General features: G+C 35.2%; 7 protein-coding genes across 8 annotated transcripts; 2 read left to right on the plus strand and 5 right to left on the minus strand.

Moving 5' to 3' along the window:
* Positions 1 to 9,678: 9,678 nt before the first annotated feature.
* Positions 9,679 to 11,794, minus strand: PSB28 (photosystem II reaction center PSB28 protein). Its single transcript, XM_020351125.3, has 2 exons — positions 11,633 to 11,794; positions 9,679 to 10,324 (listed from the first exon to the last, which is right to left on the minus strand). The coding sequence occupies exons 1-2, from the start codon at positions 11,703 to 11,705 to the stop codon at positions 9,858 to 9,860; spliced, it is 540 nt and encodes a 179-aa protein (XP_020206714.1). The 5' UTR covers positions 11,706 to 11,794; the 3' UTR covers positions 9,679 to 9,857.
* A 4,695-nt stretch (positions 11,795 to 16,489) lies between these two features.
* On the plus strand, positions 16,490 to 20,430 carry LOC109807337 (uncharacterized). Its single transcript, XM_020369860.3, has 2 exons — positions 16,490 to 19,583; positions 19,796 to 20,430. Exons 1-2 carry the CDS (start codon positions 16,940 to 16,942, stop codon positions 20,200 to 20,202), a joined length of 3,051 nt encoding a protein of 1,016 aa, XP_020225449.1. The 5' UTR covers positions 16,490 to 16,939; the 3' UTR covers positions 20,203 to 20,430.
* A 449-nt stretch (positions 20,431 to 20,879) lies between these two features.
* IAA11 (indole-3-acetic acid inducible 11) lies at positions 20,880 to 26,140 on the minus strand. The gene is made up of 5 exons (XM_020353235.3): positions 25,598 to 26,140; positions 23,998 to 24,329; positions 22,839 to 22,974; positions 21,398 to 21,459; positions 20,880 to 21,317 (listed from the first exon to the last, which is right to left on the minus strand). The coding sequence occupies exons 1-5, from the start codon at positions 25,891 to 25,893 to the stop codon at positions 21,271 to 21,273; spliced, it is 873 nt and encodes a 290-aa protein (XP_020208824.1). The 5' UTR covers positions 25,894 to 26,140; the 3' UTR covers positions 20,880 to 21,270.
* A 4,450-nt stretch (positions 26,141 to 30,590) lies between these two features.
* On the minus strand, positions 30,591 to 32,710 carry LOC109804613 (uncharacterized). Of its 2 annotated transcripts, none has more exons than XM_029272884.2 (5): positions 32,569 to 32,710; positions 31,964 to 32,077; positions 31,590 to 31,685; positions 31,398 to 31,493; positions 30,591 to 31,117 (listed from the first exon to the last, which is right to left on the minus strand). In XM_029272884.2, coding segments are annotated over exons 1-5 (519 nt in total). In that variant the 5' UTR covers positions 32,570 to 32,710; the 3' UTR covers positions 30,591 to 30,905. The 2 variants fall into 2 exon arrangements, with proteins under 2 accessions (XP_029128717.1, XP_020222050.1); XM_020366461.3 differs by lacking the exon at positions 32,569 to 32,710 and adding an exon at positions 32,388 to 32,540.
* An 18,594-nt stretch (positions 32,711 to 51,304) lies between these two features.
* On the plus strand, positions 51,305 to 52,081 carry TOM22-V (translocase of outer membrane 22-V). The gene has a single exon (XM_020349636.3). The coding sequence runs from the start codon at positions 51,383 to 51,385 to the stop codon at positions 51,677 to 51,679; it is 297 nt and encodes a 98-aa protein (XP_020205225.1). The 5' UTR covers positions 51,305 to 51,382; the 3' UTR covers positions 51,680 to 52,081.
* Positions 52,082 to 54,738: 2,657 nt separating this feature from the next.
* LOC109811772 (plasmodesmata-located protein 2) lies at positions 54,739 to 55,855 on the minus strand. Its single transcript, XM_083060923.1, has 3 exons — positions 55,207 to 55,855; positions 54,968 to 55,087; positions 54,739 to 54,926 (listed from the first exon to the last, which is right to left on the minus strand). Exons 1-3 carry the CDS (start codon positions 55,853 to 55,855, stop codon positions 54,739 to 54,741), a joined length of 957 nt encoding a protein of 318 aa, XP_082917049.1.
* A 3,595-nt stretch (positions 55,856 to 59,450) lies between these two features.
* On the minus strand, positions 59,451 to 61,275 carry PDLP1 (plasmodesmata-located protein 1). The gene is made up of 2 exons (XM_020354417.3): positions 60,106 to 61,275; positions 59,451 to 59,762 (listed from the first exon to the last, which is right to left on the minus strand). Exons 1-2 carry the CDS (start codon positions 60,866 to 60,868, stop codon positions 59,632 to 59,634), a joined length of 894 nt encoding a protein of 297 aa, XP_020210006.1. The 5' UTR covers positions 60,869 to 61,275; the 3' UTR covers positions 59,451 to 59,631.
* Between the last annotated feature and the right edge of the window lie 10,667 nt (positions 61,276 to 71,942).

A 71,942-nucleotide genomic window follows, 5' to 3' on the forward strand; every position in this document is an offset into this window, starting at 1 on the left:
GGCCTTCCGAGCTACCTGGGTACGAGTGGGTCAATGGAGAAGTGACTTCCTACTATTCTCGCTATCGAGATACCACCATGGTAACCAACTTATTGGGGTACACCAAGTGTCTGTATTTCAACGCTGGCGAGAATCCGTGTCCGATTGGCGTGCGTGCTTGCCGAAACAACGCATTTCCCGATCCGGACGTGGTGTGCTTGGACAAGCAAGCTGATAGGATGGCCTCGTTCTACATTTATGATTGCCTTCTGCGAGATCTTAAGGTGAGACTACCATTTGATAAGTTCACTATGGGAGTGCTTAAGGTCTTAAACGTTGCGCCGACCCAACTACACCCGAACAGCTGGGCCCAACTTCAAGGTTTCAAGCATCTATGCCTATGTGTAAACATTAGGCCTTCACCCCTACTTTTTCTCTCTTTTTATTCGTCCCGCCCTTCGGATTTGGCCAAATGGGTGTCTCTTAGCCGAGTAGGGTCTCGACATCTATTGGATAGCTTTACGTCGTCGTACAAGAATTTTAAAGCGGGATTTTTCCGAGTGACCCTTCGTCCGAACGTGAGGCGTTTCTTCTTCGGGGCCGACGACAAGAGCTTTTTTCCATTGTACTGGACCCGTGCCCCTCGGCCATATGATGTAGTGCCGGATGAGATGCTCACAGCCGAAGAGCAAAGGGATTTGCAATTTTTACTTCAACTTCCTAGGCGCTTGCCGACTAAGTCTTTAATAAACGTAGTTGAGTCTTCTCGATGGGAGAACGATTTGATAGGTATGTAACTTTCCTATTTCGGCCTTTAAGTAAATTCCTATTGATGTTTACTTGGTTATTGGTGCAGGAATCATGGTGACAAGTGGTGCCAATGAGTTCAACATCCGCAATCTTTTGGCTGGCCGGATGTAACAAGCTAAGGCTTCAGGGGTTGTGGGCAGTTCGGCGCTTGCCCAAACGCCTCGTCCAGTACAAGATGACCGAAATCCGCCTACCCCGGACCGAAAATGCCGAAAGGTGAGGAAGGGGAAGGAGGTTATTCAGGAGGGGCCGAAGCGAAAAAGTAATAAAGAGAGGCCGGAAAAAACCAAGAAATCCAAGCACTCAGTGTCCTCCCCGGGTGGGACAATTATTTGTGTGCCCCCCATGCTAATGTCTAGGGCCTTTCTGAGTGAAGAAGTCACTGCCGAGTCACTGGTTCGGCCAAACGCAGTCTCGGATCATGGCCGCGAGTTCTTAGGCCAGTTGGATACCATGGCCAAATGGAAATATTTTTGTGAGGTGCAGTCTCGGTCGCTGGCACTCGCACACCACCTCGCTATGGAGCCAATCGGCGAGTTGGTTCAATTAAGACAAAGGGTTGAGGATGTCGATAAGGCCACAACCGAGGCCGTGGCGGCTGCCGAGGAGGCATCAGTGAAAAGTCGCCAACTTGCGGCCCAACTTGATGTGCAGCGGCGTAACAATGATACTCTTCGATTGGACATGCAAAAAGCCGCGAACGAAGAAAAGCGCCGAATGGAGGAAGCTAAGGCGGAACTGGAGCGGGTGAAAGAGCAAGCCAAGGAGCGTATCGTTGCCCAGCATGAAGCTGGGTTTCGCCATGCTCTCCGGCAAGCACAACACTTCGGTCGCTTTAGGGAGGGCTTTGAATTTGACATGTCGAAAGATTTCTACCAAGGGTCTTTCATGGCTTTCCAGGATATGCCCGAGGGGGCCATCCCCGACAGCGATGCACCGAATGATGACCTCGAAGACGAAGAGATTCCTGATGCTTCGGATGGTGAGGCTGAAACCCAACAGGAAGAGCCGAACCAAGATCAAGAGGGCGAGCCCGAGGTGCAAGATGACGCGGGCAACAACACCGAAGAGTAATCATGTTGGGGACTTGGGTTTTTGTATGGTAGGCCGATAGAGCCTTTTTAACTTGATTGCAATTTATTTTGCTTGTAGTGTTGGCCGATAGAGCCTTTTAACGTTTATTAAATGACAAAGTGCTTGTTTTTGAAGAAACTTGGAATTGGACTATGTATGACTTGCACTTTTATTTTGATTGCTTTTTGGAACATAACCGGTTGGATTCTTTCAGAAGTTATCGTCCTGCGAACAATCCGAATGGGTTCATCCGGACTTGACTTTCTTTTGATTCAAGTCCGAACGAGTTCATTCGGGCTTGATTGATTTTGGATCAAAACCGAACGGGTTCGCTCGGATTTGATTGATTTTGAATCAAAACCGAATGGGTTCATTCGGACTTGACTTCCTTTTTTATTCAAAACCGAACAAGTTCGTTCGGATTTGATTGCTCTTGGATCAAAACCGAACGGGTTCGCTCGGATTTGATTGCTCTTGGATCAAAACCGAACGGGTTCACTCGGATTTGATTGCTTTTGATGATGTATAACAATTGTAGTTGATTTATATGAACCTTTTGTGTGAATTCCGAAGGCGCATCCTTGGCCGAGTGGGATCACTCGGGAGGGTAGCCTTTTAAGTGAATTCCGAAGGCGCATCCTTGGCCGAGTGGGATCACTCGGGATGGAAGCCTTTTTTGTGATAGCCGAAGGCACATCCTTAGCCGAGTGGGGTCACTCGGGAGGGAAGCCTTTTTTGTGATAGTTGAAGGCGCATCCTTGGCCGAGTGGAGTCACTCAGGAGGGAAACCTTTTTTGTGATAGCCGAAGGCACATCCTTAGCCGAGTGGGGTCACTCGAGAGGGAAGCCTTTTTTGGACAATTGATTTAATAAGAGTAATGAGTAGAACTGCATTTCATTAATGGGTGCCTCATTAAAAACCTTATCGGCCAAAACCCCTTTTCACTTTTTTATAAGGGGAAAAAGACCGATCAAGGAAAAGAGTGCTCCATGCATATACATTGATGATAATTTCCTTTGTTTACAAGCATGTCTTAGCTAAAATACATCTTCAAATGAGTTGAGTTCCAGGTGCGAGGAATGATTTTTCCCGAGAGCTCTTCTAGTTTATATGCTCCATTATGAAGGTTATGTCGGATCCGGAATGGGCCATCCCAATTGGCCGCCAGCTTGCCTTCCCGAGGGTTGCGTCTTGCCGACCCTTGTACCCGCCACACAAAGTCTCCTTCCTGAAACTCCCTCTTCGCGAGTGCCGAGTTGAATCGCCTAGCCATTCGCTGCTTGCAGGCTTCGGCCATGATCTGTGCTTTGGTACGGATTTCATCGACCATGTCTATTTCGGCTTGGAGGGATGCCTCATTGCAATTCTCCTCGAAGTATTGTCGCCGAAAAGATTGTTCCCCAACTTCAACGGGGATCATGGCATCAGTACCATATATCAACCGAAAGGGGGTCTCCTTTGTCGTGGACTGAGGAGTGCACCGATAGGCCCATAGGACCTCCGTCAGTTCTTCGGCCCAAGCTCCTTTAGCATCTCCCAATCTCTTTTTTAACTCTGTGAGGATCACTTTATTGGCCGCTTCGACTTGACCATTTGATTGTGGATGTTCAACCGATGTGAACCGATGTTTGATGCCGAGGTCTTGGATGAATCGGTTGAGTTTTTGATCGGTGAACTGGAGACCATTGTCAGTTACAAGGGCGTAAGGAATGCCGAAGCGAGTTATAATGTTTTTCCACAAGAACTTCTGAACATTGGCTGCTGTGATGTTGGCCAGTGGTTCGGCCTCGACCCACTTTGTGAAATAATCTACTACGACCAATAAAAACTTGTATTGACCTTTAGCTATCGGGAATGGTCCAAGTATATCCATTCCCCACATTGCAAATGGCCAAGGCGAGCTAATGCTATGTAGTTCTTCGGCCGAGGCATGAATAAGTTTGTCGTGTCTTTGGCATGAAAGACAACACTTGACGAACTGCATGCAATCGCTTTTGAGAGTTGGCCAGAAAAAGCATGCTCTAAGCACCTTCATAGCTAACGTCCTCCCTCCCGAGTGAGATCCGCATATACCCTCATGAACTTCTCTCAGAACATAATCCGCTTGTGCAGAATCGATGCATTTCAAAAGAGGTACCGAGAAACCCCTGCGATATAACTGTCCACCAATGACCGAATACCTGGCAGCTTGTGTTCGGAGTTTTTTGGCAGCCGAAGGGTCGGATGGTTCTTTTCCAAGCTCAAGGTAATCCATCATTTCGGTGATCCAAGTCTGGGTAGGCTCTTCGAACGTCAAACATTCAATCGGTGTGATGCTCGGGGTGGTGAGGTCAAGGTGGAGTGTAGTTCTCAGCTGTCCCGGTTTTCGGCTGCTACTAGCCAACCGAGCTAGTTGATCAGCTCTTTCGTTGTGTTCCCTCGGCGTATGTTTTACTTGCACCTTGTCGAAATGGTCACGCATTCTCCGAAACAAGTGATAATATTTCAGTAAGTTAGGGTCTTTCACCTGAAAATTGTCATTAACTTGTTCCGATACAACTTTTGAGTCAGTCCAGCATACCACTCGCCGCGATTTCTTGCGCAAGTCTCAAACCGGCCAGCAATGCCTCGTACTCGGCCTGGTTATTTGAGGTTTTGAATGCAAACCGTAAAGATTGCTCGAGTATTAGCCCAATTGGTGCTTGCAGGATTATTCCCGCTCAACTGCCCTGGTTGTTCGAAGAACCATCAACATGCACCGTCTATAAGTCACTGACAAAATGGCCTTGCAGCTGCAACTCATTGACAAAATCTGCTAGGCATTGGGCTTTAATCGATCCTCGTGGTTCAAATGACAAATCGAACTCTGAAAGTTCGATTGTCCATGCCATCATGCGTCCGGCTAGTTCAGGTTTGTGCAAAACCTTGGCGATGGGGCAATCTGTGCGAACTATTATACGGTGGCTCTAAAAATATTGTCGAAGGCGCCGGGCCGTGTGGACTAGCCCGAGCGCTACTTTTTCAAGAAGTTGATATCTTGTTTCAGAGTCTTGAAGCATCCTACTGATGAAGTACACAGGCTGCTGTACTTCCTTTTCTTGCACTAACACGGCACTGATTGCTTCGTCCGACACACACAAGTATACAATTATGTTTTCCCGAGGATCGGGTTTTGAGGGGATTGGAGGGGAGCCGAGGCGTTGCTTTAACGTCTGAAATGCTTCTTCACAATCGGCCGACCATTCGAACTTTACCTTTTTTAATAGCCTAATGATAGGCTTTGCCGTTTCAGCTAGGCATGGCAGGAACCTTGACAAGGATGTGAGCCGTCCGGCTAACCGTTGCACCTCTTTAAGGTTCTGGGGGCTTCTCATGCCGACGATTGCTTGGTATTTTTCAGGATTGGCCTCGATGCCTCTGGCCGATAGCATGAAGCCGAGAAACTTACCCCCGAAAACGCCGAATACACACTTCTCTGGATTCAATCGCATGTCATGTCTGCGAAGTTGTTGAAATACTTCTACAAGGTCAGATAGGTGTCGATCAAGGTCTTCGGATTTGACGACCATGTCGTCTACGTATACTTCCATATTTTTTCCAATTTGATTCCGAAACACCTTATTCATCAACCTTTGATATGTGGCTCCAACGTTCTTCAATCCGAAAGGCATCACCTGATAGCAATAATTGGCCGAATCGGTGATAAAAGCTATTTTTTCCTCATCGCCGGGGTGCATGCGTATTTGATTGTATCCGGAATACGCGTCAAGAAAAGTGAGGAATTTATGCCCTGATGCTCCGTCAACTAATCGGTCAATGTTTGGCAATGGATAAGCATCCTTGGGGCATGCTTTGTTGAGATTAGTGTAGTCGGTACACATTCTCCATTTACCGTTCGGCTTCCTTACCATGACCACATTTGTCAGCCATGTCGTATATTGTACTTCCCGAATGAATCTTGCCTCAATCAACTTGGCTACTTCGGCTTCGACTGCTAGTTTCCTGTCGGTCCCCATCTTTCGCTTGCGCTGAGCTATAGGTCGTGCGTTGGCGCAAACAGAGAGCTTGTGGCACATGAAATGTGGGTCGATGCCAGGCATATCTGACGGTACCCATGCAAAGAGATCTTGGTTCCGGATGATTATCTTGCTTAAAGCGGAGCGGTCTCTTTCGGGAGTGTTGGCGCCGATGTAAGTCACCTGAGATGGTGACGAACCTATTTGCAAAGAGATCTTGGCTTCAATTGGTTATACATGGTCCTCTTCGTTAATCCTAGGATCAAGATCCCAGGCCTGGGTTTCCGCGGATGCTGAAGGGTTTACTGCATGAACTCTTTTCGATTTTGTTTGTTTCTCTTCTTCCATGGGAGTTATTCGCAAGCTGGCATAGTAGCACTCCCGCGCTGCTTTCTGATCGGCATGAATAGTAAGGATGTTTCCTTTTTCGGATGGAAACTTCATTGCCAAATGTGGCGTAGAGACGATTGCTCCCAACATGTTTAATGATGGCTGACCGAGCAAAATATTGTATGATGTGCTAGCGTGCACCACTATGTACTTCACTTGGATTTCTCTGTATTCCTGTTCATCAAAGCAAAAACGGGTAAAGAGTTTAATGTATCCCTTGGTGCTTACTCTTTCTCCAGAGAAACTGACCAGGGGATCATCATAGGGTATGAGCTCCTTCTCCGAGATACCCAATTGCTTGAAGGTGTTCCAGTATAGAATGTCTATCGAACTGCCTTGATCGACCAATGTTTTCTTAACTATGCAGTTATGAATTTCGACACTAATCACCATTGGGTCATCTTGTACGGGATCAATGCCCTGAAAGTCGGCATTAGTGAAGGTGATTGACGGTAGCCTCCGAGTTGGCTGTTTGTCGACCACATGGATCGACCGAACGGCACGCAAATGCCTCTTTTGGGCTGAGGAGGTTGAACCCCCCAGCAAATCCTCCTGCAATTGTGTTAATGACTCGCCTATGTGATCCTGTAGGCTCGTCCTTTCTTTCACGTGACCTACTACGTTCACGTCGGGGCCTCTCGGCGTGATCTTGCCTATGCCGATCGTTGTGTCGAGATTGGAATGAGGAGCGAGGCCGAGACGAGTCTGATCGATCTACAAAATTACGAAGCTGCCCCTGCTTAATTAGATCCTCAATTTTGTCCTTCAGAGCTGCGCACTCTTCGGTAGAGTCTCCTCGATTGCGGTGATACCTACAAGACTTGTTGGTATCGGCCCGCGGCGGGGTGGATGCTCTTTTTGGAACGGCCAACACTTCGGAATCGAGAGCTTGCTCAAGTATCGCTGCCCGACTTGCATTCAAGGGTGTATACTACGAGTATTTTGGTCCTCGTGTAGGTCGTTCCCGAAGTGTTATTTCTTTGTTGCGACTCCGAAATGATGACTCTCCAGGCTTTTCAGTTTTATTTATGGTTTCGGCTCGGGCTTGATTCCGAAACTCTGCCAACTCCTCCATTTGCATATATTTATCAGCTCTCCTGCGTAAGTCATTCATATCTGAGGGGGGTTTTTTGCAAAGGCTATTAACAAATGGCCCTGGTTTTAAAGCTGTTGTCAGATGATGAAGTGCTACGGCCGGGTTAAGATCTCGAATTTCCAAGGCTGCCTTGTTGAACCGATCAATGAAAGCTCGAAGCGTCTCCTTCTTATCTTGCCGAAGACTAACCAGCGATAAAGATGTCAAGCTGTGGGGACGACTCGTTGCAAACTGCACTGTAAATTGAGACGACAAAGTATTGAATGAGTCGATCGAATTAGGGTGGGTAGCCGAGTGAACCAGCTCAAAGCCCTGCCTTTGAGAGATGTAGGGAAAATGCGACACAAGGCAGCATCGTCCGTAGTGCTCAGGGTTACCTGCATAAGGAAAACATCAAGATGCTCATTAGGATCAGTAGTACCATCATACTTATCAATAGGTAAAGATTTCCAATTGTCCATCAAAGGGAGCTGCATGATGGAGGGGGTAAATGGGTGTCGGTGTGACCCGATAGTTGCCAGATCTGTGGGTCGACCGACTGTGGGTAGGGCAGAAGGGAATTTTTGAGGTGCTGCAGCCGAGGCATGAGGAGCCGAGGTGTAAATTGCCTAGGATTGATACGACCCTTGAGTTTGTGTATTCGTGGCTTGAGTAGGTTTCCACGATGGATCCTAATTTTTTAGTGCCTCATTTTCGGCTCTTAAGGCCGAAAGCTCCCTCGCATCCTTTTCTCGTTGCTGCTTCATTGCCTCCATCTCTTGTTTCAGCAGCCGAACAGTCTTAAAGAGATCGGTTTCGTCTACCACTTCTACATGTTCCTCCTCTTCAGTTTGATGATCTCCCATGTTCGTTCTCCTAGTTATCGCCATTGCTTCGCTTAGTTGATCTTTTAGTATCGCCTCAGTTCGGCCCCACGGTGGGCGCCAAAATGTACCTGTCTGGGATACACTCGTAGTCTTCTGGGTGGTGAAAGGCCGAATGAGTACTCCAATCGAATATTCCGGTGAAGGGATTGGTACCTGCAAAAGGCACTCCAACGCCCAAGTCAGGACAAGCGCAAATATCTAGAATAATTAATGAACAGTGACGTTACCTTTTGACTTGAGCTATTTATACTGACATTTATGGGCCCTGACCTCTCTGGGCCCTATGACAAGATTACCATATTAGGTAATATGCCTCTAATCGGTTTATCAATGTGATTAACTCTTAACTCTTGATTAAGGATAATTCTTGTCCCTTGATTAATGATAGTTCGTATTCAATAGGTATCCAATGGCCGATCAGCCGTCGGCCACCTGGTTCGGCCCTTCAGGTGCCGATTGGGTGTTGGCCACCTGGTTCGGCCTTTCAGGTGCCGATCGGGTGTCGGCCATATGGTGGCCGAAAGGCCTTGCCAGTACACTATTAATTCAAAAAGTTGTACCAATGATTAACAGTGACCTTACTTTATTATTATTATTGGTTGAACTTCATCTCACATATCAAGTTTGTATTCTGAGTTAAGTGAAAACACCCTTATTTAGTTTTTCCTTGAATAAGAACACATCTCGCACTTCTATTTGATCCAAACTTTGCAATTCCTAAGCTTTGAAAATAACTCATTTAGATATTTGTCTGCAAGAGGTGGTTTGATGAATGATGATCCATCCCTTTCTTATTCTCCCTCTCAAGGCCCTCTACTGGGAATCCCTCATGCACCACTCTAGTGAGGAAACCTCTTTTAAATCTAGCAAGGCTTAACACCTTTTTTCTTTTAAACACAACTCCTTTCAAGATTGGAAGGATAAAAGATGTATAACATTGCATCCATCAAACTTGTTAAATTATTGTCCATACAAAACCATTAAGGTTAACCTAATCATGGAGGGTTTAAATATTATACACCAAGTCATAAGTTTGAATCCTATTGTCTTCATTATAATTCCCATTCATCTAAAAAATATTTATTGCCAATAGGTCCTATTTATTTCCTCTTCATTCAAACAAAGATATTCTACAAACACACAATATATAAAGTTTGTACATATTTAGAAATACTTTTGATAGTATCTCTACTAAAAATAATCTTTATTTTTACTAGAAAAGTTCTCAAAAATATTTTTAACTTGTATAAAACATACTCATAGATACCCATGAATAAGTTGTTAATTGTAAAGATCAAAGACAAACCATGTTAAGAAAATTATCCTAAGCAGCATGTTAAGTATGCCATATTTCCTGGCAAAGTTTCTTGCTTATTCAAAACAGAATAGAAGGAAACCATCGATTGATGATCTTTCGAACTTGTCCATAGGAAAACAGTTTACATGGTAGTTAAACAGCTGCAGGAGTACAGGACAAGCAAAAATTCATAAAATCTTGGGTGTCAGAAGGACATGAGTATGCGAATTGAAGTTACACGAAGGCCAATTTAGCATTTTAGTTCACTCAAGAAATTTATGATAGTATTGTAGAAAACAAATTTCTGACAAAGGGCAAAAAAATAGAAGAGCAGAGTTAGCACATGAACTCATTTTTTAACGAATTGCAAACCGTTTGCATTCGAGTATCGCTCCATAAATCTCATGAATCTATCCCAGTCACGTGGAGTCCTCATGACATACTTGGCTTCAATTACTGAGGGCTTCCCATTCACAAATTTAGCATTTACATCAACTGACTGAAGGACACCTTCCTCATCAATCATGTAAAAACCAGTGATATCACCTATTTCACCCGAAGAATCGAAAACTGAGGGTTGATCAAATGTGAAGATAGCCATGCCATTTGTTCCATCCCTTGATTTAGTTAGCTTCACATCAGGTATTGTTTGTTCATCAGTTCCCTGGATGAACTGTATCTTTGGTTTGACCATCATGATAACAGGCAGGTGCATGGGAGTCTTTTGTGTTAGCACAGGTAACCTCAAACATGGCATGCGTAAAGTTTGACCATTGAATGATGAGTTTGCACTTTGATGGACAATTGAAGATGGAACTGCATAAAGGAACATCATAACCATTATTATTTTATATTTTGCTAGTGCTAAATATCTTCAAAGAAATCAAATACATCTCCAAAGTTCAAAGAACTTCTATATCTTGGAATCAAGAGTAAGGGTCAATGAAGATGAATACAAGAAACTGCACTACACTTGAGCATTATTGATTTATATTTTGCTAGTGCTCAATATCTTCAAAGAAATCAAATACATTTCCAAAGTTCTAAGAACTTCTACATTTTGGGATCAAGGAAGGGTAAGGGTCAATGAAGATGATACAAGAAACTACTCTACACATAAGCATTACTGCCTTTTATTTTGCTAGTGCTAAATATCTTAAAAGAAATAAAATATATTTCCAAAGTTCAAAGAACCTCTATATTTTGGAACCAATGGTTAGGGTCAATGTGAAGATTATACAAAAAACTGCTGTCCACAAAGAACAGTGCAGTGAAGCTAGAAAATTGAAACTAAAGGGTCTTCTAAGATTACTCTATATACTTGACAACATTAGAAAAACGCAAATTCTGTTAAGAATTGTAGATTCTCGGTTGTACTATCACTTTCATATACAACATTGTGAGAGGCAACCCAAGCTAATAGCTATTGAGTTGAAAATGATTCAAGGGACTAAACCCCACAAATTATTCTGAACAATATTATGGAAATTCATGTATAAAACTAAATATGAACCAACCATTACTGATGTTACATGTGGTAGCATAAATATTATTATTTTTTGATCAGGAATTTTACCTTAGTAATTTGTGCAATAAAGAACTCAATTAAATATTAACATGAATTACCAAAATAAAACTCTAAACCTGATCATAAAACACTACTAATATCACTTATGATACTATATCTAAGTTTTGTTAAGCATTATGTAGATATCAAGAGAAGAAAAAAAAATTTAACTGAAGAAGTGACAAACATTATCAAATTAATCTATTACTATAAATATTACATGAGTACCATAAATATCGTCGTATTGTTCTCTAACCAGAACAGTAGTAATAATGCACAATAAAGAATTCCTCTAAATATCGATGTGCAACGGTAGTACTTTATCTAAGTTTTGTCCTGCTAACCCTTTAAGTTGATCCCCAACCGTGCTGAAGATATCAAGAGAAGAAAAAAGATTTTTTTTAACTGACACAAACATTGTCAATTCAATAGTAAGTCATACATTGTCCAACTCAATTTCATCACCCTTGCTCATAAAACAATCTCAGACTCAACCTTTGAACACTTGATAGGAGAAAGTGCTGTTAGAGAAGATAAATTTGAAGGGATGGTGGTACCTGAGTATGAACGTGGCTTCTGAAGTGAGTTGGAGAGTGGAGAGGACAATGCAAGAGAGTGCAGAGTTGCCATTGCCAGAGAGAGAGAGATTCAGTTCACAACACCTCTCTCTCTCTTTCTGTAGCATGAAGAGTTAAATTGTGGTCCACAAATGTATGGTGTGTAACAAAGACAGCCACTCACTTGTGATGATAATTCTTTGCATTTTGCAAAGGATTGTGTGTGTGAGAGACTGATCTCATTTGTCACAATCGAGTGTAGATGCTGACATGGCAGCCCATGAATGATACACGTTGCACTAATCATGATTTTTGTAATAATTAATATTTTACCACTTGCCAAGTTAAATGTTTGTTCTATAAGTTAGTTACATTTTGTTCCTCAAATTATATAACTTTTTTTTCTTAAATTATCATTTAATTACAAATTATCGTCCATATTAATTTTGGTAACTTTTATAATGAATGACTGAAAATTATTATCGGTAAATTGTGATCGGTTAATAATATTTTATTCTAGAAAGTCATTGAACTCATTTTGTTTTTAGTTTTTATTTTATTTTATTTATACTATATAAAATTTTAAAAAATTATTTTCACATATTTAAATTATTATAATTAGTATAATTTCGTGGTAGTTTATAAAAAAATTAAACTGTCTAAAATTATCTTAACTATAGTGATTTTTTATTGAAGTGTTAGAAAACTCTATTGTACAAGTATGAAGGTGTAAAATTTGCAACATCTTGAAAATTGAGGGATAAAATTTATATAAAGTTTTTTAGCGAAGAAATTTACGATATTGTGCAACTGGGAGAAAAAAAGTGTAATTAAATTTATTTTATAAAAAAATTATGATACTTTTTAATATATAAAGTATATTATAATTAAAACATAATAATTAAACACTTTAATATATAAATTATAATTGAAATATATATATATATATACATATATACTATTAATGAAAAATAAAAAGAATGTGACTTATATTTTTTATAAAAAAATTATATTACAATGACTGTATTTTTAATTATTGATTATTTTTAAAATATTAATATTTAATTTAACAATTAAAATAAAAATATAAATTGAAAGAAATATTTTAAAAATGCTTGTGATAAAAAAATAACTCTGGAAGAGAACTCTTAAAAACATTTTTATTTAATATAGCTAATATAATTTATATATGCAGGAGATTGTTTGTTTGGACTAAAATGAATCTATGCTCATTGTGCATCCCCATCCTCTTATTGTACTTGTGCATGTTTAGTATTTGAATAACAACAACTAGGGTCCAGCCCATATAACAGACTTGTAAAAAAAATGTGAACCATCATGATAAATATGTAACCCAAAAATGGCCACCTAAATGGGCCTGTTCAACTTTATTGATGCAATTACGACACAATTTTGTTCTTGTTTTTTTTTTTTTGTTCGTCCCTGGAGTATCCACTGCCGACAGCAGTGACTAATTTCCTCGTTACGTTGGAGGCACCTCAAAGGGTGGGATAGCTGACCCCAAGATTTAACGCGACTGCATACATCAACTCCTACTACTGAACCATACGCTTGGGGTTAGTTTTGTTTTTGTTTAAATGTGTATAATCTATTATAAAAGATTTTTCAAATTTAAAATTACTTTTTTAAGTTCTGTAATTAAAAAAAATATAAATAAAAAAAAACTTATTTCCTCTATTCAAATCTGACAGTGAAACTATCACAAAAATCAATTTACAACAATGTTTGCCTCACATCTACCAGTGTTTTTATTAGTAAAAATATATAAAATGAAGCTAATTTGTCCATTTTAACGATATTGATGAAGGATCAACAATTTTTTTAAAATTATAGGGATTAAAAAATACTTTTAAATTTGGAAAGCCACAGATAAATTTATTCTAACTTTGAAAACATATTTAAACTCAATAATATATGATAAAATAACACTGTAAAAACAGTACATTCTAATTAAATTCTTTTATAATTTCAAAAACTTAGCACAAAAAAAGAAATTAGTGTGTTAGAACGAGTGGTAGTTTAGTTTCTGCTCTCTGGTCAAAATCCGACAGGGTAAGTGGTACCGTATTAAAAGAATTGGACCCATAGCATACTTTGATTACCATATTAGCGAATTCAATACCAAGAGCATAATTTCCCTTTCACCCATTTTTTATTTTGGGTGTTTGATCAAATATATTTTACAAAATCATGTAGTAAACAAAACTGAGGCCCAATACATATTGGGCCTGAAGAATATAAGGTGAGATCATTAGATCAAGATCCATACTAATATATGACTTGAAAGTGCAAAAGTATAACATTATAATGGTATGTGTTACTTAGGAGTGGCAAAACGGGCCAGTCCGGCCGTTAATGGCCTGTCAAAAATGGGCCGGGCTGGCCCGTCAATAAAAAACGGGTTGGAAACGCTAGCCTGTCGTGTTTAAGGATGGGCTAGCGAGTCAGCGGGCCAACCTGCATACCACAAAAAAATTACAAAAAAAATGAAAAATATTTATTTTATGTTCAAATAAAAAAAAACTACTATAAATAAATAAATATGACCATATGAAATTAAAAATGCATACATATTGTACATAATATATGTTCAACAAAATCAAATAGAAATTAGTCTACTTATACCAAAATCAAAACCAAATTATAAACTTATAAATTACTAATAATTTAAATTTTTTGATAGTTCACAAAATAAGTCCATTACTTATGCAAGCAACTAAAGCCCAATTACTTATGTACGTTGGCGGGTTGTGACGGAACAGCCCGTCATTTGGCCCGACGAGTTGGCGGGTTGAAATGATGGGCTCGACCTGCCAATTTTTGGTGGGCTAATGGGCTAACCCGCGGGTCACTGCCCATTTTGCCATTCCTAGTGTTACTTGACTTGCATGTCAAAGTTTGAATCAAGGAGTGCCTAAAATTCTTGTGGCATTAGGGAAAAAAAGGGAAAGGAAAAGGAAAATAATAGGCCAAAAAATAATTTTCTCGATGATTATTATTAGTTCTATCAACAAGCATGTACATGTGCAATTTGGAGCACCATAATCCCGTTTTAGCATCTCTTTGCTGTGTGTAAATATGGGCTTTTCTTCTTTTCTTTACATTTTAAAAATGATGAAAGGCTGGTTCTGGTTTTGCTTGGCATAAAGGCACGTGCACACACTTAAGAAATGTTTTCAGCACATTCTACCATCCTAGGATTCCCATTTCCCACAATTAAAAAAGGGTATAAGAAAGAACAGCCATCAAATAATTCAATATATGACTAATTCATTCATCATTTGAAATCCTCTCTCCAATTATAAGGAAAAAAAATGTACTTCACCAGGAAGCTGCTATTTCACGTGGCATCCATCTGTTTTGGTACATCAACAGATGCCAAATGTGTTCCAATTTCCGAACAATATAAAGGGCAGTGATTCTTATGATATCACCTCTTGAATCCAACACTTCACATGCATCCATGTGAATATTGGAAGAGATAAAAGTGCAAAAACAAAAAAGAAAGAATTTTGATCTGAAAGAAGTGGCAGTTGGTGGGCTCAGACCATGATTGATTTAGTGCACCACTTTGATCCCATTTCCTTCTGCTTTCTAATTTCTCTAATACTTTATTATCTATTATATTCTCAATGCCATGGAATTAATATCATCTATTACAGTTTTGTCTGCTTCTTATTTCTCTTTGGAAAAGAAAAAAAAATTTCCTTGAAAAATTAACATAAATAATTCTCTGATTCATTTGAGAATTGTTGGTTCTTTGATATTTCAAATTGTAGAACTAGGAAATTTTTTTGTTACATTTGCTTCTTGTGTGTCACAAATGATCAATTGAGTGCATGTCACTCTAGTTTTAAGAATTCCTCATAATCATTTTTGTGTCCCTTTCAATTTTTTATGAAGGGAGGAATTTGTCTTATTTTCATGTTTCCTTCTCCATGTAACATGGAAAGATTCCCTTCTCCAAATCATAACGAATAATTAACATTTATGAGTCTAAAACCATGAAATGGGCAATAATGGTTCTGATATTTCCTTTTCCCTTTTTCTTTCTTGTGTCTCTTCCTTCCTTCCTCTTAATGGATTACAAAATAAGAGGGAGAGAGGGTGGGGGTAGACACAGTTTCTTCACTCTTTTTTCTTAAAAGATTCCCATATTCACATGGTTTTCAGGTTTGGTTGGGATTTTGAAGAAAAAGTAATAAGTACACCAATGTTCTGGTGGATCCTAACTTTAGCCGTATGTTAGTTGGGCCATTTATGCAACCTTTCTGAATCTTTGTCATGGTTAGAAGTTACCACTGGAAATTCGACTTTTACAATCATGGAACAAACTTAAAGTAGTTAATAAATTATTTTGTTAAATGTGCTGCCATGGCAAGATGCTTTCTGTTCAGATACTGTTTATTAACAAGTCAAGGTTCTGAAAGCTGTTATAGTAAAAGATCAAACGAGATTATAAAGTTAACTTAACTATGTAGTGAGGTAGTTATATTTTTTTGTAACTTATATTTTTCTCATTTCTGGTAGCTGATTGAATCTCGGTCATAAATTGCCAAATTGATGTAAATATTTGTAGACTGATGAAAATACACGGTACTGGTTAGTTATTGAATGGAGAGTGAATTATTTGTTATAAATACATTTATTTATTACCTAGCTAAAGAAGCAAGACAAAAACTTGAGGGTGAAATTAAAAAAATACCTCACCCCGATGTTCCTCTCAATGCAGAAGATCTAAATTCTTTCATTCCTTTATTCTCAATATTTTAAGTAAGAATGTAATTGCCGTAAAAGGGGTTCATAATTAAAAATTAAGATAGAAACAATAGTTTTTTATACATAAAATACAATGACTGCATCATTATTCCTCCTTCAAGTTGACAACGATCAGATGATTACACATAAAGGAAGAAGTAGAAACTAAACCAATATGAATGGCCACATTCTCTCCCATGTTTTATGTCGGAGGAAGTTCCAATAAGTCCAAAGCTTCATCGTCCTTACATGAACATTACTATCTGCTTTGAAATACCAAACCATTAACCTGAAAAGCCCTTAAAAGTGACCACATCTAATCAATGGTTTATTATTAGCCCACACTATTATATATCGAATCAACTACATTACCATCCTTCTTTTACCTTTCCTCACACACTTGAGATGTCACTCTCTGTCAGTGTTCTGTCTACCCCCCACATGATCACCCTTCTCCTCCAGTAGAGAGTGCAAAATGCAAATGTCACACAACTGAGACGCTGATCAAGCAAAACAAGAACAAGAAAGATGCAGCTGAAAACTCAGTTTCTCTTCTACTTCTATTGCATTTGCTGTTTCTCTTACGGCTTTGCTGCTGCAGCACATGATGAAGCATCTGCTTTGCTTTCTTTAAAAGAAGGTCTTGTTGATCCATTGAATAGCCTGCATGATTGGAAATTGGTGGACAAAGCAGAAGAGAAGAATGCAACTCATTGTAACTGGACTGGTGTCCAGTGCAACTCAGGTGGAGCTGTGGAGAAGCTTGATCTCTCCCGCATGAATCTGAGTGGCATCGTGTCCAATGAGATACAAAGGCTGAAGAGTCTCACTTCTCTCAACTTGTGTTGCAATGGATTTTCCTCATCATTGTCATCCATAGCCAATCTCTCCACACTGAAGAGTCTTGATGTCAGCCAGAATTTCTTCACTGGTGACTTTCCATTAGGCCTCGGAAAGGCATCAGGACTAACGACCTTGAATGCATCCAGCAACAACTTCTCTGGTTTTCTTCCTGAGGATCTTGGAAATGTCTCTTCCTTGGAGACTTTGGATCTCAGAGGCAGCTTCTTTGAAGGGTCAGTTCCAAAATCCTTCAGTAAGTTGCACAAGTTGAAGTTCCTTGGTTTATCAGGGAATAATCTCACTGGGGAAATCCCAGGAGAGCTGGGGCAGCTTTCATCACTTGAGTGCATGATTATTGGATACAATGAATTTAAAGGAGGGATTCCAGCAGAGTTTAGAAATCTCACCAAGCTGAAGTATCTTGACTTAGCAGAAGGCAATCTAGGTGGTGAAATTCCAGCTGAGTTGGGGATGCTCAAACTGTTGAACACAGTTTTCTTGTACAAAAACAAATTTGAAGGCAAGATTCCACCAGCAATTGGCAACATGACTTCATTAGTGCAGCTGGATCTCTCAGACAACATGTTATCAGGAACTATTCCAGCTGAAATTAGTCAGCTGAAGAATTTGCAGCTTCTGAACTTCATGCGTAACCGGCTATCTGGTCCTGTGCCTTCTGGCCTTGGGGACTTGCCTCAACTAGAGGTGCTTGAGCTATGGAACAATTCCTTGTCAGGGAAATTGCCTAGTAACCTTGGCAAGAATTCCCCATTGCAGTGGTTGGATGTATCATCCAATTTACTCTCTGGTGAGATTCCAGAAACTCTTTGCAACAAGGGCTATCTCACCAAGCTTATACTCTTCAATAATGTCTTCTTGGGTCCAATTCCAGCAAGCCTATCAACATGTCCTTCACTTGTTCGTGTTCGAATTCACAACAATTTTCTTTCTGGGACAATTCCTGTGGGTCTTGGGAAGCTTGGTAAGCTTCAGAGGTTAGAATTGGCTAACAATAGTCTCACTGGTGGAATTCCTGATGACATTGGTTCTTCTACATCCCTTTCTTTCATTGATTTTTCCAGAAACAACCTCCACTCTTCTCTTCCTTCAACCATTATTTCCATTCCAAATCTGCAAACTTTAATTGTCTCCAACAACAACTTGAGAGGGGAAATCCCTGATCAATTCCAGGACTGTCCCTCACTTGGTGTCCTTGATCTCTCATCAAATCGATTCTCTGGAAGCATTCCAGCAAGCCTTGCTTCATGTCAGAAATTGGTAAGCTTGAACCTACAGAATAATCAACTAACTGGTGAAATCCCAAAAGCATTGGCAAGCATGCCTACATTGGCCATTCTTGATCTTGCTAACAACTCTCTACACGGTCAAATACCTGAAAGCTTTGGTATGTCTTCAGCTCTGGAAACATTCAATGTTTCACACAACAAGCTAGAAGGTCCTGTCCCAGAAAATGGCGTGCTAAGAACAATAAACCTAAATGATCTTGCGGGAAATGCTGGCTTATGTGGTGGTGTTCTTCCTCCATGTGGCCAAACCTCAGCATATATATTAAGTCATGGGAGCTCACGTGCAAGGCACATTCTTGTAGGATGGATCATTGGAATATCATCAATACTAGCCATCGGCGTTGCAACTTTGGTAGCAAGATCTTTATACACAAGGTGGTACACTGATGGATTGTGCTTCGGAGAAAGATTTTATAAGGGTAAGAAGGGGTGGCCTTGGAGACTGATGGCATTTCAGAGGCTTGATTTTACATGTAGTGACATTTTATCCTGCATCAAGGAAACAAATATGCTTGGCATGGGAGCAACCGGGGTTGTTTACAAGGCTGAGATACCACAATCAAGTACCATTGTGGCAGTCAAAAAGTTGTGGAGATCAGGATCTGATGTTGAAGTAGGAGGTAGTGATGACCTTGTTGGAGAGGTGAATCTTTTAGGGAGGCTAAGACATAGGAACATTGTTAGACTACTAGGCTTTCTTTACAATGACACTGATGTGATGATAGTTTATGAATTTATGCACAATGGAAACCTTGGAGATGCCCTACATGGTAAACAAGCAGGGAGATTGCTTGTAGACTGGGGTTCGCGATATAACATAGCTCTAGGAATTGCACAAGGACTTGCTTATCTTCATCATGATTGTCATCCACCTGTGATCCATCGAGACATCAAGTCAAATAATATACTGCTTGATGCAAATCTTGAGGCAAGGATAGCAGATTTCGGGTTGGCCAAGATGATGCTCCGGAAGAACGAAACAGTCTCCATGATTGCTGGATCCTATGGATACATTGCCCCTGGTGAGTAACTATATAGTTCATACATACTTTTGCAGATTAATGACTGAGAGCTAGTTGGTTAGTTAAGAGCTCAAAAAACACATCTTTCAATCAGCAGATTAGGATAGAAGAGAAGACTGTCTGTATTCATACTTGTTGTGAAGAGATGTTTCTTCCTTCTTAAATGTACAAAATTTAGTTTCTAACAATTTCAGTTCTTTATTACTTGGCAGAATATGGATACTCCTTGAAGGTGGATGAGAAGATTGACATTTACAGTTATGGAGTGGTTCTGTTGGAGCTTCTCACTGGAAAGCGGCCTTTAGATCCGGAGTTTGGAGAATCTATAGACATAGTAGGGTGGATTAGAAGGAAGATAGACAACAAATCTCCAGAAGAAGCATTAGACCCCAGTGTAGGAAACTGCAAGCATGTTCAAGAAGAGATGCTTTTAGTTCTTAGAATAGCACTTCTTTGCACTGCCAAGTTCCCCAAGGACAGACCCTCCATGAGGGATGTTATAATGATGCTTGGAGAGGCAAAGCCTCGGAGAAAGAGTGGTAGTAGGAGCAGTGAAACATTTGCAGCTAACAAGGAGATGCCAGTTATTAGCACATCACCAGTTAATGGCCTTCTGTAGGAACCAAAATTGAAGTTTTCCCAGGCTGCTACAGGATTTTTCATTGTACTCAGAGCTGTAATTTTGTTAATTTCTTGTAATTTTGTAATTAATTCAGTAGTTCACAATTGTTGTTTAAATATGTATATCAAGATGGATTAACTTTAGCAAGGGATTTGTCAATGAATTGTGGCTTTGGTGATGAAGCATATATTTCAGTCAAATAACCAAATAAAGCAATTGTACCTACTATCATTTTAATAGCACTTATATATATATATATATATATATATGTGTGTGTTTTTCATTTTTTGGCATGTGTATGGGTTATGTACGTACAAAAAGTACTTTTTAATTCCTTAAAGTCAATGGAATTCTTATTTACGATTCGATTGTGCTTTGTCTAAATCAAACTCTATCTGCATCAAAATGAGTGCCACAAATACCCGGAAGTGATGACTTTAGATTAAAATTCCCGCAATTATTATTTTTAAACGTAAGAGATTGCTTGTGCTTGAAGTTCTTGTCCACATGATTGACGACAAAACAAATCTTAGCACACATTTTAGCTTTGTCAAAAAGCTACAACCATGGATCACTTGGATGCGGGCTTGCACTAAAGCATTATTCCATTCAAAATTTTCAATGAGCGCTATTTTAAAATTATGGTACGAAAAATTGATATAACTAGACTGTCATTTCAGAAAATAGGTATCCTTTCAAAGGAAATTTGAATTTACAGTAAAATAAAGTTCAATCAAAACTTTATAGCTGACAAAGTTAGCAAACATCTCGCATTTACAACACTAAGAAGCAGTCTGACTTGTATGATTAGTAGTATTGCAAGGAAATCTATATGCCTGCACCCTCCAAGTGAGATGAATAGAGAGGCAGTGACAAAGATACCAAATTAAACAAACAAACAAACTGAATTAATTAAACAAAAGTGCGAGATTTGATCATTTAAATCTCAAAACTCCATATACTTGCAGTATTCCTGTACTTCTTTCTCTTTCTGTTTTTCCCCTTCTTCTATTTGTTTTACATTTAAGGAGACAGGTTCTGTGTCCTTGGACATGAAAATAGTTTCTATATGGGTTTACTTTTCTGTCTGATGTTTTCTTCCAATCTAGGTCCTGCAAACAAGAAGTAACTACATTAGCAAAAGAAAAATATAGGGTAAGGAAGTTCTTGGAATAATAATGCATTTGCTTACCAAGTCCATTAGCCTCAGATGTTCTCATGATTCTTAGCCTCCTCACTGAGCTAATGAACATCCTGATTGTCATTAGAAAGAGAAAGATAAATAATAAAGCAGAGAAACACGAGACCCTCATTTCAGTGTTAAATCATAAAAAGACAAGCTAACATGAAACTACTTTCACTGTTCAAGAAAAAGATATGAACCTATCTAATATATTAAGTTTATGACTTTATTGAATTATTAATTCTTAATAGGATAGAGCATAGCACCAAATGGTGGGTTGAGTTTTGGAATATTAGTATAGGGCTATGGGATGTGCAAACAGCAGTAAATTGCAATAATATATTAATGAAAATATCTTGAACCAATTTCTGGTAACGATGATTTTATACAGGATCAAAACAAAGGGTAAATCATGTGATTACAGGAATAGGTGGAATGAGTGTCTGCACAATAAGAAGCATGAGAACAAGTAAAATGACACATAAAACCCATCTCTGACAGTCATCCACTTCAACACACTCTCCTCCAGTGACAGAATTAAAAACATTATCAGCTATAGAACTTAGACAAAGCCTCCCTAAAAAGAAACTCACACAAATCAACAGACGGTCTACAACAAGCCAGCAGGTACTCCTAGCACTGAGACCAGTAATTTGAAAATAGGATTCTGCACTGGTTTGAGCTATACAAAGTAAGTTTTAACCCTTATGCCATGTGTTTATGTTTGTTACATATATGCATATAATATATCTATTTTATATCATAAAATAGGGTTTTGCCACAGACAAATGCGTTAGGTTTGAGGAAACAGGAGGGAAGGGAAAATGAGGAGGCTAAAATCCTCCTCTCCCATTTTTGTCTCCTGTCTAATATTGAGGGGATCTGAAGGACAGGGAAAGTAATTTATAATTTTTCTAATAAGCTGATAAATTATCCTTGAGATTTTATTTATCCTTCTCTCCCCTCCATTAATACTTGTAAGGTACTATAACAGTATATTACTATCATTTTCTCCCCCTTCCCTTTGCTAACAAAACAAGGGGACCCTCCCCTCCCCTTTGTACCAAATCAAATAAGGGGATTCACTCCTTCCTTTTTAACCAAACATATTTTAAAATAAATTTATTTAATACAAAATACATTTATGAACATATAAATTTTATTGTTGAACTTGAATATATTTTCATATTATATCACTAGTTTGACCACAGTTGAACCAATAAACCATGAACAAGAACAAGTGTTTTCACTTTTCACTAGTTCAATGAGTCCAATTATAAAAACATTGCTTACTAGCACATAGATACAATCTCATAATGTCCAAAGCATTACATGTATTATTTGACAATTAACTGACAATACAAAATTATTTTTGCACTGCAGTATCAGTAACAACATGCATATTTGATGCTATTATAATAGAATTGATGTTTGTGGATCAATCACTTACCCCCAAGGAACATCTCCAACAAGCATCCAATCTCCTTCCTTGTCTTCATAAGTGAGCACAAACTTGGAAGATCCATCCAACAATTTTGAATGCCTTTCTCCTCCAATAATAATGCCATGGTCCTCACCATTTGATCCTATTGACAAAGATGTCAGTACCATTGGGTGAAAGAAGTAATAGAAGACAATGAGAGCACAAAACTACATGATTGCCTCCATCTTAATACAAAATACTAAAGAGGGAAATAGAAAAAATGGCATATGCAAGAATTATTTCAATGATGAAAAACATAGCATCAAGTTATCACATATTCCCACTGGTTATGAATATATGCAAAAAAAAACTCATTTGTTGGTCTCAAATATAAGCAAATCTCAATCTATTTAATGTTGTCATCTCCAAAATACCCCTTCATTAATTGAGATTGTATTTCTGATGCTTCTTTTTATTCTTGATACCAAGCTTCAAGGATAGTTTAGGAAAATAAGTTATTGTTTAGATGGGATTAGCAAAATTAAATGATGTAAACAACCTTTCTTAATAAGCATGAATTGGTTTATTTTTTCTTATATTCAGAACCAGAGTATTTGTTTACATTTTTTCAGATGTCACTGAGTGTTTGGGAAAAGTAAAAAATAGTTGCTTCACATCAAAGCTCCTAAAAACAGTTTGGAAACTGCAGTTGAAGAGTATCTTAAACAGGTTGCTCGGTGGCTTTTTATCTTTAAAGTTTTGCTGTATTTTGAAAGATCATAAGTTACAGAACCATAATAATGAGATATTCCCGAAGAAAAGAAGTACAAAGAACAGATATAATCCTAACATGACAAGGGAAAGATGAGAAAAGAAAATTTTAAATCCACATCATTGCAACCTGCATAAAGCATTCCACACATGCTTGTCAGTTTTTAATTTTTCATCAACCTTCAAAATATATCATTTTGATTTAGTCACAAGATATGCCTAAATCTTAGTGAGACAAGAGGAAGCACCAAGTTACTATTAAGCCAAATTTAAAGCAGACACACAAAAGAAATGATACAAAGTCAACAAAACATTCACCATACAGATGAAATCTCAGTGGTCTTGAAAACATGTCATAATTCCCTGAAAAAGATGCATTCTATTTATTATTAGTATAAAGACCAAGGAAATTCACCTTTGCAAGTGATGACTGTAGTTGATTCATTAAACATATCCTCCAATGTTTGCGCTAAGGTTTCATAGGAACTATGAGCACTCAAATCGACCTTCCTTCCAATTGGTATCCCATCCATATTTACCTTGACAAACAGGGAACTCCTGAGGTGTCTTTTTTCTTTGGCATTAATGTTATTATCATTGCCATTGTCAGCACTCTTCCTTACTGCAGTAGTATTGTTCTTACTCTTCTCAGCCACAGAGTCAAATACTTCTGGTGACTTTGTATGGCTATTGTAGTTGCAGCTATTCACTCTATATGTTCGAAGTGGAGGCCATCCAACTACTTGACTGTTTGGTAAATTCAAGCACAACAGAAATGATAACCCCATCAGTGATGAAACAAAAATAAAATTGGTAAATATTTAATTCACTTTGTTTCAAGAAAGGGACATTAACTCTATAGACAACTTGTTGAACAATAGTAAATGCAAACCAATTCTTTTAGAAATAGTTAAAAAAAAAATAAGTTACAAATCAAGAGCATAACTCAATCCACTTATGCCAATCAATAACTTTGGATACTTTCATACACTATAATGACTATATGGTGATTCCAACTCCATAAGATCCGCAAATGCCTTATTTTGCCCAACAAATAAGCTATTAAGATATTGACATGACACACAGAGCAGACAAAACATACCATAGTTTTTTTACTCGAGCTAAACTATGTATCATATTTGGGGGCAGCACAACATACCAAATCCTCCCCCCATTTTTTTTTCCCAATCTTCAAAATCACCCATTCAGGCCAGAAAATTTCAAGATGTTAAAAACATACTCTAGTAAAATATAACTTTAGCCCCATCTCCCACTGCTGACTCTAATTCTGCTATTGATTATAACTTTCCTTATTTATTTTTTTAAGTTGTTGGATCTAACTATAAGGAAACTCTTAATCATGCACTAGATTTGATTTTTAGATTGTACATTTATCAATTGAATTTGACATAAAGTCAACCAATCACGATCTTAATAACATTTATTTTCAGTTATGTTCAAGGAAACTAGCAATCTTGCTCTTCAGAGTTCACAAGAATGAAAGACTCCACCGTTGAGAACTTATGCTATAAAATTCTCCCACATGTACACAACCAACTGAATCTAGATCATCATAAACACAGATACTCGCTACGATTCCTCTTCCCCGTTACTATTTCCCAAAGTGCAAAATTGTTTTTAAATGGTAACCTCATAATAAGATGTTAACGCTAAAAAAAAACATAAAACAAGCACGATTAAACAGCATCAGATTAACTTCTATTCCATTAACTCCTTAACTCATTTAGTCCTTGAACTTTCCAAACTCAATCTAGCACATTGAATTTCCTCGGATAAGTAACACCATGTGATTCATATATTCAATAATTAAAAGGGATGAAGTTGAGACAGCAGCACAAAACCCAATATACATAATTCCACATCAGGTAAAAAGTCAACAAGATCGAATTGTAAAACAATTGTACTAACAAGAAGGTAAGTAGGTAACCTATTCAAAGCAAGACAACATACATAGGTAAAGTAAATAGTAAATTCAAGAATAGGATGAAACATACCTGGGACGGTTATTGGCAGCAAGAGAATCAGCAGCTCTCTTGGTGCCAGCAGTGAAGTTGGGAGAGGAAGAAGAAGAAGAAGAAGGTGATGATGCTGAAGAAGGAAAGTCCCTAGCAGTGTAAATTCTAGCATAAGAAAGAGGAGGAAGAGGAGGAGGAGGGGCATGGACATGGTGGTGAGACTTTGAAGAGCCAGAGAGGCTCAACCCAAGACCCAATTCAAGCTCAGACTCTTCTGGGCACGAAGAGTCCTCCGAAGAAAGCACCAAGTTGTCATCTTTGGACAGCGTTGACATCGACCCACAATTGGAACAATCACTGAGAAGGGAAAAAAAATAAGATTTTTGGGAGAATTGGGGAAGAAGAAGGCAAAGGGGTGGATGAATTTGAAGGGAAGAAGTGTATAATAAACGGTTAGGTGGAAATGGTGATGGAATTGAGAGTGTCGGAGAGAGAGAGGGAAAGGGCACTAAGCAGTGTGGGCCCACATGTCTGGTCTAAATTGTGCGGTTCCTCCATTGATCGATGTTTTGCTTTAACTTGATTGTACTTTTATTATTATATTTTCTCCTTCTTCTAGATTCTCTCTCTCCTCTTTTTCTTTCTCTACACTACACACTCTGCTATTGGAAAACAACGCATTCAATCACTCCTCAATTTCTCATCCTCGTATCATGGCGTGAGATATCATACACTACACACCAACCGTAACATGAGGAGGGAAGACTAGAACGCAAAGTCGCAAACCACATGCTACATTTCAGTATTTGACACTTTTTTTCCTGCGTTGTATTTGTTTTTTTTACTCCAAAATTTAACAATCTTGAGAATATATAAAAAATATATTTGATAAGTCGAATTGTCTCATAAAATATACATTACTATCAAAAATAAAATAAAGGTTTGCTTTTTGTAAAAAATAATAATAATAAATCGTCACAATCAAGATTATTTTGTGACAGCTTAGTTAGATAATTTTGTGACTTTTCCTTTAGATTGTCGCAACTAACAAGCACAATAACCCGTGATTAAAAATTTATATATAACTTTTAAAAGTATAAATATATATCATAATTATTTTTTATAAGGTTTTATACCTACGATTATGATTAGTAGGTTTTAACATAATTTTATTTAAAAATATATATTCTAAATATAATTTATTTATTGTCATAGACATTTTTTTAAATATTTAGTTAGAACTACAATCCTAAAGATCTGTTTTATAATAATTTAATATTAATAAAAATATAAAATAAATATGTTAAATTGTATAAAAATCAAGTTTAATTTATTTATGATATAAAATTTGTTTTTAATATTTAATATAATTTTTTAGATAATTTATTTTAAAACATATGTTATAATAAAAATTTTAAATAGAACACAAATTTTCCAACCTTTTATATTTTGATTATTTTTTAATCAATGTATACAACCTTACAATCTTGATCATTTTGATTTTTTTAATCAACTTATACAATAAATAGAAAATACAAGGTAAACATGCATCCTGCAAATTTTATTTTATCAAAAATTAATTTTTTTAATATATAATATTATATATGTGATCATTAATATATATATATATATATATATATATATATATATATTATAATTAAACATTTTTAAAAAATTGGTTTGTTATTAAGGAGTATTATTTATCACATATGATAATTAATCTCCTACGAAAGTTTGACAAATATCAAATAAATAAACATTTCTTTCAAATTTATATTTTATACATACAGTAATTTAAATATATTTATTTATTTTATTAGAATATAATTTTTATTTTTTAAAATATTTTTTTTATAAAAAAATATGTATGTGTAAAATGATAGTAGGAGTAAGTGTCTCCACTCTCTTGCATATAGATCCGTCCCTTACAATAATAATCATCATAATAATAAATGCATATTATTATGATGACAACAAAATTATGATGATGACAATTATGATAAAAATATTGCCTAAAATAAAGATAAAAGTTTTACCTCATATTCCATTTATTCTTAGGTTTTTAACTAGTAAATAAAATAGGATTAAAAAAATTATTTTACCAAATAATAAATTAAGATAGGATATAATAAAATTTCCTAAATTTTTTCCATGACTTATATTAATAATCTAGTAAGTCATTGGTTTGAAGCAAAATTCATAAAAATGTTTTACGCGTGTGGTGTGTAATATGTTGAAAATGAAGCATGTCATTGGTCTTCACTACAAATTACCGAAGCAAGGGGGAGGAGGAGATGACAAGTAGTCAAAGTTCATTCGTTAAGACATAATATTACTTTAATAAACTAATAAGTTCCGAAATAATGAACAGATAACTAAACTTCTTAAGTATAATTAATAGTTATTAAAATGTGCGGTCCAATATGACCCTTGGGTCAAGTATGAGAAACAGGCCAATTTGACTTTTACATGTACGTGATTTTGTTGGTCACAAAGACTAAACTAGATCATTCCATTTTTTAGACATTATTTATAAAGAGTGAAAAGTGGTTTGTGTTCTATTAAAAGTAGGATGAGAAATAAACTCGTATTCGTGAGTAATACTTGAACTCGTCCTGATTTTGATGAGAAATATTTGATTTAATCGGATATGAGTACATGTACGAATAAAACTTGATATGTTAAACCGGGTACGGGTACGTGTATATATATACATGTTCCGTACTCGTACCCGTCTCCATCCTTGATTAAATTATATTAAAAAAATTTAATATTTTATTATGTATAATTATTTATTATAATGTAAAATATTTATAGTTATTTAATTATTAAGAAATTTCTTGATTAAAATATGAGATAAAGAAACAATTTAATTATAATTATAATATAATAAAAAAAATAATTTAAAAATATTATGTATTTTTTTATAAAAAGTAATAATATTTTTTTATGAATACAAATATGGGTATACCCAATATCCAACAGAGATAAGGATGAGAACGAAAATTATATACTCAGTAAATACAATTACGAGTATGGGAACAAGGATGAGTTTGAGTTGCATAGTAATAGAGACGGATTTCATGTAAAATCCGTACCTGACTGGCGTGTTACCATCCAGAGACGAGAAGAGATAGAAATTCGAGAGAAAAAAAGATAGAGGCCTTAAAAGAAGGGGGAGTGTGGTAGGACCGAAGGGAGCAACAACATAGATGGGTTCCAAACGACAAGCCGACAAGGGTGGGACCAGACATCACACGGCTCGGAAAAGGAGAATAAGGTTTCGTTTAATGGAGAAGTGTGGTAGGGAATGGCGACAGGCGACAGCCCACCACACATGACCATGACCAAATCAACTCTTAACCCTTTCTTTCGGTTCAGTCGATATGTATGTGGCCCAATTCTATGCATACATTATACATACATTTCCCCAATCTTCTTTCTTTTCTTATCGCACGTAAATGTATACAAGTCAACATCCTGAATGCGACTTTACCTTGCACCCTTCACACTCCACACTCCAATAACTTCACTTCATCCTCACCCTGCTTCTCTCTTTCATAACATTTTTTTTCTGCTTTAAATTTTCTTTTACCTTCAAAACAATTTTCTCCTTTACTACTTCACTCACCTATAGTATGTGGACAAAAAGTTAAACTATATTTCAAAAGTTCTAAACGTGATCAAAATGGAGCCACCCTAATAGAATGTGTGTGACGGAACGGAACGATTCCAAGCATACACTACTAGTAGATAAGTTGCATGTTTGATTCTCTCTTTATCTTTTGTAAGTGGTAGCATAAATGAAAGGTTTCTATACACTTTATTTAATTTATTTATTTGTTTTTACCTATACCTCGCTATCGTATAAGGAGACCTATAAGGAGAACAATTTTTATTTTCAAAATATGAGAAACAATAAATATTAATTATTTATGTATGAAGTAAGTTGGGATTACCTCCCTAATAAATTCAACTAACTGTAATTAAGGTAATATTACCTCTTGCTTTTAAAAATATATATATCATAATAAAGAAAAAAAATACCCATATCATATCACCTTTTAAAATTTTACATTTTTATCAACCCAATTTTTCAACATTGACATAATAGTACTAAAAATAAATGGACAACATATTTAAAAAGAAACAGTTTAATAAGCCAACCTGTCCCAGTTTTTGATGGATTTGGAAGGATAAACTAAGTGAGCTAGTGGGTTGAGTCACTTAGCCTACCTCCAATTTTGATGAGCTGGTTGAACCAACATACAAAACTCTAAAACCCAACATTGTTTTATCATTTTTTTTTATGAATGAAATAGTAGAAAGGGGATTTTTTTATCATATTTTATTTTCCTTCTTTAATTTCTTGTAATTTGAAAAAAAAAAAAAGTGTAGTGACATGTTTCATGTTATCCATGTCACAACATAAATTAATTAAATTAGTCCAATGATTATAATAATAGTGAGTTAGTTATTTAGTTTATTGTGACATATATCGAATTTTTTCTCTAATTATATTATAATTATTCATTCAATTAATTATAAATTATTTCTTTTACAATTTTTTTGTTTTTATTTTCATCTCAACCATGGCTTCTAAAATGATAGTATAAGGATGACATTACTTGTGATAGGACTACATAAAACTCTTTAAGCTCATTTTCCTCTCTTTCTTCTATTTCTCCTTATTTTCTTTATTGTCTCAAATTTTTCTCCATGCACAAATAATGAAGTAATTTTTAAGGGCTCCATGAAGTTATCAATAGATGGAAAGGCTAGACAACACATTTCAACATGATTGAAGAGGCGCCTAATTTAATTCAACTATGCTAATAGCCATCTAGTATTGTGGCTTCATGAATCTTTCTGCATCATGTGCCATGTCCACTATATATAACTTCAGAAAATGTTAAAGTTGCAGAGTTTACTTTAGCAGAATACTAAGAAAACAATTTATTCCAGCTTCCATAAACAAACCCCATTCAGATATATCATACTAGTTAATAATATTGATAGGAGGGGAAACTAATTTATCCACTGGCTGAAGTAGTTTTAATTATAGTTTTTGAACGGTGAAAAGTGAAAACATATAGAGACAAAAAAAAAACAGTAATAGTGCTTATTTCTAGTTGAAAATGATTAAAATCGTTAAGACATTATCAATTCACACAAATTACAAATCGACAGAATTTATAAAATACAGAACACAAAAATAACTCTTGGAAGGATTTCCTATTTCAACTTGTAATTACCAAAGCCCAACTCAATGAACGTATAATATAAGAATCAAACTGGACCGAGTTTGATTGATGTCCCTTCTTTCAGGCATGGCCTTTTTTCAAAGTTAAAAGTTTCTAACATACACTTTTGCTTTAAAAGGAGTTTTTCCTTTGTTGAATGCCTCACATTCCTCTCTGTCCAAATATTTTCCTTCCTTCACCTGATTAGACAAAACTTTAGCTTGAGCTTCTATCTTCCCTTTTGCATCTTTCTTTCTGTGACCTGATGATATACTGCGGTTCAAGTCATTTATGCTTCCAATTAACCCATCATTTTCTGAAAGCAAAATAATAGTCTCAAAAGTGAAAACATGCATCATAGCAAAGAAAAACACTATTAGTATTTGGACAAAACTTTGAGTTTCTTGCGATTAGTTTTATTCTCATCAGAGTTAGAATTTCTCATTAATATTCATCTATGCCTAATATAGAGATAAATCTTCAATTCTGATTGAATAACAGTACTAATCACACTTAAAGAACTATGACTAAGTTTTATCCTTAGTTTTTATGATGTCTTCACATAACACTGAGCATTTTCCACTAGTAACAATTACCGGGACTAGATAAGACTGCACGTGGGCGAATAACAGAACAAGATCTTGCATTTTCTTTTGGACTCTCACCAACTCGTTTCATACTCTTCAATACTCCTGTGGAAGTTGAAACATCATTAAAATCTAGTTCAGTTTCTCCCTTAATTTACAACAAAAATCAATGTTAAAGAGATAAATGAGGGAAATCTTAACCTTTAGTTGAAGGGGTGGATCTCATTGTTACATGTTGAGGACAAGCCTTGGTGCTTTTGGAAACTGAGGGTGGAGACTCAATCTGATTCTTCTCATCTGCTCTCAAAGATTAAGAATTTCGTGTTTGAACGCAGTCCCAGAAAAAAAAATTGCAGGGGTAAATTTTTTTTATTAAGTTTATTTATAAGTTAAAATTAGTTTATATAAGTTAAATATGTTTTTAAAAAGTTAAAGAGAGTTAATTTTTTCAAATTAATTTATACACAAGCTAGTTTTAATTTTTAGAAAAAATTATTTCATTTTTTCTTTTTATCTTATAAATGTTAACGGAGAAGCTTATCTATACATAAACCGAATCAAAGCAAATGAATTACCTTCAAAGGACAGTAACTCGATTAACTTTGAAAACATCCAAGTTCCACTATTTTTTTCTGGATAAACAAATTCTTCTTGTTGTTCTGAGACTCTCACTTTCCCCTTGGGATTCACTTCAACAAACAACACAAGTTTATAAATAAAAGGTGTGTGGTAACCAAACAAAATGTTGTACTGTGACAAATTAATAAATAGCTATTAACAATAAGAATTGAAAAATGGATGAAACCAAGAGGGATCTTCTGCCATTTTGTAATTGAAATTTCCAGATGGTTTCTCAATTGCAACTATAAGAAATCGGTGAAAAATATATTTTGCCTACACATGTTGGATTGGTGAAAAGCAAAGTGAAAGAACATAGAACCATAGAACTTTGACATGAATGTGTTATAGCAATAGAGAAGACGTGTGAAGGAAACTCACTTATGCGTTGTTTTAAAATCAAGAGTTTGGAATAGATTTGGTATTGAAAAAATATGAAACCCTTAGAAAATTGAAACTTCTTGTGGTTTATAAAGGGCGAGCCATTGGAGAAATTGTTAAATGAGTAAAGAAGAAGTAAAAAGGATGGGGTAAAATGAAAGTGGCAATTATATTTCTTTACTTGAACACAAAGTAGGTCAGATTGTTCAGAATTCAGATCACATGATGAGTGATACCGAGTTAGAACTATGACATTTTTAAAGCAGATTCTCAATGCTATGAGTATTGAGGTAAGAACTCCTCTCCTTCAAGAAATGTTTGAGAAATTTATTGGTGGTTCCTGTAACATCCTAAAATTTTATTTTTATGTATTGGGATTGTTAAAAGGATTATCATATTTTTTTTTATATGTATTTTACTATTATGTATACGTATTTTACTATTCACGTATACGTATTTTTGAATAGTAATATATGTATTTTTGAACAGTAAATCCGTGGACGAACAGTAATCTCGTGAATGCACAGTATTTTACTATTAATATTATTTTAATGAATAGTGTATAGTAAATATAATATTATTTTAATCTGCATAGTAATTCCAGAATTTCTATAAATAGAGGCTAGGGACTGAAGGAAATTCATAACTTGAGATAAGGAAATTCTGGAGGAAGAAAGAGAGAGAGAGAAGAATCTAGAAAGAGAGGAGGTTCTGCTCTAGTTCCGGTCCTAGTTAATAAAAAAGAAGAGGAAGTTCTACTCAAATTTCTATTTAATCAGGTACGGGGGAAAAGAGGATTATTTATATGTAAAATACATTAGGGTATTGGGTAGAATTTCTTAGAATAACGTTTGATTTATGTGAATGGACGGCCAAGCCTCCTATTGATTTAAAATTTGGAATTTATGTGAATGGACGGCCAAGCCTCCTATTAATTTCTAATTTGGAATAATTAGGAATTTTACTGTTATTCTATTAACTTTTATGTTAATGAAAGTTAATTGCTATATTACTTGTAAGAATGAAGAATATTGATATAATATGCTTGAGGGGTATGTAGATCTTACTTTGTTAAGTTTATTTGTTATATGGAATTATACATGTGTTATAAATTTGATGAGATGTTGTATGGTTGTGATATGATTGTGATTGTGATGTCTCACATCGATGGCTAGTATGGCACGGCTCTGTATAAGTGGTGTTACAGGGAAGGCGTGACCCTAGCATGGTGTGAGATGAGAAAAACAGTTAACACCACCACTTATGTCAGTTATGGCAGCCCTGACATAGGGTTAATTGCAAGAGATTGTACTGATTGTAATGTGATTGTTGTTACTCACACTAAAGGATTAAGGATGATACGAACCCTGTGTGGTGGATACTTCAGGGACGAGCGTACTCCTCATAAATCAGGGATGATACGAACCTTGGGTAGGTGATGCTTCAGGGACGAGCGTACCCCTGGTATGGTGTGAGTAAGGGAGGCAATTAACCTGTATCACTTGTGTCAGATGTGGCGAGGTCTTGGCATAGTGTTAATTGTGATATTGATGGACATGAAAATGATTTTATGATTGTGAAAGTGACATGTATAATGGTTTGTGAAATGGTTGAATATTTGATAATTAAATCTATATACGTTTATATGAAATAAACAAGTTGTTATAATAAATTATACTGTGATGTGTTTGTATGTGTTTTGCATATAGATAATTTTTCTTTTCTCACCGTATAAATTGTGGATATTTTTAGGTGGAGAGGATCCAGCTGCAATTGGTATATAGTATGTCAGCAGTTTTATTTGGGAAAATGCTCTGATAGTGTGACATCGGGGCAGAGGATTTCTAGTTTAAGATATTTATGAAAATTCTGTAATATTATTTTGAAAACAATTTTAGAAACTCTTGTATTTTAGGTTTGATATTTCTATTAATGTGGTGTATTGAATTTTTGTTATGTGAACCCTTTTACCAATTTCAAAAGTTTATTTTCTTTAATTTTGTTATATTATTTCGATATATGTTTTGGGGTAGTAAGGGTGTCACATTTAGTGGTATCAGAGCCTGGTTGATTCAATCGGCCGTGAGTTATGAGTCTATTGTGCTTGTTTGATAAATGAATGTTGTAGTAAATTGATTGTTGAACATATTGATTTGTTAAAACGACAATTGATTAAAATTGTTGTTTTTAAAGCATAATTGTTAATTTTTCTGGGAGGACAGAAAAACAATGGCAGGAGGTAGAAATGATCTTGCAATCGCCGACGCTCTGCAAGCAATGTCTCAGGCTCTTGGTAATTTGAACCAACGACCAGAAGTTGATTGGCTAGAAAGATTCCAGCGAAATAATCCACCAAGTTTTCGTGGAGGCTATAATCCTGACGGAGCTGCTGACTGGATATTTGAAATTGAAAAGATATTCCAAGTCATGGGATGTCCTGTGACGCAGAAGGTGACTTTGGCTACCTTCATGCTCTCTGGAGAAGCTGGTATCTGGTGGCAAAGTACTTGGCAAAGAATAATAGCCATAGGAACCCAAGTAAGTTGGGATTCTTTCAAGCGGTTATTCTTGGAGAAATATTTTCCCCGAGATGTAAGACACAAGAAACAGGTAGAATTTCTTGAGTTAAAACAAGGAGAAGATTCGGTGGCCAAGTACGTGACTAAGTTTGAAGATTTGGTGAGATTCTGCCCTATGTACGACGGTGTGGGCAATGAGGAGGACAAATGCGTAAAGTTTGTGAGCGGTCTTCGCCCAGAGATTAAACAAGTGTTCAATTATCAAGGGATCACGCACTACCATGAATTGGTAAACAAGTGTAGAGTTTATGATGAGGACAACCAAGCTAGGGTAACTCATTATAAAAGTGGAGGACCAATGAGAAATAATAAGTTTGGTTCATCCAATAAAGGTAAACCTTATAACAAGCCTGCTGGAAATGCGAATACTAAAGTGAATAATCAGGACTTTGTGCAAGGAAACCAAGCTAGCCAACTTTCTGGAGGTGGAAATCGGAGTATTGTTCCACACAAAAACTGCTATAACTGTGGAAAGTCAGGTCATAAAGCAGCTGAGTGTCGGATGCAAAAGGTACTGATATGCTTCAAATGCAAAGCAGAAGGACACAAGGCTAGTGAATGTCCTCAGAATAGGAAAGAAACAACAGAGATTGAAGGGAACGCTAACAAACCTCGAACCACAGGAAGAGTATTTGCTTTGAGTGGTGCTGAAACTACTCAATCCGAGGACTTAATTCAGGGTATGTGTTTCATTAATGGAACTCCTTTAACCGTTTTATATGATTCTGGTGCAACTCACTCTTTTATATCACACGCATGTGTGTCTAAGTTAAAATTACCTGTCTCTTCCTTATCTTTTGAGTTAATTGTCGAAACACCCACTAATGGTCCTGTAATTACTTCTGATGTCTGTCCAAAATGTCCTCTAACTATTGAAGGTAGAGATTTCCTGGTTGACTTAATTTGTTTACCTCTAAGTCAACTAGATGTTATTCTGGGTATGGACTGGTTATCTTCCAATCATGTCCTTTTGAACTGTGCTTGTAAATCTATTGTTTTTGGTGAACCTGTTGAAAGAGTGAGTAAGGATTATTTGACTGCCAACCAAGTTAAGGTGTCTATGCAAGCGGATGCCCAAGTGTACATGTTGTTAGCTTCTTTAAATTCTGAGAAAAATGTTTCAGTAAATGAACTGCCTGTTGTATGTGACTTTTCGGATGTCTTCTCTGAGGTGTCTAGCTTACCACCTAGAAGAGAAGTAGAATTTTCCATAGATTTAGTTCCAGGAGCAGGACCTATTTCTATTGCACCTTATAGGATGTCACCCATAGAGTTAGTGGAACTGAAAAAGCAAATAGAAGAATTGTTGGAGAAGGGGTTTGTGAGACCTAGTGTATCACCTTGGGGAGCACCCGTACTCTTAGTCAAAAAGAAAGATGGTAGCATGAGATTGTGTGTGGATTATCGCCAGTTGAACAAAGTGACCATTAAGAACAAATATTCATTGCCTAGGATAGATGATCTTATGGATCAGTTGGCAGGTGCTTGTGTGTTTAGTAAGATTGATCTTAGATCAGGATACCACCAGATTAGGGTTAAGGAAGAAGATGTACCTAAGACAGCCTTTAGAACTCGCTATGGACACTATGAGTATCTAGTAATGCCTTTCGGTGTGACAAATGCTCCTGCAATTTTTATGGACTACATGAACCGGATTCTTCATCCATACTTGGATAAATTTGTAGTTGTCTTTATAGATGACATACTAGTTTATTCTAAGACTAATGAGGAGCATGAGGAACACTTAAGGGTAGTACTACAAACTCTCAGGGAGAAACAACTTTATGCTAAGTTGTCCAAGTGTGATTTTTGGCTAGAGGAGGTGAGTTTCTTAGGACATGTAATTTCAAGTGGGGGAATAGCAGTGGATCCATCTAAGGTTGAGGCTGTGCTTAATTGGGAGACACCTAAGTCAGTTAGTGAGATTAGGAGTTTCCTTGGATTGGATGGATACTATAGAAGATTCATAGAAGGATTCTCTAAGTTAGCATTACCCTTGACAAGTTTGACTAGGAAAGGAGTTATGTTTGTATGGGATAGTAAATGTGAAGATAGTTTCCGAACCCTTAAGGAAAAATTGACTAGTGCACCTGTTTTAGTATTGCCTGATCTTAGTAAGACTTTTGTGGTTTACTGTGACGCTTCTAAGATGGGTTTGGGTGGTGTATTAATGCAAGAGGGTAGGGTTGTATCTTATGCATCCAGACAATTGAAGGTACATGAGAGGAATTACCCCACCCATGATCTTGAATTAGCAGCTGTGGTATTCACACTTAAGATTTGGAGACATTATTTGTATGGTTCAAAATTTGAGGTGTTTAGTGATCATAAGAGTCTTAGGTATTTATTTGACCAAAAAGAATTAAATATGAGGCAAAGGAGATGGTTGGAATTCCTTAAAGACTATGATTTTGATCTTAATTATCATCCAGGAAAAGCTAATGTGGTAACTGATGCCTTGAGTAGAAAATCTTTGCATTTGTCTTCTCTTATGATTAGAGAGATGGATCTTTTGACACAATTTAGAGACTTGAGTCTGACTTGTGAAGTGAACCATAATAGTGTAAGACTAGGTATGACTCGGGTGACTAGTGAGTTGTTGGGGGAAATTAGAGAAGCACAGTTAATGGATTCATTTCTAGAGGCTAGACGAAAGGATATAGGACAAGGGATTGGAGAAGAATTTACCTTGGGTGCAGATGGAGTGGTAAGATTTAAAGATCGAGTATGTGTGCCTAGTAACCCTACACTTAAACGACTGATACTAGAGGAAGGTCATAAGAGCAAGCTTAGTTTTCATCCAGGAGCAACTAAGATGTATCAAGACCTAAGGAAGATATTCTGGTGGCCTAGGATGAAGAAAGATATAGCTGAATTTGTGAGTGCCTGTCTAGTATGTCAGAAGGCTAAGATAGAGCATCAAAAACCTTCAGGACTACTTCAGCCTTTGAGTATACCCGAGTGGAAGTGGGATAGCATTTCTATGGACTTTGTAGTTGCTTTGCCTAGGACTAGGAAAGGGCATGATTCCATTTGGGTTATAGTTGATAGGTTGACCAAGAGTGCACATTTTCTACCTATTAACATTAGGCATTCTCTAGAGAAATTGGCTAGATTGTACATTGATGAAATTGTGAGATTGCATGGGATACCATCTAGCATAATTTCAGACAGAGACCCTAGATTCACCTCTAGATTTTGGGAGAGCCTACAACAAGCCTTGGGAACCCAACTGAGACTTAGTTCAGCATATCATCCTCAAACTGATGGTCAGACTGAGAGGACTATTCAGTCTTTAGAGGATTTGCTTAGAACCTGTGTTTTGGACCAAGGAGGAAGTTGGGATAGCCTTTTACCTTTGATAGAGTTTACCTATAATAATAGTTACCACTCTAGCATAGGTATGGCACCCTATGAAGCCTTGTATGGTAGGAGGTGTAGAACTCCTTTGTGTTGGAGTGAGCCTGGAGACAATGTCATCTTAGGACCTGAGATTGTGCAACAAACTACTGAAAAAGTTAAATTGATACAGGATAGGATGAGGACAGCTCAGAGTAGACAGAAAAGTTATGCTGACAGAAGAAGAAAGGATTTAGAATTTCAAGAAGGTGACCATGTATTCTTGAAAGTCACTCCGTGGACTGGGGTTGGCAGGGCATTAAAATCCAGAAAACTTACTCCTCGATTTATTGGTCCTTTTCAAATTCTTAAAAGAGTCGGCAATGTTGCCTACCAAATTGCTTTGCCTCCTAATTTGTCAAATCTTCATGATGTCTTTCACATTTCTCAACTTCGAAAATATATCCACGATCCTTCGCATGTGATTGAGTCGGATCATATTAAGGTTAAGGAGAACTTGACGGTGGAAGCTACCCCGATAAGAGTCGAGGATCGAATGGTAAAGCAACTTAGGGGTAAAGAAATTCTTTTGGTAAAGGTTATTTGGGGAGGAGCTATACCTGAAAGTGCTACTTGGGAATTAGAGGAAAAGATGAAAGCTTCATATCTATTTTTATTTGCATCAGGTAATTTCGGGGACGAAATTTCTAAAAGGAGGGGAGTAATGTAACATCCTAAAATTTTATTTTTATGTATTGGGATTGTTAAAAGGATTATCATATTTTTTTATATATGTATTTTACTATTATGTATACGTATTTTACTATTCACGTATACGTATTTTTGAATAGTAATATATGTATTTTTGAACAGTAAATCCGTGGACGAACAGTAATCTCGTGAATGCACAGTATTTTACTATTAATATTATTTTAATGAATAGTGCATAGTAAATATAATATTATTTTAATCTGCATAGTAATTCCAGAATTTCTATAAATAGAGGCTAGGGACTGAAGGAAATTCATAACTTGAGATAAGGAAATTCTGGAGGAAGAAAGAGAGAGAGAGAGAAGAATCTAGAAAGAGAGGAGGTTCTGCTCTAGTTCCGGTCCTAGTTAATAAAAAAGAAGAGGAAGTTCTACTCAAATTTCTATTTAATCAGGTACGGGGGAAAAGAGGATTATTTATATGTAAAATACATTAGGGTATTGGGTAGAATTTCTTAGAATAACGTTTGATTTATGTGAATGGACGGCCAAGCCTCCTATTGATTTAAAATTTGGAATTTATGTGAATGGACGGCCAAGCCTCCTATTAATTTCTAATTTGGAATAATTAGGAATTTTACTGTTATTCTATTAACTTTTATGTTAATGAAAGTTAATTGCTATATTACTTGTAAGAATGAAGAATATTGATATAATATGCTTGAGGGGTATGTAGATCTTACTTTGTTAAGTTTATTTGTTATATGGAATTATACATGTGTTATAAATTTGATGAGATGTTGTATGGTTGTGATATGATTGTGATTGTGATGTCTCACATCGATGGCTAGTATGGCACGGCTCTGTATAAGTGGTGTTACAGGGAAGGCGTGACCCTAGCATGGTGTGAGATGAGAAAAACAGTTAACACCACCACTTATGTCAGTTATGGCAGCCCTGACATAGGGTTAATTGCAAGAGATTGTACTGATTGTAATGTGATTGTTGTTACTCACACTAAAGGATTAAGGATGATACGAACCCTGTGTGGTGGATACTTCAGGGACGAGCGTACTCCTCGTAAATCAGGGATGATACGAACCTTGGGTAGGTGATGCTTCAGGGACGAGCGTACCCCTGGTATGGTGTGAGTAAGGGAGGCAATTAACCTGTATCACTTGTGTCAGATGTGGCGAGGTCTTGGCATAGTGTTAATTGTGATATTGATGGACATGAAAATGATTTTATGATTGTGAAAGTGACATGTATAATGGTTTGTGAAATGGTTGAATATTTGATAATTAAATCTATATACGTTTATATGAAATAAACAAGTTGTTATAATAAATTATACTGTGATGTGTTTGTATGTGTTTTGCATATAGATAATTTTTCTTTTCTCACCGTATAAATTGTGGATATTTTTAGGTGGAGAGGATCCAGCTGCAATTGGTATATAGTATGTCAGCAGTTTTATTTGGGAAAATGCTCTGATAGTGTGACATCGGGGCAGAGGATTTCTAGTTTAAGATATTTATGAAAATTCTGTAATATTATTTTGAAAACAATTTTAGAAACTCTTGTATTTTAGGTTTGATATTTCTATTAATGTGGTGTATTGAATTTTTGTTATGTGAACCCTTTTACCAATTTCAAAAGTTTATTTTCTTTAATTTTGTTATATTATTTCGATATATGTTTTGGGGTAGTAAGGGTGTCACAGTTCCAAATAGGTAGAGTGGATTCTGGTGGTTCCATTTAGGTAAGGTGGAGCATGCCATGATATTGTTAATTAATAAATTAGAATGCACCAACGTAGTAAAGATTTTTTATTCTGTTATTTAATCACACATTTCGTTGTTTATACGATAAATTTATTAAATTTTAGAGTAAATTATACTAACACAATGAGGTATCGTAAAATTATACATACATTTTTTAATGTTTATAGTAATATTTCTTACGGGAGTAATAAAATAATGTTTTTAAATAATTAAAAGATTAATATAATATTTAAACAAAATAATGTCTTTTTAATAATTACAATATTAATGTTGTACTGGGAGGATCACATCGGCCACTTGAAATGGTACGTGACATGCCCTCTCAGCCACCAAAACAGCCGAGACAACCAAGAGGTAAGGACTTCTACATCACTTGGCTTATCACGGCTCGACGCGTCAACCGCCAAGATGGCCGAACCTACAAGGTCCCTTGTGCCTAAAGCGTCGAAGACTCGATCACATTAACAACCTAACTAATCGGCCAAATAACGTCTCGACTTGATCGGAGGTCGAGACTGGAAGAACAACTTCAGCCCTATAACATCTCAGCTTGGTTTGAGGCCAAGACTCAAAGAACAGCTTCAGCCCTATAACATCTCGGCTCGGTCGGAGGCCGAGACTCAAAAAACAGCTTCAGCCCTATAATATATTGGCTCGGTCGGAGGCTGAGACTCAGAATAACTTCAACCCTATACCTCTCGGCTCGGCCAACAGCCAAAACGACTAAACACCACAATTAGAACAATAATTATGATTAACAAGGCCAAACACGTGATTAAGGTACAATTAGTCGTTTAGCACCATATTACCTAATTTGGTAATTATCAGAGAAGGCCCACCACACTCAGGGCCCATTATAAGTAGTATAAATAAGTCATGTAAAACGAGGTAGGTTACTGTTCATTTATTACTATCGAGATTCGTGTTTGTCCTTACTTGAGCGTTGGAATGCCTTTTATAGGTGTCATCCCCCTTCTTTGGAGCATTCGTCCTGAACCCTCGTTCGACCTTCAAACTTAGAAGATTACGAGTGTGCCCTGAGACAGGAAAATGTAATATTTGTGCCGTGTGTTAAGTCTCAATTATACTCTTTTTAGATAGGACTTATTAAACAATTCCACTCATCCAAGACACTCTTGCAAAATGATTGTTCTCTTTTTTGTTCAATTTTTGTGCAGATATAACTAACCTAATCCCATCTAACAATACCTTGATACACCTCATTTTTTGTGCAGGTATTGAGTGAAGAGTTGAAAGTTGAAGACCCATTGGATTGAAAATTAAAGGAGCTAAGGAGCAGGAGAAGAGTACCTGCGCCAGGCGCAAGACTACCCGCGTCGGGCTTGAGCAAAACAGAGAGTCACACCTCTGCAATTCATAATTGCGTCAAGCGCAAGAAAGTGCACCGGGCGTACTCGAGACAGAGAGCAACTCAAACTCTTTGGAAAACATCGCGTCCGGCTTAAAAGTAATTGCGCCAGGCGTGTCTTGAGGCAGAGAGTAACTAAACTCTCTGGAAGGCCCTGCCCCGGGCACAAAGTATAATGCATCGGGCGTGGTAACCCTAACCTGACTCACCCAGCTCGTATTTGATCAAGACTTCGAGGATTTCTCCCTCATTCACACATTAGGCGACTTCTAAGAGCTGAGGAAGGGATTCCCGGTGCTTGGGACCGTTCGTGTGTGGGTGTTAAGTCTCAATTTTACCTCTTTTTGGATGAGACTTATTGAACAAATTCCACTCATCCTTTGAACCATTGCAATATAATTGTTCTCTTTTTGGTTCATTTTGTGTGCAGATATAACTAACCCAAATTCAGCTAACAATACCTTAATACACCTCATTTTTGTGCAGGTATTGAGCTAGTGACTTGAGGATTGAAGACTCTTAGGATTGGAAACCTAAGAAGCTAAGGAGCAGAGAAGAGGTTCTGCGCCGGGCTCAATATAACCTGCGCTGGGCGTGACAAAAACAGAGTATTTCATCTCTGCCAGTTATATTGCGCCGGGCGCAAAAGGAATTAAGCCGGGCGCAAAAGGAATTGCGCCGGGCTTGTGTTGAGACAGAGAGTGCTTGACTTCTCTGGAAGAACTTGCGCCGGGCGCGAAGAATTGTGCGCCGGGCGCGGAACCCTAATCTGATCTCCCAGGCTCGTATTTGAAGCCATTTTCGGGGATCTTTCTCTCCATTCTCACATTGGGCGCCTCCAGGAGCTGCGGAAGGGATTCCCAGGGCTTAGGATCGTCCGTGTGCGGATCTTTCCTTCGGTTCTTCACTTCCTCTTCCATCTCTATTTTGTATTTGCCCTCTTTGTTGAGTGGTTTCACCCATTTTGTGGGGTTAGATGTAACCAACGTACTCTATTGTAATCTTTACGGTTTTAATGATATATATACATGTTGTTTTATTCGTTGTTGTGTTTGTTTCTATTCTTAATGCTTGCTTTGGATTGATCACCCTTTGCATGATTTAAGGTTCCATGGGTATTGGAAAATAACCTTTGAAACTAGTTCTGAAACATATGCCTAGTGGTGATTGTATCTAGGGATAGAGCTTGACCCATTAGTAGTCTTAAACCCTAGCCCGTAATGCGGGTGTAGATATTGGGTACTCAAGGGATTGATATTCAATATCTGCATCTAGGCTCTTTCTCTAAGGGATTAGGTTTGAGTAAACTTATGGGTTGACTAAGCAATGAATTCAACAAGAGATTAAGGATACATTAGTGTTACGTTTGGTGAAATCTGACCCCCACAACCTCACAATACCACAATACCATTCCTTACCTTTTCCACTCACAAAACAATATTTATTTACAGCTTTCATTCCAATAGTCACAACTTTGCATTCACTGCACAAACTATGAAATTGGAATTATTCTTTAGTCACGAATAGTCAATAAATGCTTATATTACCTTCTAATCCCTGTGGATACGATATTTTTACTACTTGAACGGCCGGTATACTTGCCGTGTTTGAGACCGTTGATAGAATTAAACGAATTTACAAATGTTAACAAAAGTGTTTCAACGGAAATCTCAACAAGTTTTTGGCGCCGTTGCCGGGGATTAGAATGGCGATTTAGTATTTATAGCTATTTGTGACTTATTCTTTTACTTTTATTTTCATTTTATGGTAGCAATGAATTGTTGAAGCTGACCTGGGCGCTCTAGTCCTCTACTTTCTCTTGTATGCTAGGTACTATGAACAAGATTGACCAATCCCTCTGAGCAATTGTTGAGCAATCATGAGATTGAGCACAAAGCAAGGAGGAACAAGAGCAACAGGAGGAGAAGGAGAGTAGAGCACTTCAAGTTGGTCATCGTCAGGCTCGGGACAGTAAACAAGCGCTTCCTGGGAGGCAACCCAGAGATCTGAACTGTGTTTTAGATTTTTGTTGCATGTTGTCCTGTGTTATAAGTGTTGTTTTGTATTATGTGTTGTGTTTTGTTTTATATTTTTTGTGTTATATGTTGTTTGTGTTAATTGTTAAGTGTTTGAATCATGTTTGAATGAGTAAATATAGGGTATATTTTGCTTAGAGTGTGAGAGATGAGGTAACTCTGTTTTCGGGTGGTTATAAGGCCTCCTTTCAAAGCAAATTTAGGCAAAAAAACTGACCATATCAGGGTTACGCGCCCGGCGCGCTTCACCTCGCGCCCAGCGTAAGACTCGAATTGTGGTCTCTGGAACCCACCATGCCGGGCGCGTTTAACGCACGCCCGGCGCGATATCAGATTTTGAAACCTCGTTGATTTTCGCTGATATGAAGCCCGGCGCATCTGTGTTAAGCCCGGCGCACCACACCCCTGACACCCAATATTTATCTGTTTTCAATCATGTTTCTTTATGTTCTGTTGTATGTTGTATGTTTGTGTGCTTTATGTTGCATTATTATCGTCCAATTCCGTGTGCATGCATGTTGTGCTTAATTTTGGTCTAAGGATATTCTCCATTTTTTGCTATATTTGCTTGGTCATCAATGTGTATAATTTTTGTGCTCACCATGTTCTTTCATGATTATACTCCGCAATCACTTCTGGTTACCAGAACTTTCAGGCATATACTGGTTGGCCTGGGGACCAGGCTCCTAAGTTTGGGGGAGTGAAGCTGCTGATGCTGATGGAGTTGATGATGGTAGAGCAGCTCTTGGAGATGATGATGACCAGACCCCATAGATGGAAGCAGATGGAGCCTACCTTAGTTTACCTTTGTCTATTGCAATTTATTCTTCTGTCTTTTATTTTCAGTATTTAACTATTTTTATATATAGTCTTTTTGATGATTACTCTGTTGGTTCTTTTTGTGAATAGTCTGCCTTAGCATGGTTTTTAATCTTGTTGATACTTGTTTTGTTTGTGGTCGATTCTGGATTATAGTTTGCTTGATGTTTATGGTGTGTGTACCTTAGACATTTTCAAGTCACATTAGATATTTAGTTCATAACTAGTTGCATACGGGTTTCAATGTTGATCATAGAACTGAGCTGAGTTTGATAGTTGTGCATGCATAGCCAGGTGAGGTGTGAGCCTAAATACCTATGAGTGAACTACACTTAGGTTGCATGATAGACTTTGCTTGAGTTTCCCTGGTGGTTTGCTTATGTTGTGCACTTATATGATCAAGGCATTCACATTTCCATCTTTTGTTAACCATCTAAGCCAAAAAGCCATCTCCACTCTTCACTTGACCCATACCTTTCTAAGCCTAAACACCACACCTTCCACTTGTCCCAAACCATGAAAAATTAACCATAACCCTTGTTTTGGTTAAGAGAGCAAACTGATGACATCAAATAAGTTTGGGGGAGTTGAAGAATGGGGAATTTTGGGAAGAAGAAAGTATGTGGTCAGCCATTACAAAAAAAAAAAAAAAAAAAAAAAAAAAAAACAAAAAAACAAAGCAAAACAAAAACAAAAATATTAAGATGCAAAAATGTAAATATGCATCTCATAAAGGCTAATGGCTTGGATCAGGTAAAGGGCATGTGCCAAATTGTTGTAATGGGGTATGGAGAGGGACATCATTGTAAAATCTTATTTGCTCTCTTAAGCTATAGCACCTTCAATCCTTGAAAAACCATAAAACTGCTACCGCTTGACCCTGCTTGACCCAGATTGCCCTAATAAAGACCTTGTGATAAGTGTCTGCATTTGTTTTACCACTGGTTTCATTTGGAAACGAAGAGCAAAGTTGAATTATGTGGCGTGAGTAGTAGACTAGAGAGAAACACTCACCCTGATACACTAGTGTGCATGGAGAGAAACATTTTCCTAGTGAGGATGCATACACAGATAGTCATTACTCTTCTCAGCTCTTTGATCTCTTTTGAAACCTTTGTTTGCACCTTGTCATGTTCTATTGCAATAATTGTGATTGGAAATTCATCTGAGGTTCATGCTTGCGAAAAGAAGATACAAGTAAACTAGGATGTAGAAATTGACTCACTTGCATTGCTTGTTATCTGCTAGATTAATTACCTTTTTGCTTGAGGACAAGCAAGGTTCTAAGTTTGGGGGAGTTGTTAAGTCTCAATTTTACCTCTTTTTGGATGAGACTTATTGAACAAATTCCACTCATCCTTTGAACCATTGCAATATAATTGTTCTCTTTTTGGTTCATTTTGTGTGCAGATATAACTAACCCAAATTCAGCTAACAATACCTTAATACACCTCATTTTTGTGCAGGTATTGAGCTAGTGACTTGAGGATTGAAGACTCTTAGGATTGGAAACCTAAGAAGCTAAGGAGCAGAGAAGAGGTTCTGCGTCGGGCTCAATATAACCTGCGCTGGGCGTGACAAAAACAGAGTATTTCATCTCTGCCAGTTATATTGCGCCGGGCGCAAAAGGAATTAAGCCGGGCGCAAAAGGAATTAAGCCGGGCGCAAAAGGAATTGCGCCGGGCTTGTGTTGAGACAGAGAGTGCTTGACTTCTTTGGAAGAACTTGCGCCGGGCGCGAAGAATTGTGCGCCGGGCGCGGAACCCTAATCTGATCTCCCAGGCTCATATTTGAAGCCATTTTCGGGGATCTTTCTCTCCATTCTCACATTGGGCGCCTCCAGGAGCTGCGGAAGGGATTCCCAGGGCTTGGGATCGTCCATGTGCGGATCTTTCCTTCGGTTCTTCACTTCCTCTTCCATCTCTATTTTGTATTTGCCCTCTTTGTTGAGTGGTTTCACCCATTTTGTGGGGTTAGATGTAACCAACGTACTCTATTGTAATCTTTACGGTTTTAATGATATATATACATGTTGTTTTATTCGTTGTTGTGTTTGTTTCTATTCTTAATGCTTGCTTTGGATTGATCACCCTTTGCATGATTTAAGGTTCCATGGGTATTGGAAAATAACCTTTGAAACTAGTTCTGAAACATATGCCTAGTGGTGATTGTATCTAGGGATAGAGTTTGACCCATTAGTAGTCTTAAACCCTAGCCCGTAATGCGGGTGTAGATATTGGGTACTCAAGGGATTGATATTCAATATCTGCATCTAGGCTCTTTCTCTAAGGGATTAGGTTTGAGTAAACTTATGGGTTGACTAAGCAATGAATTCAACAAGAGATTAAGGATACATTAGTGTTACGTTTGGTGAAATCTGACCCCCACAACCTCACAATACCACAATACCATTCCTTACCTTTTCCACTCACAAAACAATATTTATTTACAGCTTTCATTCCAATAGTCACAACTTTGCATTCACTGCACAAACTATGAAATTGGAATTATTCTTTAGTCACGAATAGTCAATAAATGCTTATATTACCTTCTAATCCCTGTGGATACGATATTTTTACTACTTGAACGGCCGGTATATTTGCCGTGTTTGAGACCGTTGATAGAATTAAACGAATTTACAAATGTTAACAAAAGTGTTTCAACGGAAATCTCAACAGTGGGTCTTTCTTTCGGTTCTTCCATCTCTATTTTTGTTTCATCCTCATTGTTTTGAGCGGTTCTACCCATTATTTTGTGGGGTTAGATGTAACCAACGATACTCTTATGTAATCTTTACGTTTTTGATGATATATATATATATATATATGTTGTTCATTCATTGTTGTGTTATGTTTCTATTCTTAATGCTTGCTTTAGATTGATCCTCCTTTGCTTGATATAAAGTCTATTGGGTATTGAAAAATAACCATTGAAACTAGCTCTGAAACAAATTCTTAGTGGAAAATGTATCTAGGAATGGAGCTTAGCCCATTAGTAGTCTTAAACCCTAACCCGTAATGCGGGTGTAGGTATTGGATACTCAAGGAATTGATATTCACTATCCGCACCTAGGCTCTTGCTCTGAGGGATTAGGTTTGAGTAAACTTATGGGTTGACTAAGCAATGAATGTAACAAGAAATTAAAGATTCATTAGTGTGACGTTCGGTGATTTCTAACCCCACAATCTTACAAAACCACAATACCATTTCTACCCTTTCCACACACAAAACAATCAGTTTTATAGTTTTAACATTCCATAGGTCATAACTTTTATTTGAATTGCATGACAATCTATGAAAATGGAATTATTCTTTAGTCACGAATAATCAATAAATGCTTATTTTACCTACTAATCCATGTGGATACGATATAATTTACTACTTGAATGGCCGGTATACTTACCGTGTTTGAGTCCGTTGAGAGAATTAAAATGATTTACAATAATAACAAAAGTAGTTTTAACGGAAATCTCAACAACGTGTCATTATAATTTTTTAAATAATTAATAAATTAGTGTATGGATAATTTTTTTGAATTGTATGTGATTTCATGAAATTTCAAGAAACGCTTATGTGATTTACTCTAATTTTTTTTATATAATATTTACTCTAAAATCCATACTTATAATGATTTGTGATAGATCAATAATGAAGAAAAAAAATACATCGGTGATCCATGAAAACTAAATGTTTATTTACTACCTTTTATAAGATGTAATGTACTTTTTAGAAAATATTAAATTATGTTTTTTTTTCTCTATTAAAGATTTTAAGGATATGTATTTTTCTTTTTCTTTTCTTAAATTTTATCCAATTCACATTTTTTAAATTTTGTTGATATTAAGGCATAAGTTTTGATATAAGACAATATCTTCATCTCTTATAAAATTATAATGATAAATAAAAAGGGTAAAGTTGATAAATCATGATTTTGTTTTATAGATTTAATAAAATTAACTAACATAACTATTTATATTGATTTTTAATAATTCACCCTTAAAAATATATTCTCATAGAAATTGAAATTCATCTTTGAAGTATTAGAATTTGGTAATAAGTTTATTTTAATCGGTTCTCAAGTTATAAATAACTAGTATTTTTAGTGTACAATACATATATTAAATATTTATTGTATATAATTAAAATTTTAAATAAATTATGTATATAAATAAATATTATATTTAAATATATAATTTAATTTAAAATTTGAACAAATAAAATTTTAAATATATAAATTTTATTTTAAATTTATGATAAATAATTTATATCGTAACATAAAATTATTTTTATTTATTTATAATTTATTTTAAATATATTAAAATTTAATTTATAAATAGTTATGATAGATAAAAAATTGAATTAGAAATAAAATTAAAAAAAAATTAAAGATCCTTTTAGAAACTCAAAAATGATCTCGCACTTGTAAGTTGATTGGTTAATGTGATGTTGACTATGTTGAAAATAAAATAGAACAAAAAAATAGTAGTAGTAAATAATGTGACTTCATTAGAAATAACTTAATTTCCTAGTCAAGTTAAAGACAAACAACCATAACTTAATTTCCTAGTCAAGTTAAAGACAAACAACCATAACTCCTTTTAAGTTTTGTGAATCAAACATCAACCAGAAGATTATAGTATATTCAAGACTAAAATTCTCATTTTTTTTGTGATATTATCGATAACCTCTAAAAATTCTATTTTACATTCAATAGAAAAACATGTTCAAGTTAAGCATTTTCTTATTGTAGATGATGTTCAATAAAGGAATTATTGATCTTTAGTTTATTTCAACCGAAAATTAAGTAGCAGATATTTTCACAAAAAAAACTTTTTTCTCTTTTAAAGATAAACTTACTCATTTCAACCAATGAAAGGTTATTTGAAATATATAACCTATGTTGTATAGTGGCGGGTTGATGGACCAGTTTGTCAAAACTCACTAAAAATCAAAATAAAAATATTAAATATTAAAAAATAGTAATTAATTTATAAACATTCAATTTATTTTATAAACATGTACAAATTATACTTTTTTAATTGTATATAATATAAATTTATTTATAAATAAATATTTTTTATTTAAATTAAGAGTGAATTATAGATGAGTTAACCAACCAGTTTGGTGAGTTAAGAAGAATTAGTGGGTTAAATTACCTAAAATCTTCCACTATTTTTTATTGAGTAAAATTAATTGACATGACGAGTCCATTTTATCACCTCATTTATTATAATATAGAAAAAATTAATTATATTATTATACGTTAGAATACATTTTTATTCTAAAAACTTTAACTTAACTTATTTTATAATATAAAACATACATTTCTTAAAAAAAATATTAAAAAGGAATTTAAATATTATATGTATACAACAAAAGCAAGATATACATATATAATTATAACTTGGGGTAGCAATTAGGGATGACAAAAATACCCGCACCCGCGGGTATTCGTGGATAAAACCCACTACGGGTAATAAATGTATATGCTAATTGGGTACCCGCGGATAATGGGGACGGATAATTTTTTACCCGTTTATAAATGGGGCGGGGGCGGGTATGATGATATCCATACCCGTAGGTACCCGTTTAATATTATTTCTTAAATATCTTAATTATCATTTTACCATATAATCCTAAAACTACACTCTCTCATCTCATTTTCTTACAAAAGTGAGGTTGATGAAGTTACCGACATGTATTAAGCATGTTATAGAATTATGTTGAATGTAATTTGATTAATTTTCTAACTTTGATTGGACCAATAAGATTTATGTATTTTAAGTTATTTACTTTCATTTGGAATTATGAGATTGAATTATTGTAACTTTGTGATGAGACTTTAACTTACTCGTGAGATCGATGTATTTTAAGTTATTGATTATCTTGAATTTTTATTATTATTTTAACAAAACTAACGTTAAATAAAAGTTTAAAATTAACATTGAATTTTTAATTTTAATATTTCAATGACATTAAAATATAAACTTAAAATTATTTGTAATATAATTTTTTTAATTTCTTAAAAATTTTATAAATATTCATGGATATCCGTAGATATCTGTGAGTTTTCAAGAAATTCATAGATACTTGCTTAATGGATACCCGCGCGGATATAGAGTGGGTATGGGACCAATTTTCATTCAGCGGGGCGAGAGCGAGTTTACTATTACCCGTCCCATGGACCCCGTTGTCATCCCTGGTAGCAATGCAAAAAAAAAAAAAAAAGGGGGGGGTAGTAGTGTAGTACTAGTAGTGAGAACATGAGTCACCCATATAGTGCATAGGGTATAAGAAGGGTATAAGAGGGGAGAGTGCAGCAGAATTAGGTTACTCACGAACCCTAACAACATCCGACGATGGCGTCCCAAGGCCGAAGAGGTGGAGTCTCTCTCCCTGACAGACCCAGCAATTCAACCTCCATCCTCGCCAAGATCTCCCGCTCCTCCCTCGTCTCCCGCGGCAAGGAAGCCGCCGGCGACGCCGCCTTCGTCGCCAAGAAGCTCCTCCGCAGCACCGGCAAGGCCGCCTGGATCGCCGGCACCACCTTCCTCGTCCTCGTCGTCCCTCTCATCGTCGAGATGGACCGCGAGCAGCAGCTCAACGACCTCGAGCTCCAGCAGGCCAGCCTCCTCGGCACCCCCGCCCCCAAATGAGGTTCCCTCCTTTCAGATCCACTTCTTACCTGCTTCTAGGGTTTCCGCTTTCGCAATAATTTTACTCTTTCTAGGTTTTCATAAACCTTGCCGTCACAAGTTTTGTGTATTCTTTCTTCGTTTACTATATTATCTGTCATTAGTTCTTCGAATGCGGGTTGCTCAGTCTAATTTACCTGCTGCTTAGTGGAATGAATGCCTTTGGTTGGTTGCTGCTGCGCTATTCTATTTTGTGATGAATTTATTGAATAGAATTATAATTAGCTACCTACCTCGTCGAGGAACGGTTCAATTAGGATGTATTTCGCGGGTTGAGACTGGTTTCATGTTGAACATCAACTTTAGCTCCTGTTTAGTTTCTTTTTTTTTTTTTTTTTGAAACGTGCTCCGAGTTTATGATTAGGTTGTGTTGTGATTAATCTTGTTCTTTTTGCAAATTTATTGAAGAATAGCTTTGGATGCTTGTAAGGTGCTTGACACTGGGGATTAATTTGGAAAGGAAAGGTGGGGGAGGTATTTTGTATGGGTGATTGAGATATGAGAGGCTTTGTGTTTTCTAATGATGATGGGTTGTTGTTAAATTGTTTCACTTGACACGAAAACATGAGCCAGAGTGTTTGGTTTAGTCAAATCAATAATGGTAAAGTTGTATGATCATCTGAAAATAGTGGGACATAACGAACACTTGTCTGTTTAATTTAACCCATTCCGTGCCTGCACTGCACATGGTATCATTATTGGAGGCTTAGCTTTCTGGTGACTTCCTCCAAACCCATCATGTAGAAACACCCCATCTCTGGTAACCTTGGCTTACTGGGTTTTGGTGATTATATTTTTAGGATTTTATGTTTATTGTGACATAGTCCACATTCAAGTTCCATTTCCTTTCGATTTTCATTTGTTTTTTTATTCACAATCTTGTGGTTTCCTGTTGAAGTTCAAACTGCATTGTGTGATTTAACAAGGCTCTGCTATCTTCCACTTTCCTATCACTTCATTCTCCTCTGTAGGCTCACTGCCACCAAAACCAATTTTCTTTTTGTTGTTTGGATGTTCTTGTCCACTAGATCTGTAGTTTATGTGGTTTGGTGGAAGCATTCTGCTAGTCCAGTTGTTGTGGCCTGCACTGACCGGAAGCTCTGCCAAGTGCTATCAGCCGCTGATGGTGCATTGGTCTGTCGCTTTCTGATTCTTTTTCCCGTGTCCATTCATGTTGGTTTGCATAGGTTTTGGAATATGAGAAAATGGTGGAAGGAAGTGAAATGTGATATTGATATCGTTCAAGGCCAGTGTTAGATTGACTGACTGTTCCAATTGGGAAAAGCCCTTCGAGTTCATAAGATGGTGGTCAAAGGCAAGGCAAGTGAGATATCAGTTGTGCTGAAGGGCAGTTTGCAAAGAAAAATACAGATAATAACATTAATTATGCATGGTTTAAAATACATTAACAGTTTTTTTTTTCTCATGAAAAGTGCGTGCGGTCAAGCCCAATCAAACTAAACAAGCAATATTACAATGAAAAGTCATTATGGTACCATAGTCCTTGAGGATGCAAAATAACCTTCAGGGGAACATTTAACAGAAAATTATAAAGAAAATCATTATGGTGCCCATATTTGCAAAGCAATATGCTTCGTTGTATATATGGGTCAGCCTGACGTCCCGGATATTCTCTAAAGACCAAATTGATCTCTCAAGATAATGGAATAGCAAAAATCGAAATTTATTAGTTTATCAATTCAGCAGGTTGTATTTCATTCATCCATTCCATTAGTCTATTTTCACATTCAATGGCTAATACAAGAAGGAACACCTGTGGACCGTGGTTGTTTGTTTGTTACTTTCTCCAGTCGGTTGAATAATTGGGGTTTGCAGCTCGCGGTTTCGTAATTTGTTTGTTTGTTGACATATTACATTCTCTGGCGTATTTTTTCAAAAGCGTTATTATTAGCGGAATTTAATTAAAAAATGATATTGTGCGGATTTACTTTTACTTTTAATGAGTTTTACTAATATGATTCGATAGTTTTCAATAAATTTTTTGATTAACAATAAAGATATGTTTCAATGAATGTAGTGTTACTTTGTTTCACGGTGGCATGTTTATTGTTTACTGCTTTCGTTTAAACATTTGCAAGGTAAATTTGATGTAATGTGATTTATGTTTGAATGTATTTTTTATCATAAAAAATAAGTTAAGAGTTTCAGTATATATTTTATTAACCAATACAAAAGTTATCTAAAATTGTTTCAATCCAAAACTAAGTTTGCATCTAGAATTATTTTCTGGAAGTAAACGTATAAATACTTTTGTAAAATCAAATTACTATCATTTCAATGTAATTATGGATTATCTATCATGAATTCAAACACGTTATCAGCTATATGAAGAGTGTGTAAAGACCAATTTGTTATTGTTCGAGAAATTCACAGTACCTGTCCCTTTTTGCTGCCCTAATGTCCATGTTTTCTCTTTTTGCTACATAATTGGGACGAGCTGCCTGTGTATGGCTAGTAGGAGAATATTTGCTTAAATTCATTCTTTTTTCTAAATAAAATTTCATCCCATGTCTTTCTAATTATTTGATAGACAACCTCTACTTTTTAAAAAAAATAAAAATAAAGGAGTTTTAAAAACTATATTAAATTCACATTAAGATTTAGTTAATGTTTTGCATCAACTTGTTTCTTGCTTTTTATATGTATGTATTTTATGAGGGACATTGTAACCATAAAATTACGAGTGACAAAAAGGAAAAGCCAAAATGTGCGATGGCGCTCCCAAATACGAGTCTTATTACAATTTTTAAGAGAAGCAAGAACAAAAATGAAAAGTATAATAGCATGCTCTTTCGTGTGATTTTAATGTAATCTATAGTAATATTAAAATTGTCTAATCATTTGTGTTGGCCGGATAGTATACTACTATTTTTTTTTTCTTGTTACTACACTCACAGTATTGTCTCCCTCACTGACTGTACTTGTGCACGGTCACAGGCTAGTTTTTAATACATATTTTCTACATATTAATTCATTCAAGGGCATTCAGTATCAAGACATTACATGATATATGCAGTCCAATTCTTAATATTGTCACCTTTTTCAGCCCAATCCTCAGTATCATCTCCTTTTTTCTTCAACCTTGACTTGATAACTAAATAACAAACAATTAATAAAGCCAAAGCTCCAAACCCTCCCACTGTAAGAGCTACAGCCCTCCGAGTGCAGTCCTGTTGCCCCGGTGACCCTGATCCAATTAAACACAATATGCAAGCTTTATTACTTAACATGCAAGTAACCACAACCGCAAGGTGCCACAAAAGACATTCTCATCCAAATCAACCCCTTCCTTGACCCCATTTCTAAATCCCCAAATGAAATTAGGCCCAATTTTCAAACTAACGAGAACTATATCAATTCACAAACTCACATAATATTATACATCACATAATTACATTGCATTAAAATAAGGGAAAGAAGATATTTCCTGTATTGTTATACCCGAAAAAGATGACAGTTGGACTCACCCTTGGGGTAAAAACTGTAGCTGATAAAACATTTGTGCAGATAAATTTGTGCAGAAATTGAGTCACCACACTCAGCCTTGGCCTGATCCTCAGCACTCTTCACACAATCCCCACAATCATCATTGCCCAAATCGCCCTCACACTGCCCCAACATATCGAGGGACTCGTAGCTCCCAGTGTAAAACAAGTTTCCACCACTTTTCACACCACTTTCCACCACACCAAAAGCGTAGTCCCTTCTTCTCTCAAACCCATCATCATAATTCTCTTTCTTGGACCCACAAACCTTGTAAAGCAATTGCGTCTCAGGAACTTGCTTGAACCCAACAACCTCGTACCTCAGATAGCACTCAATAAGCTGAACCCTCGCTGCCACCACCTTGCCACACAATTTGTCAAGCATTTCAGGAATCTTGCTCACGCAGTTGTTGCATGCAGAGTTTGAGAGGTCCCCTCCGCATTGGTAGAGACCCATGATCTCATTATGGCCTTCCCCAAAGGTTGTGGTGAAGAATGGCTTTTGTTCAGATTGTGTCACTAGAGAAACCAAGAGGGTTTTGAGGTTCTGTGAGTATATCCCAAATGGGTCGTTCACTTTCTCATCTGCACAACTCTTGTAAACCAAGTTTATGTTTTCTGCATCTGACATAGGATGTAGAAGAATGAAGCATAAAACAGTGAAGAGAAAAAGAAACGAATGGGAGTAGCTTTGGCTACAAATTCGGTGCATGTCATTGGGAGACATGAGGGGAGGACAGGAGCTTCAATTCTTGCACTGTTCTATCAGTTCAATACTCCTCTATGTAGGTTCAGTACCATTCCAAACCGACACTATTTAACATAAGAATAGTAGCAACCTGTGTTCTTTAACTAAACTGTTCAGAATTCGATTCTTGTCTTTGAATATGAAATAGACTATGTAAAGGTTAGTCATTATATGAATACTTCGTTAGAATATGTATACCAAAAAATAGTTACATTCTGAGGTACAGTACGTAACCGATTATTATTCTTTCTCATGAAAAGCGGGCCAAGGTCAAACACTACACAACCATTTTTGGATCAACTATGGCTTAGGCATGTTGTGGAGGATGGAAAGTATCATTATGGTGCCCATATTTGTCATCAAGATAATGGAAAAGCAATAGCCAAAATTTGCTAGTTTATGATTTCATCAAATTGCTTTTCATCAATCCATTCCTTTGGACTATTTTCACAGATATCCAACGGCTAATACGAAAACGAGCACCCAGTGAACCGCGATTATTTGTTTCTTTCTTTCTTTTTCATGTCACTTTGGAGTTTGCACTTTGCAGCTCTGGCTTTCTTAATTTGTTTGTTTGTTGAGATATTATATCACATTTTCTATCGTGCTTATTCTAACACATTGTTATTAGCCGAAAATTATAAAATTATGCAGATTTCACTTTTTATTACCGAGATTTTACTAATGATTTAATATTTTTTTTTTTTAACTTTTAACAATGTTAGAAATAATGTATTGTTAGTTGCCTTCTTTTTTTTTCTCGGAGGTATGTTAGGCTATTTGTAGAGCATGTACAAAGCATTTTATTATGTAAGATAAATTATTTGCCCAAGCCCAACTGTATAGTCATCTACAACACTAGCCTCTTTCAGTTGCCTAATAACGGGCCACTTTGTCTTAAATTATAAAAAGAAAAAGATAAGAGAAAAGTTCAAATAAAAAGCCCCAGCATCTTTTGTTTTCAGAATTTTTTAACATTAAAAATAAGACTTTTTTTTTATAATTATTAATAGGTTAAATTATTATTTTAGTCTCTCTATTTATTTTTAAGATTTAATTTAGTTTCATCATTTTTTAAAATGGTTCAAGTTGATTTTTAATTTTCAAAATATATTATTTTTTTTTGTCCAAATTGATACTAATAACGTTAATATTATTAAATATTTTTAATAATTAAATAATTAAATTAAATATTTTAAAATAATAGGATCAAATTAAATATTTTAAAAATAATAAAATTAAATTAAATAAGAATATATTTAACATTTTTTCGTCTAGATAATATATATATATTTTTAAATACTTACCTTAACAAAATGATGAATATCACAAATTGAGTAGGTATGTTTAGTTTTGTATTTCCGTCTAATTTTATTATCGTTTTAAATGAAAAAATAAGATTGGATATTTAAATATATATATATATATATATATATATATATATATATATATATTAAATTATTTAAAAGTAGTGAGAAAAAATTAAATTTTAAAAATAAAGATAAAAAAGAGGTGACATAGTGTCTCCATATAACGATCTCTGGTGAACCACATTTGTGGACGTTAGTTTAATCTAATGCTGACGGTTATAGCTTATATCTTCCACTGCCACTCTTTGGGTTGCTGTTTATAATTAGAGAAAATAAGATATATATTCACTATAATCTAATTTTAAATTATGATGTATAATAAGTTCATTAACATCAATGATAACTATTTTATAGATTATAATAAACATGTTTTTTATTGGTTAACAACTTTTTAATATATTGATTGGTTATCAGTTACACTAGCAATGTATATTCATTAAAATCTTATAATTATTGATGAAATAAAAATACAAATACAATAAAACCATTATTTTCTTATTCTTGGAAAAATAATTTTATAAATTTAAATAAAAACTTGTGCATAAGATTAAATTTTTTTATAAAGACAAATATTAGTGTGGCATTTCCTGTTTACTTATTTATAAAATAAATAAAAATTGATCTTTTATTTTGCCTATTATTATTCTAGTTAATATTTTAAAAATTGTGTTTGTGATTTGTTTGGGATTATACTTTTGTTCTGGTACAAAACTTATGATAGTTCTATCCAAAACATTAAAATGTGAAAATTTAATTATCTCTTCTCTTTTTTAACATTATATAGTAGTATGTTATATTTTTTATCCTATTAAATCACATATGTCTTTATCTTTTAATTTATTATTTATCTTATTTTTCATAAAATATTTTATCATGGTATAAATAATCATTTCTAATCTGTTTAGATTGATGCTCTTAATAATAATTATATATATTTTTTTAATTTCATGGGTCAAATCCATAAGTTTAGAAAAATGTAGATTATTTATGCATCAAATCAATATTAAGATGGTCGATCAAAAGTAAAAAGGTCATGAGTCAAGAACGATATATAACTGTTCAACCTTAAGCACAATGACACTTAAAAAACTAAGTGAAAAGTTGAAAGGATCATCCTTAAATAAACATACTACAACGACCCACTTGACCTATGAAAATCATCCTCACAAAATTTATTTGTCAGCTATTTTTATTAATTTTTTAACTGATTGTGCCATCTAATTATCTTTCGACGTGGAGAAGCCAACCACTTGTAATTATCGTAGACCAAAAAGCACCTTATTAACTGTAGAGTAATTTGTTTTCTGCAATTACTTTTGCAGCATCCTTGACAGCTTAGTCATATATATCGTTAATTGGTGTCTAGTGATACGTTCCTCTGCAGTACCTCTGGCTCAGTTAAAGTCTTTATCTGGGTCCTATATTCTTTCTGTTCAACATATGTTGGAAAAGATTTGTTGTCTTCAATCATGTCGAGGTTATGTGCACTAGGCTAGATCCAAGCCTCAACTACGTTCATATGCTTTTTTCTCCCGTTTTCTTTATATCAGCTTGTTTCATATGCTTTTATATGTGTGTTTTTTACGAGGGATAAAAGAAAAAGCAAAAGGTGCAATGGCCCCAAATGCTTCAGGATAAAGTACTCTGATTAGATTATCTTTATACTAAAAGAATTGTTTAACCAAAGTATAATTAGAGACAATAAAAATTTTATACTCCAGTTCATTTCTTTATCCTATTTTGCCTCTTTTTATTTCATGGAGGGCATTGAGATATGCATGTCACGTAAAGCAGCAGACTAATTAAAAGTGCGTTAGAGAAGCGACAGTTCGACCAACAAAGGAGGGGTCTACCTTAAACGAAAAAGGTAATAAAAGAGAAAGGCTGTTTGTTTTGTTTGGATACATACGCTGGAGAGTCAAGTTTCACTATTTTTTTCAAGTCACAGAGAATAAAAAAAACGTATACATTATTCTACATAATCTGCTAGATGTAGAACGTTTGTTTGCAAACGTGTTACCATGTAGGGACACAGATCTATCACACACCACCTAATGAACATATGTCCCACATTTTTCTTTATCCTTTCATGCCACAAATCAAATTCATCCATCTCAAAAGCATATATATCAATTATGGAATACCAACAATAAATTATGATAGTTATTTCTTAATTTTAAACCTTTGATCCTATATACAGAGTCTTCAAGTATATTCATTCACCTAAGATATTATAATATAAACTATGTATTAACCACCAATGGATTCATGATATATATAGTCCAATTCTCAATACTTATCATCTTTTTTCTTCAACACTGACTTGAGAAATAACAAACAAGCAATTAAGAAACCCAAAGCTGCAAACGCTCCCACTGCAAGAGCAATAGTCCTCAGCGTGTCCTGGTTCCCCAGTGACCCTGATCCAATCAAACACAGTGCAAAGTGGAAATTAATCTTGAGCACAAGACATCCTCATCCTCCTACTAAGTTCTAAGACCCAATGAGTCCCTTCCCCAAATGAAATTAGACCCAATTTTCAAACTAATAAGAACCATATCAGTTCACAATTATACATCAATAATACATTTCATTTTTTTCACCTTAAAAGGAAAAATCTTGTATAACACTACTTATTGGAATCCATGTGATCTCATTGTGAATTAGCCACAAACAAAAAATTGAAAACTTGTATGATTATGTTAGTAATATCATGGTAAGCATCGAAATAAGGGAAAGAAGAAATTTCCTGTATTGCTGTACCTGGAAAAGATGACATGTTGGACTTGGACCCTCCCTTGGGGTAAAAACTGTAGCTGATAAAACACTTGTGCAGATAAACCTGTGCAGAAACTGAGTCACCACATTCAGCTTTGGCTTGATCCTCAGCACTCTTCACACAATCCCCACAATCATCTTTGGCCAAATCACCCTCACACTGCCCCAACACATAGAGAGACTGATAGCTTCCAGTGTAAAACAATTTCCCACCATTCTTCACACCACTTTCCACCATACCAAACGCAGAGTCCCTCCTCTCCTCAAATCCATCATCGTAACCCTCCATCTTGGAGCCACAAACCTTGTAAAGCAATTGAGTTTCAGGAACCTGCTTGAACCCGACAACCTCGTACCTCAGGTAGCACCCGATAAGCTGAACTCTCGCAGCCACCACCTTGCCACACAAGTTTTCAAGCATGTCGGAAATCTTGCTCACGCAGTCGTAGCATGCAGTGTTTGAGAGGTCCCCTCTGCATTGGTAGAGACCCATGATCACGTTCTGGCCTTCCCCTGAGGTTGTGGTGAAGAAGGCCTTTTGTTCAGCCTGTGCCACCAGAGAAACCAAGAGGGTTTTGAGGTTCTGTGATGATGAGTCGTGCAGCTTCTGAACTGCACAACCCTTGTAAACGAAGTTTGTGTTATCTGCATCTGTCATGGGATGAAGAAGGAGGAAGCAGAAAACAGTGAAGAGAAAAGGAAAAGGAAAAGGGTGAGAATGAGAGTAACGTTTTCTCATCATGCCCATTTGAGGAGTCGAAGAAAGTGAAAAGAAAAATAAAATCTTTTGCTGTTTTCGTTGTTGTTGTATCTCACTCACAACATGGAAGATTGTTTTGGCTTGTGGGGTTTTGTTTTTTCCATTTTCTGAGTTGGTAACCTTTATATGCTACCTGTCACACTAAGATGATCTTTTCTGAGCCTCAATAATGAGTCTAGCAGATTAATCTTTAATTAAAGATGATTTTATATAATTTGGCATTCTTATCCATGTTGAAATGATGAATCAAAGTTAAATTATTGGTGGTTTATTAAAAAAGTGGAATGGGTGTGGCCTAAGAGGATGCTAACTGATGTGATTTATTGTGGTTGAAGCTATTAATCAGATGAGGATGTGATTGAATGAAAAATTTGACTGGAGCGTATGAAGGTAGAAACTGTTGAATGCATTGATTGAACGTGTAATGAACTAATGATAATTTTGTAGTCACATGAAGACCGTGTTCCAACGTGACAGCTGGTCTCTGCGGTTTTGAACGCATGGGATGACACACTTCTCTTTTGTATTTATTGATACTTAAAAGATTAATACATAAAAATTACTTAGAATCAACTTAAAATAAAATAAAATAATGACTTAAATATGTTTTTAAGATTAGCGAATTTTAATTTTGGTTGTTGTAAATTTTTTCATTTTTTTAAGATTGGTAAATATTTGTTTTTAATTTTGTAAAATATTTTTAATCGTGAGTAACTTTTGAGTTTAGTATTTGTAAAATGTTTTTATTTGATTTTTATCTTTCTAAAATCTAAAATTACTACTTTTGATTTCTAATAATAATAAGAAGGTAGACAAATAATATATATTTTAAGAATTTATAATAAAAAAAAGGTTGGACATTTGTCACACGTATACATATATAACATATATGAGTATGGATTGGATTTAATTGAATTTAAAACATATTTTGATCCAATCTGATTAACTTTAATAGGATAAAGTACGTTTATTTTTTTATTTTTTTGTTTTTAAGTCTCTAATTTGATCCAATCATATTCGGTTTGTATTATATATGTTCATTGAATTTATCCTTAAATAAAAAAATCACATTAGATAATTTTTAAAATATATTTTCATGTTATCAATTGATAAAACATTTAATATTACTAAAGGGGTCGAGATATTTTGTATCTCTAATAATTACACATATACAAGAAATTAGAAGGTTGAAAGTAGTTATTTACAAAGGATATAAGAAATTTTTTTTTATATTTAAATGGTATAATTGTTTACTAAAAAATGGAGACCAAAAGTAATTATATAACTCAGTATCCTCTTTATAATAAGTATAGATAAATTTGTTTTTAACAACTAATATCATTAAATTAAAACTTAAATATATCAATACCACAATCTACAAATTTATTATGTTACTCTCAACATAACACTCAACACCAACACAACAAAAAGTCCACTATATAATTAATACTCAATTTTCACAAATAAGTGGACATTCACAATGAGATAAACAAACAAATTTAATGCCATTTTTATACTTTAATACTAAATGAATGAGTCAATTTAAAAATAAATAAATAAATAAATTGAATGAGTCACTTGTCCTTTCTTTATCTTTTATTATGAGTCTAGCATTGATAAACCAAAATAAATATAATAAAATAATAAAAAAATATATCAAATTAATTAGACGGATTAGTTTGGTTTGACTAAAAAAATCAAAATAAGATATTCGAATCAAATTTATTAGTTTTCTAATTTTTAAATATTAATTGATTCGATAGTTCAAATCAATCCAATTTGGATTTATTAGATTATTACCCCCTAATAATAATTGTAGATAACATTTTAACTTTTTAACATTTTAATTGTACAAGATCACTTAACTTTTTAATAAATAAATAAATAGTTAAAATAATTATATAATAATAGGAACTAAAAATAATAATTCTTAATTTTATAACAATGAAAAACTAAAAAAAATTATACGAATCAAAATCAAAACTTTTTATTTTGCAGAGACGAAATCTAAAATAATTGTTTGTCAGTTTGTATAAAATTTTAATTATTTATATATAGAAAATGAATATATATATATATATATATATTTATTAACTATTTTTTAATTTTAATATAATGTTATTAGAAATGTAGCGTTCGTCAACTCGATTAAAATATTAAGTTGATGAGTTATTAGTAGCATACTACTAATTAAACTATATAACCGATATGCATTATATAATATTTAAAAGTATAATATTAAAGTTGATATATATACTATTTGCGTTGGACTTTTTTTTTCTTATGTGAAGACTGTTCCAGTAATTTTTATTTTTATTTTTATGAATTTGTCTTTCTTAAAACAATACGAAGCATATCATGACAACACAATTTTATTGTTATCTTTAAGTTTTTAAGATAAAATGAAGTGTTTTTGGATGAAGAATTTAAATAAAATAATTTTTTTAAGAATTCTAAATATTTTGAAATGAAATATTTTTTTTATGAAAAATTTATAACGAATTTGAATTTTTTTATATTTTTTCTTTCTTATCTCACTTATATATATATTTTTATATTTTTTTATCTCTTAATTATTGAATATTAAAAAATATCTTTTAAATTATTAAATATTATCTAATATTAATATTTAAAATTATTAAATATTTAAAAATTGATTAAATTTATTTTTATAAAATTTAATCTTAAAATCTCAATATATATATATATATATATAATCAATTTTACTCTACTAGAAATCAAATTATCATATCTAAACAAGTAATTTAAAATTTCAAAATTTTAAATTAACTTACTCAAACAAAACATTTAAAGATGATAAAAAATGAAATCAAAATAATTTAAATTCCAAAAATCTTAAATTCCTTTAATTTCTCATCATCTAAACACACCTCTGAATTCTTAAAATAATGCAATATTTTTTTGTGAGGGAGATATTTTGATCATGTTTTTTTTTCAAAATAATATTTTTTATAAAGTTTTAAGAAGACGCATTATCAAACAATAAACATCCAAGAAAAAAATGTTATGAATATTTAATGGTGATTTATTATTATTATTATTATTTTATTTTAACATTCTTAAATTATTTATATCTATTTAATTGTGGTTTATGTCTATAAATAGACTATTTCATTGTAAATATTATAAAAAAAATATCTCAACTCCTTCCTTTATGTTGTTTTCTAATATAGTTTATAGTTTTCTGTTGATTTTTATAATAAATTCAAAAAAAATATTTTAATGTTTATACGTCTATGCATATTATAAAAAAATACATCTTTTTGGTTCGTTCGTTCCTGGAGTATCCACCGCGGGCAGCGGTGACTAATCTCCTCACTACGTTGGAGGCACCTCAAAGGGTGGGATAACTGGTCCCAAGATTTAACGCGGCTGCATAACTTTTAAAAGGTAAACTTTATATAAAATAACCTATAAAAGGTAATAATAAAATTTGAATGGTATAGAAGGGAATAGTAAATTAATAAACTAAACGAACCATCAGGAATGTGAACATGCAGGATGATTGATTCTGGCGTTTCCTGTGTTTCATATTTGGCTTGCAAATCTTGGTAGCTAGATTGAGATTGAGTGGTGGGCATTTTCCAATTTCCAATTTAATTTCTGTTTTTTGTTTTCGATTTCAACAATGGTATAGAAACTAGAAAGAATGAATCTTGAACATGATTTTGTGGTGCCTCTCATCTTTATAGTGAATAGTTGACATGTTTTCTTAAAATTGAAACCATTCCTTTTCGGCTGCATGCATGTTCCTACGTGATTAAGCTTCATCAATTTCCCCACTCATGTGTGAGGTATAACTTCTTCAATAAACAAAGTCAAAGTTCTTTGTTTGCCTCGTACACTTCAAATTCCAGAAGGAGTTATAACTTTTTTTTAGTTTTCATTTTTAAATTAGATACTTTTACTCTTAAAACTAAACCGGGCATTCTATAATTTGTTTTTATAGTTTGAACAACAAAAAACTCACGCTTACTAACTTTTAGGTTAGTTATTTTAAATCTCAATACTTTTTTCCTTTTTCTCTTACAATCATATTATTCTCTCAAAATTCCTAAAAATTAAATATAGGCACTTCACATCTCTTTTCTTCAAAATATATATATATAAAGAGAGAGATAAAGAAGATTCATTAAATTATTAAAAAAAATGATCGTATAATCCTTCAACTATATACTTTGTGTCTATGTGTTCTTTATTTAGATAAAACATAAAATAATAAAATTAATTTTTAAAAAATATATATAATGTTAAGATAATTGTTGCTACAAAGTTTGTAATGATAGAGTAATCATGAATGAAAACTAAAAATTAAATTTAATCATTTTTATAGTTAAATGAACAATGTAATCAAAAGATAGACTATGATATTGAGGAATAAAATTGACTATTTAAAAAGTAAAAGATCAAAATTGTGTATATCTTTTATTTATTATTAGAGGGCTCAAGGCACTTCGTGTGTAACAGCCCATTTTTTCGTGGGCCAAAGGCCCAATTCGTGGCCCAGAACGGGCCGTTTCAATTTTGAAACGGGCCGTTCTGGAATAGTGAGTATGGCCAAAATTGTAGAAGCAGAACGGGCCGTTCTGGATTGGGAACGGGCCGTTCCAGTTGAAAAATTTACGTAGGTTTGAAGGGCCCAGAACGGGCTGTTCCGATTTTGGAACGGGCCGTAGTGGTAGGTGGGCGAAAAATCTTATAAATAGGCCTCAAACCCTCTCATTTCTACACACCTCTCATTCTCACTCTCTCTTCTCTTCTGTTCTCTCTTTCGTTCCTCTTCTTCCCTCTGAAGACCAAGGGGAACTCAGAGGATGAAGTTCTGCTCCAGTTTTAGTTCCGATCCTTATTTAAGGAAAAAGAGGAGGAGGTTCTGCCCGAGTTCCTATTTATCCAGGTACGGGGGAAAAGGAGATTATTTATATGTAGAGTTACATGAGGGAATTGGGTAGAGGAAGAGCCCTTAGGGTTATGAATAATTTTATAATTATTTATGTTTGGAGAATTAATTATCTTATGTGATTCTATATATATTTAGGATTACGAATATATGTTTAACTTGTAAAAATGATGCTCTAGGAGATAGAACGAAATTATAGAAAAGTGCCTGTAAGTTAGGTTGTGAAAAATTGGATGATTTCTGTTTGAGAAATTGAGGATCTCATTAGATTCTGTATGTGTTGAGGATTATAGATATGCTAATAATTTGTAAGAATGATGATCTGAGAGGGAGAACGAAATTGTAGAAAAGTGCTTGTGAGTTAGGTTTTGGAACAATTGAGGATTTTACTGTTTACGTTAAAATTATATTAAATTGCTAATTTATTGATTATTATTACATTTATGAATGTTATATTAAATTGATAATTTTATTGATTTAATATTGTATTAAACTGGGGAATTAACTGAGTTTTATATTATTGTTATAATGAGTATTCATGGTGAATTGCGTGAGGATGTGTAAACCCTTATTTTGTTAGACTTATCTGTTGAGTATGTGATATGAAATTGTGTATGTGATATGAAATCGTGATATGAGATGAGATGTTGTATGGACATGATTAAGGTTGTGATTGTGATGTGTTTCCTCACACTAGTGACTAGGGATGGCACGACCCTGGGTAAGTGGTGCTACAAGGAGGGCGTGACCCTAGTATGGTGTGGGATGAGTAAGACAGTTAACACACACCACTTATGTCGATTATGGCAACCCTGACATAGGGTTAATTGCAAGAGATTGTATGGATTGTAATGTGATTGTGGTTCCTCACATTCATGCTTCAGGGACAAGCGTACTCCTGAGTGATCAGGGATGATACGAACCCTGGGTAGGTGATGCTTCAGGGACGAGCGTACTCTTAAATGATCAGGGATGATACGAATCCTGGGTAGGTGATGCTTCAGGAACGAGCGTACTCCTGAATGATCAGGGATGATACGAACCCTGGGTAGGTGATGCTTCAGGGACGAGCGTACTCCTAGATGATCAGGGATGATACGAACCCTGGTATGGTGTGGGTTGAGTGAGGCAATTAACCCGTATCACTTGTGTCAGATGTGGCGAGGTCTTGGCATAGTGTTAATTGTAAGATTGGCTTGAATTATGGACGTGAAAATGATATTGTTAAACGTAAAATGGTGTGGAGGGTGATGGATTGATAAATTATGATACATGCTTATATATATGAATTATGATGAGATTTCATTATGATGTGGTGGTATGTACTTTGCATATAGATATTTCCTTTTCTCACCGTATAAATTGTGGATGTTTTAGGTGAGGAAGATCCGGCTACGAGTAGAATGCCAACAGTTGAATTGTGGGTATGCTCTGATATTGTGACATCGGGGCAGAGGATTTTTAGGACATAGATTTGATATGGATTTGGAATTGTAAATATGATTTTGAAAACAATTTGTAAACTTTCAAGTTTTATTTTCAATTATTATGTTGGTTATTGATAAATGAATATGAAGGTTTTATGTGAACCCTTTTACCAACGTTAAAAACTTTATTCTTTAAGTTTATTTATCTGATTAATATTTATATGTGTTGGGGTAGTAAGGGTGTCACATTTAGTGGTATCAGAGCCAGGTCGATCCAATCGGCCGTGAGTTATGAGTTTACTATGCTTGTTTGGTAGATGAATGATGGAATATGTTTTGCTTTATGATGAGGATAATGATGATGATGATGATGTTTCCCTTGTGTTGTTAGTGTTGTGCTTACACTTATATTATTTTCTCATAGTTTGGCTGAAAGACATGATATAGCTTAGTTGATGCTATTCATAATTGCTTGTTTGTTTTGATACTTCTTGCTTATGTAAGAAGTAGTGGTTGAGTGGTATCGCTCGTGTTGCGAGCATATGTGCTAGTAGTAGTGGACGAAGCCTTGTGCTAATCAACTAGAACTATTAGAACCTTGAATGTGGGTGAGACACTGATTTGTCGAGTGTATTAAGAGTTTACGATTTGTAGAGTTTCTGAAAGCTATAGTTCTAGTGATTGAATCTAAGAGGTTATGTGTTGAGCATTAGAGCTTTGAGTGTTCTTGATGAAAGGTCAAAGTTTTGGTGATTTCCTTAAGTTTTAGTGCTTGCGTATTAACCTAGTTAGGGGTTAGGTTGCATGGGGATTTTACTTTAGATGTAAGTCTTTTGTGTGGAATATGTGAGTTGTTTTGGTTTAGGATTGTAGTAGAAAGCTTGAATATGAAGTTGAGGAGTGAGTTTGGAATGGTTGAGGTATTTTGTGGGATGTTAGTACACTATTGTTGTATGGTGTAGGAAATATTTTTGTTGCAGTCTTGTTGTGCCAATATCAGTACCGTATGGACAGATTTAGATTTTATGGTCTTCACAAAAGTTGTAGCCTTGGACGTTATCTTTCCAATGGAACTAGAATTAGGTAAAACGGAGGTCTATAACTCCAGTTATAGCTACTTTAGTGATCAAAGGTCTAGCTGTAAGCGCCAAATATATCTGCTGAGGTTTTTAAAATTTTTAGCTAAGAAGATGATCTTGGAATCTTATGTCTTCATAAGAGTTGTAGCTTATTTTCTTAGTTTTTTTTTAGATAGGTTTGAGATCATTTGGATGAGTATAACTCTCTGAGTGTCAATTGCTTTTACAGTTGTTGGAGGTAGGTGTATGTTGTCATGATGTTTTTGAGTTGTTAGGCATAGCAAGGATAAAAATAGATTTGGATAATGATGTTTTGAGGTTTTGTCATTGAGAGGTTGTTTAAGGTGATATGATGTCATGTGGTAAGATTGATTCATGCTTTATGGTGTAAGCGATGATTGATTCGTATATGCTTAGGGATGGTATATATGAAGGTTTAAAATAGGTATTCTAATATGATTTGATATGCATGTATGTTGATATGAGGATAAATGACTTTATGGATCAATTAGTGGATGTTTGTGTATTAATGAGATTGACCTTAGGATGTGATATCATCATATTAAGAGTTAAGTGTGAAGATATATCCATGATAAATTTAGGATATATTATCTAAGTATGATTTTTGACTGTATGAGATGAGTGTTCTAGGTCTTGTAATTTCTTGCGGAGGTATAATGTAGATCTATCTAAAATAGAAGTTGTGCTTAAGTGAGAGATACATGAGTCTATTAGCGAGGTTATGAGTTTCTTGGATTAGCTCATTGTTGTTGGATATTTGTTGAGTAACTTTCTAAGATAGCGTTACCTTTGAACAGATTGAGTAAGAAGAGTGTTATTTTGTGTGAGATAGTAAGTGTGAGAGTAGTTTCCAAATTCTTAAGGGAAGATCGACTAATGCGCTAGTATGAGCATTGGCCGATCTTAGTAAGCCTTTTGTGGTATGGGTTGATGTTTCTAAGATAGGTTGGGACAGAGTGTTGATGCAAGAAGAAACAATAGTAGCTTATGCTTCTAGGAAATTGAAAATTCATGAGAGGAATTACCTTACCCATAACCTTGAGTTAGCGATTTTTTCGTTTATACTAAGATTTGGAGACACTAACTATATGATTCTAAGCTTGAGGTATTTAGTGATCATAAGAACCTTAAATATCTTTTGACCAAAGGAGTTAAATATGAGATAAAAGAGATAGTTGAAATTTCTTAAGGAATAAGATTTTGATCTTATTTATTATTTTGGCTAAAGCCATTGGGGTAATCGATGTTTTGTGTAGGAAACTTTTATATTTATCTTCCCTTATGATTAGAGAGATGAATCCTTTTGGCTCAAATTAGAGATTTGAGTTTGGCTTATAAGGTTACTCTTAATAGTGTGAGACTAAGTATGACTTGAGTAACGAATGGATTGTTGAAGGAAATTGGAGAAGCACAATTTTGGTGACAAGATATGAGGCTATAGGATAAGAGTTTGACTTGGGTGTAGATGGAGGGGTGAAATTAGAGATTTGATATGTATACCTAGTGAACTTATGCTTAGGTGCTTAATCTTTAGAGATGATCATAGAAGTAAAACCAATATCGTGGCAGATGCCTTGATTATGATGACCTCTGGTATATCATTTTGATGATTTAAGGGTTGGATTTGATTGGAGAATTTAGAGACTTATACTTGGTGTGTGAGATTATCCTTAGGAGCATTGAATTGATTATGTTGAAAGTGACTAGTGAATTAATGGATGATCTTAGAAAAAGAACGTAAGAGTACTCTTAGCATTCATTTAAGAGCTACTACGATGTATCAGAGTAGAGCAGCGGAAGTGTAGTGTCCTAAGATGAAGAGAGGAGTAAAGCAATTGTATACTTGTGGTTAGCATACTAGAAATCTTTAAGAATTTTGTAGCACTTAGACGCTCCATTTTGGAAGTGAGATGGTGAGTGGATAGACCTTAGTGGTAGGTTTGTCTAAGACGCTTAAGAGATTGATTTTATTTGTGTTTCAGTGAATAGACTCGCCAAGTTTATATGTCTTACCCTTAGAAATCCTTTGATAAAATTGATAGAGTTGTATATCAGTAACGTAGTGAGGTTGCATAAGGAATAGAAAGTAAGAAGAGAGAAGTCTACCATTACAAAAATTTCGGGGACGAAATTTCTTAAAGGAGGGGAGTATTGTAACAACCCATTTTTTCGTGGGCCAAAGGCCCAATTCGTGGCCCAGAACGGGCCGTTTCAATTTTGAAACGGGCCGTTCTGGAATAGTGAGTATGGCCAAAATTGTAGAAGCAGAACGGGCCGTTCTGGTTTGGAGAACGGGCCGTTCTGGAATTAGAACGGGCCGTTCTGCTGGGTTTGAGAATGGGTCGTTCCAGTTGAAAAATTTACGTAGGTTTGAAGGGCCCAGAACGGGCCGTTCCGATTTTGGAACGAGCCGTAGTGGTAGGTGGGCGAAAAATCCTATAAATAGGCCTCAAACCCTCTCATTTCTACACACCTCTCATTCTCACTCTCTCTTCTCTTCTGTTCTCTCTTTCGTTCCTCTTCTTCTCTCTAAAGACCAAGGGGAACTCAGAGAATGAAGTTCTGCTCCAGTTTTAGTTCCGATCCTTATTTAAGGAAAAAGAGGAGGAGGTTCTGCCTGAGTTCCTATTTATCCAGGTACGGGGGAAAAGGAGATTATTTATATGTAGAGTTACATGAGGGAATTGGGTAGAGGAAGAGCCCTTAGGGTTATGAATAATTTTATAATTATTTATGTTTGGAGAATTAATTATCTTATGTGATTCTATATATATTTAGGATTACGAATATATGTTTAACTTGTAAAAATAATGCTCTAGGAGATAGAACGAAATTATAGAAAAGTGCCTGTAAGTTAGGTTGTGAAAAATTGGATGATTTCTGTTTGAGAAATTAAGGATCTCATTAGATTCTGTATGTGTTGAGGATTATAGATATGCTAATAATTTGTAAGAATGATGATCTGAGAGTGAGAACAAAATTGTAGAAAAGAGCCTGTGAGTTAGGTTTTGGAACAATTGGGGATTTTACTGTTTACGTTAAAATTATATTAAATTGCTAATTTATTGATTATTATTACATTTATGAATGTTATATTAAATTGATAATTTTATTGATTTAATATTGTATTAAACTGGGGAATTAACTGAGTTTTATATTATTGTTATAATGAGTATTCATGGTGAATTGCGTGAGGATGTGTAAACCCTTATTTTGTTAGACTTATCTGTTGAGTATGTGATATGAAATTGTGTATGTGATATGAAATCGTGATATGAGATGAGATGTTGTATGAACATGATTAAGGTTGTGATTGTGATGTGTTTCCTCACACTAGTGACTAGGGATGGCACGACCCCTGGGTAAGTGGTGCTATAGGGAGGACGTGACCCTAGTATGGTGTGGGATGAGTAAGACAGTTAACACACACCACTTATGTTGATTATGACATCCCTGACATAGGGTTAATTGCAAGAGATTGTATGGATTGTAATGTGATTGTGGTTCCTCACATTCATGCTTCAGGGACGAGCGTACTCCTGAGTGATCAGGGATGATACGAACCCTGGGTAGGTGATGCTTCAAGGACAAGCGTACTCCTAAATGATCAGGGA

The sequence above is a fragment of the Cajanus cajan genome, chromosome 7 (assembly GCF_000230855.2).
Source record: "Cajanus cajan strain Asha chromosome 7, NIPB_CcT2T_4, whole genome shotgun sequence".
NCBI lineage: Eukaryota > Viridiplantae > Streptophyta > Magnoliopsida > Fabales > Fabaceae > Cajanus > Cajanus cajan.

Coding starts and splice junctions, on each gene's coding strand:
- LOC109811772 (XM_083060923.1), bottom strand. CDS start 55,855: ATGTCAGATGCAGAAAACATAAACTTGGTTTACAAGAGTTGTGCAGAT. Junction 55,088..55,206: donor CTACAGTTTTTACCCCAAGG/GTGAGTCCAACT, acceptor GAATTGATATAG/TTCTCGTTAGTTTGAAAATT. Junction 54,927..54,967: donor GCGGTTGTGGTTACTTGCAT/GTTAAGTAATAA, acceptor TAATTGGATCAG/GGTCACCGGGGCAACAGGAC.
- IAA11 (XM_020353235.3), bottom strand. CDS start 25,893: ATGTCAACGCTGTCCAAAGATGACAACTTGGTGCTTTCTTCGGAGGAC. Junction 24,330..25,597: donor GCTGCCAATAACCGTCCCAG/GTATGTTTCATC, acceptor TTTACCAAACAG/TCAAGTAGTTGGATGGCCTC. Junction 22,975..23,997: donor TACAGTCATCACTTGCAAAG/GTGAATTTCCTT, acceptor CTTTGTCAATAG/GATCAAATGGTGAGGACCAT.
- PSB28 (XM_020351125.3), bottom strand. CDS start 11,705: ATGGCAACTCTGCACTCTCTTGCATTGTCCTCTCCACTCTCCAACTCA. Junction 10,325..11,632: donor GAAGCCACGTTCATACTCAG/GTACCACCATCC, acceptor TCCTTTATGCAG/TTCCATCTTCAATTGTCCAT.
- LOC109804613 (XM_029272884.2), bottom strand. Junction 31,686..31,963: donor CGAGTTACTGTCCTTTGAAG/GTAATTCATTTG, acceptor CTTTGAGAGCAG/ATGAGAAGAATCAGATTGAG. Junction 31,494..31,589: donor ATCCACCCCTTCAACTAAAG/GTTAAGATTTCC, acceptor CAACTTCCACAG/GAGTATTGAAGAGTATGAAA.
- LOC109807337 (XM_020369860.3), top strand. CDS start 16,940: ATGCAGCTGAAAACTCAGTTTCTCTTCTACTTCTATTGCATTTGCTGT. Junction 19,584..19,795: donor CTATGGATACATTGCCCCTG/GTGAGTAACTAT, acceptor ATTACTTGGCAG/AATATGGATACTCCTTGAAG.
- TOM22-V (XM_020349636.3), top strand. CDS start 51,383: ATGGCGTCCCAAGGCCGAAGAGGTGGAGTCTCTCTCCCTGACAGACCC.
- PDLP1 (XM_020354417.3), bottom strand. CDS start 60,868: ATGGGCATGATGAGAAAACGTTACTCTCATTCTCACCCTTTTCCTTTT. Junction 59,763..60,105: donor CAACATGTCATCTTTTCCAG/GTACAGCAATAC, acceptor TGATTGGATCAG/GGTCACTGGGGAACCAGGAC.